This window comes from Cavia porcellus, unplaced genomic scaffold, assembly GCF_034190915.1.
Source record: "Cavia porcellus strain 051 isolate PalLab524CR breed Dunkin Hartley unplaced genomic scaffold, mCavPor4.1 scaffold_21, whole genome shotgun sequence".
Classification (NCBI taxonomy): Eukaryota; Metazoa; Chordata; class Mammalia; order Rodentia; family Caviidae; genus Cavia; species Cavia porcellus.
Window position 1 is genome coordinate 41,179,754 of NW_026947504.1, and position 72,089 is coordinate 41,251,842.

The following is a 72,089-nucleotide window of genomic DNA, read 5'->3' on the forward strand; positions in this document are numbered from 1 at the left end:
CAAATATGTACCAGTAAAACAAGCCTCATACTAAGAGAAGTGAAATGACAATGTGTTGATCTCGAGTTCAGTGTGAAAATAGACAAGCTTAAAATTAGAAATTGCAATGCTGAATGATCTGTGTGTGTCAGTAGTATGGCTCCTATTAAACCCCTGTCTGAAGAAAAATGGGGTCAGGAGAAGAGGCCAGGTGTATGAGGCATTTAAATACCCTTCCCCAATCCAGTGATTGATGGTAAGGGTGCTTTCCACAGCTCTTGCTGACAATCAGAAGCAATCATAATTTCAAGCATGTTAGACATCAGCAATGGGAAATCCACAAGGACCTGAATGGATTTATGCCAATCAGAAGACATCTATTTTTAAGATATTACCATTGAAGCAGATTTGCCTAAGCATCCCACTGAGACAAATCTTCCAAATAGCCTTTACTGACCCTCAAGAGTTCTATGCCTGGACAGGTCTAGAATGCAGAGCTTTCTGAAGCTTTGGCTTCTAGGGTTAAAAAGGAAAGCCAAAAATGCCACTAGTTCAGTTTTACCCATGTGTGGGGAACCTGAAAAAGGCATCCTTTCCTTTTGGAAGACAAAGTTCTGTGTCCCAATACTTAGTCTCTTGCTAGTCACCTTTGCACCGAGGACAATTATGAGTCATGGTCCCAGGAGTAGCAGGGTTGTTTCAGAGTCAGTTCACTGTGAGCTCTGATGATTTTTCTTTCTACAAAAAACTTCATCTCTAAGGCCTCCAGCTGTCTGAGTGCCCCAACCTGAATGATGGACTCGAAGAGTGACAAAGTCCTTGTCTCCTGGGTCTCTCTGCACTGCTTGGATGACTTGTAGGTGGACATGTAGTCAAATTACCTGGTGTTTACAATCTTACATCCACAGTCCGCTGCCCTTTCCTGTACCTGAGATTTTTACATCAAGAGGAACCTGTGCCAGCCAGGACCTCAGGAATACATGGTTACAGGCATTTCCAGGCAGACAGAACTAGATCTGAGTCCCACACTGGCTCCTGACATCAGGAAATTCTTTAATTTCATAAACCTCATTTTCTTTGTCTCTAAAACGGGGTTTTGGTAAGAATGTCTATCTGGAAAGATTGTTTAAAATTTAAATTATAATATGTATTTCTACAAAAGTTGACCAATAACATACCATTTTCCGTGTACTATTACTAGTATTAGTACTTCTGATCTTATTTTATACTCAGAGTCTAAATCATGTAAAATCTAAGCTCTTTGCTCTTAAAAACAACACCCACAGTGTCATGTACACTTGCGTTGTAAGCATAACTTACATAAGGCTTACAATTTAATTGGCATCATAACATTTTATAGTCATTAAAATCTTAAGGTGCATTTTTTATGAGATGTGTATTTGTGAACTTCCTTCTGATTTAGCATTTACTTGGTATCTTTTTTCATGTTTTTCCAATTTTTCTAAGCTCTTTCGTTATGCCTATGTGCCTTTAAATAACATATCCTAGATTTTTGAAATCCAAAAAAAATCTTTATTTTTAATTGCAAATTTAAGCCATCTGTACACATTTTATTTAAAAATTGTGATTGAGATTTATTTTTTACCACTTCATTTAGTATTTTCAATTTACCATATAGTTTTTCCATTAACTCCTTTTTGATGCCTTCTATTAATTTTGAATGTTCTTTAATTCTCTCTCACTTTTAACTATTGGCTTAAAAATTATGTTATATATTTGTTATAAATTATCTTTAAAATTTTAGCTTGTGTACTTGGTCTAACAAAATATAAATTTGATCATTATCTTTTTTAAGAGCACACTTGTTTCTCTCCCATACATGACACTACCATACTTTAATCCCTCTTGTTTCTTTTTACTTCAGATAAACAATATAAATAATATTTTAGACAGTCAATGTTCACAATGTGTTTCTTGTCTAGTAGTCACTCCTCTAGGATTCTTCTTTTTCTTCTTCCTCTTCTTATTCTTCTTCTCCTTCTCCCTCTCCTCCTTTCTCCTCTTTCCTCCTCCTCTCTTCCTATTTCTCCTTCTTCCTCTTTTTGAGACAGACTCTCAATAACTTGCTAAGTCACCCAGGCTGGACTCAAACTTGCTGTACTCCTGCCTCATCTCCTAGAGTGCTGGGATTGTATGTGTGCACTACCATACCTGGTTTCATTTTATTTTCTATGAAGTCCATCCTATAGTTGTTCACTCTTGGACTTTTTGGAATTAAGATCAAAGTCCTTCCCTGATGAGACCTGCACCACCAGCCAGAGTCACTGTGGCATCATCCCTTCCAGCTCTGGTGCCCCAGTTCATCTTCAGTCTTGGCAACTGGAGAATTTCACTTCTTTCAGACAAGCTTGATATTCATTTAAAAGGCTGCTTATTAAGCCACACTGTGCATTTGAAGGACAATAAACAATAGCCAGTATTCATTTTGATGTGCTCAGACATTATCACTCATTTATGGACTCAGTGTGAGGCACATGTGTCCCAGGTTTCCAAGGCCTAGAGATGAGAATGAAACTGCTTAATCTTCAAAGAGCTTACAGTCTAACAAATACAGTTGTGAGGAAAATATGTGCATTAAAGTTTTTGAAGGGTTCAGCTGCTATAATAATCAGCTCCTACCCTATCATAAGCTTCCTGAGAAAAATGTCTTTGTTGTCTTTCTAGCATCTAGGCCAATGCTAGCAGACAGAATATGCTCGCTAAATCTTTGCTGCCTGAATATATGAATGAAATTGACACATTTTTACCATTGTTCAATTTCATATTTTAATTCATGAAGAGTAAGATGTTTTCCATTTTCTCATAACAAATGGAATTTTTACAAAGACATTATTTGAAATATTTTTAGTTTTTATTTTATTCCTACTAGAAATAGATCACAACAACTAGTATATGTTGTGTATGGTTCTCAAAGTTTTCTAGTCAATAAGGTATTTGAATTTCACAATAACTCTGTAACATGGAGAAATCTGTACATAAGCCTGGCTTGTGTAAGTGAAACTAGAATAAGAACTAATTTAAGTTAATCTGACTATCACTTCTATTACTCGGTACTTTGCATTTATCCATTTGCCAGACTATGGTTTCTGGAGAAATTTCCAGTTAGCCATTCCCTTATTCTCACAGCTATGGTCTGTGTTTGCAGTATTTAGCTCATGTATGGTCTAAGTACTGTCTTACTGATTTCTTAATTACTTTCTCATTGCTGGGACAAAATACCTGACATCCACACTTTAAAGGAGGAAAGGCTTAATTTAGCTCAGAGTTTGTAGAGTTTGTAGAGTTTCTGTCCATAGTCTTCCAGATCATAGTCAGAGCAGCACGGCAGAGGTGCTTGGCAGTGAGAAACAAACAGTTTGTGCATGGTAAGGCAGACAGGAAGCAGCAGGCCTTCCGTCTTTCCGTTTTTACTCCATCCAGGCTACAATCCTGTTGATCAATGCCATCTACAGCCAGGCTGGGTCTTTTCTCTTTAGTATCCATCATTCACACCCGGAACTATACTAAATCAATCAGTGGATTAAACTAGTATTGCCAGTCTATGATCCAGTCACTCTCAAAATCTCCACCAATTGGTGCATGAGGTTTTGGAGGGAGAGCTGGATGCCAACCATAACACTGATCAAGCAATAGTCATTTGTCTAGAAGGCTTTTGTCAATCCCTCTGACTATGTGTCAAGCTGGTTTTATTGCTGTTGTTTCATTTTAAAGTCCACAGCTAGAATATACTCATATCTAAGATCTTTCTCACTCACAGCTTCTTTCCCGAGATGTCTTCCAACTTGAGGTTACACAAGTTGCCTACCACAACTAGCATCCACAAACACAAATAAGCTACTCGTAATAATTTATAATTGTAGAATTTAGCTAAGCTTCTCCATACTATTTTGTAGAAGTTTCTTTAAAGAATTGGCCCAATATATTGATCAATACATTTTCATGTCTTTTTTATTATTTCTTAAGTATTATCAAAAAATTTTAGATGGTAGTGAAAAATTGTACATGAGATTATTTCAATAGCCCAAAATACTGAAATTGTACTGAGATTATTTCAGTAGCCCAAAATACTGAAATTATTGCCACATACGGTGGTGCACACCCATAATCACAGCACCTGGGAGGCTACGCCAGGGAGATTGTTATGAATTCAGTGCCAGCCTGGCTACACATGGAGACTCTCTCCCAAAAACCACAAAAAGTTCAAATTATTGTAATGAAATAAACTTTGTTTCACCATTTTTGTCTTAAACACCCTTTATTGACAACTGTTCTACCTTTTCCAAATTTAACTTGACTCTTCAGCAAGGAAAATGTAAACAAAATAAGAGTTGTACAATTCCGCAAAATTTTGACCTATGCTTGCCATCCTTGGAGTAGTAATACTTCAAATTCACTGTACAAATATTTATCCAGTGCCAACTAATTTCCAGGAAGCATGCCAGGAGGTCACAGATATAATAATAAATAAAATGGACCAAAATTGCAAATTTCATGGTGCCTAGAACCATGAAGTTCTGGAACAGGAGTAATTTTTCTCCCCCTCTGAACTGTTTGGCAGCTGTCCTGAAGGGACTTCCGCAGATCTTTCTGGCCTTTTCCCACCTATTCCTGCCAGTTCCATCACAGCCAGCACCAGACATGCCCAGCTCTCAAGACCCTAATGGCTTTGGATTCTCTTGCATTTTCTGCCCTGCATGTCCTTGTAGGATGTCACCTCCACCCAGGAAGGCTTTCAACTCCAAGTCCTAACAGTAATCCAAATCCTTTTAATCTCCTTAAGGACCTTGTTATCATTGTCATACAAATGTCTCTCCTCCATATTATCTCATTATACTTTGGATTGTATCTTTTATAATCTTGTTTTCGATCGTGGTTAAGTAGTAGAAATCTGGTTCTATCTGACTCTTCCTTTTCAAATCTCTGAATTTCATATACTGCCTAAATGGTATTGAGTACAAAATAAATCCTCACATAATTCTTGGTAACTTGAGTGATTATACTACTTTCTGTGTTGCACAATTTCATTTTATATTTATTCAACTGTTCGCTCAATTTATTCCAAATTTGACACTTGCTAGATGCCACTCCATCTCAAAAATTGCAGATAAGTGGCTGAACAAAACAGACAATAACAACTTTTCTCTTGATTTGGAGTGAAGCTAGAGTTCATGAAGAATTGCCTGTCTCCAAGGATAGAGAAAGACAGGGGTACCTATTAGTAGGGTAGCGGCAGAGTTCCTGGCAGAGACTGTTCAGTGCAGTTGACTTTCTGTCTTGAGCGATTCCTATGAGTTCTTCCTTGGAGGTAGAGGCGTGGAAAGTGTCTATCTCTTCCCTTCAGACCCTTAGTTTTGTGAATTACTACGCGTGAGGACACATAGCCAAGTGTCCTCTTCTTCCCTCTTTTAGTTATTCATTCAAACAATGAAGCCAGAGAAAGCCATCTATAACAATGGTTAATTGTGGGAATTGTATAAGTTTAAGGCTTCTATCAGCCCTTTAGCCCTCATTTAAAGTAATCTATTTTTTTCCAGGAGCTGAAAGCATTTAACAACCTAAAAGATCAATTCTCCGATTGCAACAGTATCTGGATTGCTAGTATTTTGTGAAAAGAAGAGATATAAGGTAATTCTGTAAGGAGGAAAAGTCCTCTGAATAGCAGAAAACTCAAATTAGCTTTTTATCCCTTCTAGAATAGTACCGTGAGAATGTCAGGAAACTTGATCAAAATGCAAATGTGTGAAATAGCCCATTTTAAAGTCTGGAATCATAAAATGGCCACATCTAAAATGTGGTTTGGGGAAAAGGTACTTAGATTTGCTTCCTAGTCCTTACAAAATAGAATCTTGAATGCTCAGAGTTCATTTCCTTTAAATCATTTGCTTCAAAACTATGGCAATGGTGGGGATTTAGCTTAGCAGCCTACATGCCTGCCTGGCAAGTGCAAGGTTAAGTCCAATACCCAGTACAAAAAAAAAAAAAAAAAAAAAAAAAAAAAAAAAAAAAAACAACCTATCACAAAGACGAAAAGAACTTGAATCCTAAATGCAATGACTCAATATTGAAAATGTTCTTCATGCATCAGAGGCCAAGTTCTACGTCCTCAGCATCCTCCCTCTTCCCCACCATTTCTGTTGCTTCCAACCTCATCCTGGAAGCAGGAGTAGGGGAGATGGCTGGGAGACGTTCCAAGAAAAACATTTTTCTTAAACTAATCTGGTCATTTGCAGAAATGACAGCATAGAGTTTCACCATTCATAATTGTTGCATATTCTCGGTAGAGCATTGATGTTATTTTTCCAGTTGAATGACTTTAAATGACCTTTATTTCAGCTATGCTGAAGTCAGAGAAATTCGTTGCCTATGACGACTGCTTTACTGAGATACCTAAGTGAAGGTTTGAAGAAATGATCATTTTGTACTTATTACCCTGAAAATCCCACCAGTCCTACCTGGTTGTGAAAAGAAACCTAGCTGTGAATAAGAGATCATTGTCACTGAATAGCTGAAGGATGAAAGGTACAACCAGAGAAGCTTTACCATCTCAGGGATTCCAGGAAGACCGGATCCTCCGGCTCCATTTTAGATAAGCTATGAAGATGCAGAAATGCCTCTTATCTCCATGACAAAATCCTCATTCTCCAGGAAGATGACACAGCTTGAAGCAGCTGGAAGGTGAAAGCTTTCCCAGAACAGAATATTCCCCTGGAGCGTCTGCCCATATCCGGGCCATTGGCGTTCATCCCATCCAGGAAAGAAATGTTGCTGGGAACTCCATCAAACAGGATTATAGAAGGCATGAGATATGGGAGAGAGACTGTGTCTAGGGTTTTTAGCCACATAAGAAACTTGGCCCATTCTGGAATGGCAACAGCTGCCATCCCATAGCAGCTCTGAGGACTTCATTCATTTTAATAGGATTTTAGCGGAGATTTGCCCCTGTCTTGAGTCAGTTTATCACTTAGGATAACACAGTCTTCACCACAAATTCAAATACCTCCCTTCAAATCCCCTGGCATGTGTGCATGTGATTTCATACATCATCAACAAACATTTACTGAGAGTCAGAATGTGGCCAGCAAATGTTCCAGGTGCTGAGCCTGAGTCTTGAAACCAGAAAGACAATGACAGATTTGGTAGCTCCATTCAGCATTACAATCTAGTGTGTTGTTTTACAAAAAAAGGGGCAGTGGAGGTGGGGGAAAGAGACCCACAAAGTCACCCCCTCATCCTCAGAGGACTCCTGAAGCTGCAGATACCCAAGATCGAAGGTATACGATGGGTTTTTCCCTGTATGTGCGTGCAGTACACCATGGACACACTGAGCAAAGGGATGATTCACACTCTAAGCAGGAAAGACTGGGTTGGCATGAGATTGTATCATGCAATTTGAAACAGGACACAATTGAAAATGAACAGCAGGAGGCTGGGGTGTGCTCAGCAGCAGAGCAGTTGCCTAGCATGTGCAAGGCCTTGGGTTCCATCTCCAGCACTGGCAAAAAGAAAAAAAACAAACAAGCAAATAAACATATGAACAAATAAAATTATGAACTGTTTATTTCTGGAATTTTCCATTTCATATTTTCAGACTGTACCTCATCATGAGTAACTGAAAGTTAATTTCTGTGTTTTGTTCAGTAAAGAGAGTAGCACAGAGCTATGCCATGGAGTGATTGGAATAAAGATGAGAGGTTTTGCTTTCATTGTATTTTATTTGTTTAGCATGAGAGGTCAAGACTGGTCTTGCTGAGATGATCTTTGAACTCTGATACCAATGACAGACACATTTATTGCAGGTTACTAGAAATTAAGTAACTAAATGGAACTAAAACTTGGACCTTAAAATGTGACTAAAACATAGCCTTACAAAAAGTTACATAGGCCCTATCAGAATAAATTACATCTTACCAAAAATATGTATTTTTCCCATTAAAGTAAATTCTATTTCACAGCTCAATTTCCTTATCCCTTTTTAGTTCAAAGATTTCATGAAAACTGAGACTAGTTAATAAGTTAAAATACCTCACACCTGAGATGCTCTAGCCTGTGTCATCTCAGATAGATGGAATAAGTGAAAGGATTTTGCCCTGGATGGGACGCTGCAGCGGTGGGAGGGTAGGAGGGGAAACCAAGGGGATCTATCTTGAGGTCATCTTCCCCGCCTTTAAGCAATTTACCTGTGGGGCAAAATGAATTCCAATGGGCTACCTGTGCATCTGTAATGCCCCTTAGGCACCACCCCAAACCTAAGCTATATGTATGCCCCCACACCACATGTCAAGCAGAGAGAATGCCAGACCCCGGAGGTCATGGAGTCTCTCTCCACATTCTTAAAATAAAGGCCACTTTTATTTCATATTTCTTATCTTTTTAGCTGTGCCGAAAATTCTATCAGATGGTTTCCTGAGATGAATTAAAATAGGCATGAATGGGCAGTGCAGGTGGGATTGGAGGTATCTCAAACTATGGGACCGACCAGAGAAGCAGTCAGAACCTGCATGAAATAGGCCCTGTCTGTCAAGGCTGCATAGGTGGCCATCAATACCCCTTATAGACACTGAGGACTTAATATAGCAGCCTGAAAGCTCAGGAAGAACCCTATACATGGCCTCTATGTCCACAAATAAGAGAATGTCTTACCTGAGACCTCTAGTGGGACTTGGGACTCTGAGAAGGACACCTTAATGGGGGCTGTGGACCCGAAGACCTGTCAGTCTTCAGAAGCAAGTGCAAGCAGATCTGTCAGCGATGAATATGGCAGGGTTGGCATTTCCTGTGAGGGCTAGAAGTTAGGAGGATGGCTTACCCACTCTCTGGTGGCTAGGACAGTCGCTCCAGTGGCCCTGGGGCAAGGCCCCCAAGGAGTACCAGGATGGGGCACTCTCTTGCCCAGTGTCCTTCTGCTGCATTCAAAGCATGGTCCAGGAGGGGCTCAGGCAGCTGTACCTTGTGTCGATTTACCTGTCTCAGAGATCCAAGTGTCACTGCTAAAAGATCAGATTGTTATTTTTATCTCTGTTGTTGAAAACATGAAAAGCCATATTGAGAAGGTCTCCCTGTGGGGTTTGAGAGCCAAGTTTAGCCTTTTGTCTTGGAATCTGGCCCACAGTGGAAGGTATCTGTAGAATCAATTAAGTATGCAGGAGTCAAATACAATCAACAGGGTATTTACGATCATAACTTTAGCAATGGCTTCCCATAAGGAGGATAAGGTCCAGGGAATTTTTTTTTTGTCATATATAAGTATCTCTTTATGCTGTTAAAATGTCTAATGCCATCTGATTTTTTGGAGGATGGTCTTTTTATTAATTTTATCTTTTTATTTAGGAGACAGATCAGCTACGGTGTCATTAAAATGCCAGTTGAGTATAGTTAATTATGGCTTGGCAGAGGGCTGAGCCAGGGCAGGCAAACAGGCTGGGAAAAGCTCAAGCCTGGCCTCTGCCCCAGTGTTGGTCTTGTTGTTTTGCATGCATCATATAACCTTTCTTTCTGGAAAAGATCTGGTGGATCCCAGCAAGAGGAATCCAAAAGGAATTTATAAGTATTTCTTAATTTCAATTGTTGAACATCCAGAAGACTGATAACAGCACAGTACAATATAGGCAGTAAGCTTAACATAGAACATTAAATGGCTATCCACCATGAGTATTTTAACATTTGAATGCTGAAGAAATTTGTGAAACATCTCTAAGCATATGTATGAAAGAAAATATTTGTCATCATACATTACATAAATTTTTGTTTGAAAATTATTATTTGACTGATGACCTCGTGTTAGTCTGATTCGTATCTCTTGGCTGGACCACAAGAAAAAGGCAGCAGAAACAATCGTAATTTTATATTTGAAAGCATGAATATGCCATCAGATCAGCAACAATGAATTGTCTTAGTCATATGAACTTTAGTTGAGGTGTCTCACATAAGGCTGTGGAGATTATTGAAGACTTTAATTGATAAACAAGGCTGGTAAAAGTACCAGGTGGCCACTTCTCCATTTATCAGTTGAAGTCTTGTCTATTTTTTTTAAATCTATAACCTAAATAAAACTTAATTATATGGTTTGAGAATGTAAAAAAGGGAAAAAATGTTGAGCTCAAACAAGAAGGAACAGCTGTTCACAGAGCAAGCAAATGGACAACACTGGACAGATATCTATTCAGTATAAACAGACTGAACAAACAACAAATATATCATAAAATCAGAGTGAACTCAAATATATTTGGCCAATTTAAACTATATTAAATAAGGCTGGTGTAAACCCTTTTGTAGACTGAGATCTCTTAAAATAAAAATTGCCCCCTTTTTCTCCCGCCAAAATCCTTTCAATAAGTTGAAGAGAATATGCATGTTAGAAAATTGATTACAGTAAATTTTAAGTGTTTTCACCACAAAAAGTGAGATTATACCTCTTAATTCACCTAAGCCAATAGATCTCAAGTTGTATACCATAACTACATACAACTTTTATTCATGATTTTAAAAAGTAATTCATGTTTTTAAAAGTAAACTCTCAGAAATCAGCAATATTGCCAAGCCATAAAAAGTAATAAAATCTTTTTCTTACAGGAGTACAAATTTTTATTTATCACATATAAAACAGATATTAAAGGCAAGAAATTATAGCCACAAATTAAGTAGGAACAAATTTCCTTGTGAATATCAGAATATAGTGATTTATGCCAAAAGAATTGACAAAGGTATTTATAAAACAATAAATAACATGTTTAATATTCAAAGCCTATGGTGAATGATCTACTGACATTTGCAAATCTGTTATCTGGTAAAGCATTAGTAGAGCTGAAAATAATATTTCCAAATGGTTTTCCTTTCAGTTTAACCAGCTAATTGGCTTAAAAGCACAGTTCCAACCAGAACTGAGAGACTAAATCAAACATCTTTTGATGTTCCTTTTGATGCTTTGATTTAAAACATATTTGTTAAATGCTGCTTTCACATTTATAAAGGTGAGCTTAAAATATTTTAAAAACTAAGCACAAAAAATATTTTTGTATAAATACTTTGTTTTTGAATATGTTTATTAAGAATCTGGTAAGCGTTAGCTATTAGGACAGAATCAAGTTGTCCTAAGGTAGGACAATTTTAGTTTACTTCCCAGAAGACAAAATAACAAGTATATATGAAAAACTTGTAAAACAAACACCGAGTCACAGACAAAAAAAAGAATGATATATATCAACGTTTGCTGCAATTTTTTAAAATTGTGAACTGTGAAACCCAACTGTGATGTTTAATTGAAGGCAGTTTACAAAGTTAATTCAATTTAATCAGATACATACTATTTGTCTTTCTACATAGTGAAAAAGCATGAATGTTAAGTTACCACATAATTAACTGGTCTCAGTTTTATTTTTGTGCAATCAAATAAAGCTTTCAGCAATTTTCTCTTTTTAGTTTCTAGACACAAGTTTTTCTTACGTGTAGATGTCTTCCCAAAGCCTCACAGTGGGGCTTTTCAGGGGTGGATGAAGCTCGAGGGTGTGAGGCTGGGATTGTGTGATACTGAGATCAAGAGTGTATGATTACTGCATTAGTCCACCGAGCAGTTTGGCATAGTTCTGAGAGAGGGTTTCTGTGCAGGCAGCATAGACAGAATACAAGGGGCAGAAAACGGGCTCTGTGGTCGCTTGTCACTTGCTGGTTTTGCTGCTTCCTGCCTTCTACACTGTGAACTGTTTTCCCTCCTCTGTGCCGCCCCTCTGCCATGTCACCCTGCCTTAGAGCCAACTGACTATGGACTGAAACCTCTACAAATTGTAAGCTGAAATAAACCTTTCCTACTTTAAATTTGGGTATCACATATTTCATCTTGGAAATGAGAAAAAAGAAACTAAGACAGTTTCTATACTCCATCATCGATAACCAGTGTTCACAATTCTCCTGATGAAGTGTGAGTTCATCCAAGCAGTTACCTTGAAAATCTCCTGTGCTTTGTAACAGTGTTTCCAAGAAATGCTCTTCATAATCTTTTTCCACCTTGAGGCACGGTTCACTCAGGGAAGTCCCCCCACTCAGCCCCAGCTCCTAGAAGGACAATAACCACTTCACTGTGTCAGAGAGGCTGCAGTAGGCTGGACTTGGTCTTGAGTATGTGAGCCCAGTCCTGTAGCTGAACTTAGAAAAAGCCAGAGTCACTGAATCACAAATAAGACAGTGCTCAGCAAGGGGCCCCAAAATGCTCCAACCCAGATTGTCTGGCTTTAAGAAATTAAAACAAGTCTACCTCTGGTTTAGTTTTGTTGTGCTGCCATAAAAAATATCACACACTGTCTAGGTGTTGTAAGTGGCAGAAAGCCTTTCCCCACAGTTTTGGAGGCTGGGAAGTCCGGGAACAAGATCCCGCTGGGCTGCTCTGATGAAGCCCTCTCTGGCTGGCCGACATCGGCCTTCTCATGTGGTTCCCATATGGCCTCCTCTGAGCGCATACAGAGGTGAGAGAAAGAGCAAGTCGGACTGAGGCAGCGACACAGATCTCCCCACGACTGTGACCCCACTTAATCATCATTACCTCCTAAAATCCCAATCTGAGACACATTCACACAGATGGCTAGAATCAGCAGGTGGGTGGGTTTGAGGAGATACAATTCATCCACAGCAATTTCCAAGGCAAGGCTCAGGTGGTTTTTCTTTCCAGGAAATGACATGATCCTTGTCCATTCTTTCCTAGCACCTCTCTCCACTGTCCACTTCACACCAGCTTGCAGACTTCTCTGTTCACCTAAAACTTGAAGTAACAGGACAATTGGCATAATCTGAAAGGCAACTCTTCCAGATTCACTTTGATTTGGTTTGGTTTGGTTTAGTTTTCTGAAGCAGAGGTCTTATTTATGTTTCCTAGACTGACCTCAAATGTGCAGGCTTCTTTCTGCAGCCTTTCAAATATTTGAGATCATGGGATGTACTAACTGCACTGGTCTCACCTGCAGGTTTTACTAGTGGGGAAAGAATAAAATACCATGCAAAACTTCTGAACTGAAATATGTATCATGAAGTCATGAACAACACAAAAACTATAGGTTTGATTTTGGAGACAAATTTCTTGAACTTCACTCTGAAATACAGAGTTTACCTGGTTTCTAGGTAGCTGTGTAGAAGCAAGCACCCTGGCTTTGGGCACTGCATGGTGCTTATTTAACCAAGCATACACCTAGACAGACACGTATGAATTTAGAGAGAATTCCTATTCATTTTGTCCATCCTAATATAATCAATTTTTTCTCTGAGCCCTTGTCCTTAAAGGATGAAGTAAATGATCACAAAAATGGGATACACATGAAAAGTTTATTAGAGACAACAAAGTAAAGCTCTCCTTTTCTCCAAGACCCAAGAAACAATGCTGAGAAGGCAGAAAATTTAGGGGTTTATATGCAGATTTTTTGGCAAACTATTTTGGCAAGTATATGAAAACAAAATGGTGCAGTTGGTGCTTTTAGCAAGGTCTTTGATATTAGAAGGAGTACACCTTTGTATGCCAACTTTTCAGGGCTTATCTCAGTTGACACAGGACTTGTCCTTTGAAATAGGGTGGTTGCTGTTTAGTTGGCCTCTGAGTCAGGAGAACAGACTTTTCTGCTCCCATGCACTCTAGCTTCCCAAGGCACACTTCAGCGAGCCCCTTTGCCCTTATGCTCCAAATTTTCTAGGTCTTATCTGAGTTTAACCTGGTTGCAATCCTATTGCCTATTGTTTCTATCTCCCGGTCTCACTGAGGTGTCCAAATCCCAATAGTACACAGAGAATTCCTGATCCTGATGTGGAGAGAGAGAGAGAGAGAGAGAGAGAGAGACAGAGACAGAGAGAGACAGAGAGACAAAGACAGACAGAGACAGAGACAGAGGCAGAGAGAGAGAGAGACAGAGAGACAGAGAGACAGAGAGACAGAGAGACAGAGAGAGACAGAGAGACAAAGACAGTCAGAGACAGAGACAGAGGCAGAGAGAGAGAGAAAGAGAAAGAGAAAGAGAGAGAGAGAGAGAGAGACCAGCATATTGTAAGCATGCTCTGCAGAACTATTATTCTTGTATAAGAGATTTTTACACAAGCATAGAAAGGACAGACAGTGGCCTGCAATATATTGGTCATTCGCAACACTGTAAAAAGAAACGGCATTGAGAAATCATAAGATCAAAATATCCACATAATTCTGGTTAACCCAATGTTTTCCAAACTTATTTGTCCACATTCTTCTTTTTGCTAACACTCTAATAAATATTATTTAAGATCATCAAATATTATTAAAATAATATTAAATATTATTTAGGTATGTAATGTTTCTGTTCTTGGGCACAAAAGAGCACATTTCCAGCCCATGTTATAGTCAGACAGGGTCACATGGCTGCTACATGGGCTGTCCACAGATGTGGCATTAAAATGGGCTGAATGTTGACATGCTAGAACCATAGGTTTGAAGTAGGCTGTACCACTGAGTCATCCGTGGAAGCTAAGAACCCTACCATCTGAGAAAACTGTATGAGTGAAAAGTTAACCGTGCGTGTTAAGGCACTGAAATTGTGTGGTCATTGTTATAACATAACCCTAAACTATCCTAACTATTAACGCTTAATACCATAGTCAATCACTACTGAGTGGACAATGTCAAAAGGCCTTCTTGTGATAAATAGATAACAGCCTACTTTTTCTGGAAAAGGCTCTACAGTGATTGTTTTTAGATTTTATAGGCCAAATGGACTTTGTAGGGTAAAAGCAGCCTTAAACAATTTAAAACAAATATGTATAACTGAGTTCCACTCAAATTTCCTCCATGAGCTAGGGATGTGTCTCAGTGGTGAAACAATTTGCTGCATACATTGTACCCTAGCACCACAGAATAAATGAAAAACAGAAGTTGAACAATGGACAAACAAGCTATAGTTTACTGTTCCCTTATGTAAAAGATATGAGATTAAACATACACTTACTAGGGTGAGCGAGACACAGCTTACCCTATGTTTCACTAGAAAACAAAACTGAATGATTTACTGGATAGTCTAATATCAGTTTACAGATTTTCCTTAGTAAAAAGTTTCCACTGTGTGGTGTGGCATATATCAAAATCCGAGCACTCGTGAGATTGAGGAAACAGGATCTCTGTGAGTTTGAGGCTAACCTAGATGACATGGTGAGTTCAAGGCCAGCCTGGGCTACAGAGTGAAACCTTGTCTCAAAAAAATTTTTTTTCTGGGGCTGGTGATTTAGCTCAGCAGCATAAGCACCTGCCTTGGGAGCAGGTGGTCATGAGTTTGATACCTGGTACACACACACACACACAAAAAAAAAAAAAAAAAATTCCATTGAGCATCCCTGTATCAGTGCAAACATAAAACATTTACAGCCCATCTGAATCTTCTTTCCTGTGTTTTGTCATGTTCTTTTTTCAAAAGACCTACTTGGATGTGTCTGATTCTTCATTAGGGATTCTTAATAATCAAAAGTATTTTTTGTTAGACTTCAGAAAATAAGAGATTATTAAGACATGCACACACACACACACACACACACACACACACACACACACCTTTGTAGGTTTTAGCCCTCTTGTGCAAGTTTTAGCCCTCTTGGATATGTTTTAGGAATTTTATCTGCCTATTTTCTTATTTATTTATTTTCATTCTGGTATAGGGGATTGAACTCATGACCTCACACTTGCCAGGCAGGCACTTTTGTCACTGCACTAAAAACCAGTTTCTGCCTACTTTCTTATAATTAATTTATCTGTCTAACTTGAGAGTTGTAGCCTATATCTCATACCTTTGGCATCTGCCTGATTCAGTGTTAATTTTCTATGCCTGCTAGACAAGAGAAATGCATTTTATACTCATGAGAGTGGGAGATACCCTATCCATCTGAATTCTATGACATCATCTTCTCTCTTGGTACAAAACAGTCACCCCAACACTTCCTATAAAGAATCTTTTAGCTGGCAGCAATTAAGGATCATTTTTGCTTGATTACTTGATAGTTGGTATGTGTGACCCATATTTGCATGCAACTTAAAGAAGGCACGGCTATGAATGTAAGGTGTTGTACAGACCTGGCATGGCCAGAGACATTTCATGAAATAGGAAAGAACAGGACAGATAGAAGTATGGACAAGATCCAATGAATAATTGCAGGAAGATCATGGCTATTCTGTATGCAAAGCCAGAGATTAAAAAGGGATGTAGACTTCCCACTTGATTGTGACAGGCACGAAAAACAAATCTTGCTATGAGCCACTGAAAATTGGAACACACTTCTTAATGCAGTATAGCTTAGCCTAGGCCTGTTAGTATAAGGATCAGAAGACTTCCTGGAATAATATAGTTCTGAGAATAATTTATTTATTAAGAAAATGAAATCCAATTCTTAAAACTATTTTATGCTGCCAGTGTAAAAATATCAGATTCTATGAAAAAATGAATAGAAGACTATAATTAGAAATAATGTACTAAGATAACAGGATAAAAAACTAGGAAATGACTTTGGAGTTTTGGGGTGTTGTTTGTTTGTCTTTGAGGCATGGTCTGATAATATAATTCAGACTGGACTTGAAGTCATTATGTAGTTCGGGCTGGCCTTGAGCCTGCTATAATCCTCCTGCCTTAGCTTTCCAAGAGCTGGGATTACAAGCATGTGCCATCATATCCTCAGGATGCAAGTTTAAAAATAAAGGATTCTAATAATATTAAAATCAAGGGATAAAATTCATGACACCTTTCCATAACACAGAGAAAGAATAAAACTGAGCATAATAAGAGAGAATTGCATAATGCTCAAAGATGAAATGAAAATGTTAACAGAATATTCAAAGATTCAACTGAAGAAAATATTTTTCCAGTGAGATAAATTGTCAGAAGAAATTGCTGACCATTGGCATGTTAACTTACCTGACAACATTCTAAACTGAAGAATTAAAGATGATCATTTTGGGATGATGATCAAATTGTGTCTTGGCTACTGAGGCAGGAGACTGAGGAGTGCAGTGGCTGGCTGGCTGGCCGGGCAAATGGGTGTGATCTGCGAGGCATGGAGATTCTGAAGACTTGTTCACAAGGCCTACACCTGGAACCAACCAGAAAGTGCTATCTTCAGTTCTTCTCTTAAAAACTCAAGCAGAATTTTGATAGGATGGCCAAGAAGTGCCATCACCCTGAATGGGGAATATAAAAGCACTTTTCCTTGTGGCCAACTGTGTTTCTTCTTTTGCAGGGATTCACTCCACTCCAGTAATGGGCGCCTCTTTCCTACTTTTAACTGCTCTCTTAACTGAGCACGTTTTCTTTTTCTATCTTTAATATACATGAAACTTCACTACCTTTTGTGCTTGTTTTGTCCAATTCTTTTACAGGACAAGAAAAATGTATAAAGAATCTCTAAGAGCAGTTCTCAGTCCCCCGAGAACCCAGTAACACTACTAATGAGGAATCTTAAAGTCCAGTGCTAAAAGACCTCCAAATCTTACAGAAAGGTACTTCTCAGTCAGTGTACATGTGGCGTATCTTTCCTAACTAATTAACATAGTAGAAGCAGTTTTCACTGACAAGTTGCCTTTTGATTGATCAGGAAGAGCCCTAACAGAAAGAGCCAGAATCTCACTAATGTATCAACAGACTTCTTCCCTGCTTTCCTTTTTCTAATCCAAGCTCCATTCCTTGTGCATCCTCTTTCTATTCAAATGATTATATTCTCTTTATTATCAGATGTCTGACCTTAGTTTTATAGTTAAATTATTACATATCTTTATTGGTTATTGTGTTTTATTATCATCTCACTATAATCAAGACAATCACGCAGGAGACTGATCTTCCAGAAAATAAAGGAACAATTCTGACTGCTCAGGTTTTTTCTTGGGCTACTTTGTTAGCACATCACTGTACAATTTAATACTGGGCCACTTGCTACATGGTTGTGTGCATGACAATCAGCCTTTATCAAACTTTCTTTACCTCATAGAATTTCTATAATTTCTTAGGACTACTTTGCACTCATCCTTTGTTACTTGTACTATTAGGAAAAAAAAAAAATATATATATATATACATATATACACACTCTAAAAGAAAGTTTTGCTTAAGAGGTAAAACAAAAATCTTATCCATCTAAACAAAAAGTTTGAAAATAGGAAAAATTTAGGTTTGCCTTGGATCTTTCATAGATCTCTCATCTGCCTTATGAAATGTTAGATGATAACAGAACATATGACACCATAAGAAGAAAGTTTTATGAGTCAATTTGTGTAGCCAGATTGTTTATGTGCAAAAGAAAACGAAGATACTTTCTGTCATATAACTTTCTAATAAAACATTAATGTTATTATTTGACCCAAAAAAAACTGAATAAAAAATAAAGTACTGAGCCAGGTGTGGTGGTGCACTCCTGTACTCCCAGCCTTCAGGAGGCTAAAATAAGAGGATCGCTGTGAGTTTGAGGCCAGTCTGGGGTAGGGAGGTTAAGTCCAGGCTGAAATACACAGCAAAATTCTTTCTCAAAATTAATTAGTTAATTAATTAATTAAACAAGAACTTCAAAATGTGGAATGTCATGTAAACTATCAAAGTAGATACACTGAATTAAACTTCAATAACTTTTGTAAATATGATACAAGTCATGCAAAAATACAAATGTAAATGTAAAACAATTCTTTAAAAAAAAAACCATTGCATAAAATGTATTGATTGGTTTCCAAACCCAGATTAAGGTACTAAACACTGCTGTTGATGTAGAGACAGAATGACAGGCTACACATTTATCATTTTATACAAAAGAATTCAAAAGATACTATTTTGTTCTCAAATTTTTATAGTCAGAAAAATATAAAAACTTTGTATATTCATCTCTTTTTCTCATCAGTAAAAAGTTTGAAACACTATTGTACAACTTAAAAATTACTAAGAATGGAAGTGGTGCTGCCAATGTCTTAGGTAACTTTGGGAGTTCCCTAAGAGATTAGTAAAGCATACTTCTGAGTGTGTCCCGGTGGGTCATGGAAGTGTGCCCTTGGAGTGTATGTCCCATTTCTGACCCTTTTCCTCTCTGTCTGGTACTGTTCCCTTGCTTTGTTTCCTGGCCACCATGAATTAAGCAGCTCTGTTCTTCCCTGAACTTTCATTATGATGTTTCTGCTGTGGATCCAGTCAACCAAGCCTTTAATCCTCTGAAATTCTGAGCCAAATACACCCTGTCCCATTTAAACTGAAAGTGTCAGGTATTTTGATCAGCAATGGAAAAAGCTAACCAATGTAGAAAATTTGGTACAAAATTTGATCACTGCTGTGACAACACTTAACCAATGGTTTTTAGAAGCCTTTATAACTGGTTTTCTGGAGGAATTTGGAAAGATTTGGAAATGCAAACCAAAGAAGTCCTAGAATTCTGTAAGCAGAATTTGTTTAACAATTCTGGTCAGAACTCAGAAAACCAAAATGCTAGCAGGAATGCAGACAGTGAACACTAGAAACACAAGGTTTCATTTGGCAAAGAAGCTATAGGCTGAGATGGGATTAGAGGCTATGCATGTTATACACTCTGGCAAAAAAAAAAAAAGTATCTACATTTTACCCATATCTTGAGACTTTGTGGGAGGCTAAGTTTAAAAACAGTGGACTGGGGGCTGGGGATTTAGCTCAGCGGCATAAGCACCTGCCTTGCAAGCAGGCAGTCGTGAGTTAGATCCCTGGTACCGATAAAAACAAAAAAGACAAAAAAAAAAAAAAAAAAAAAGCAGTGGACTGATTGAACTGGTAGAGGAAATTTCAAGGAAGCCCAGCATTCAGGCTGTGGCATTGGTGCTGTGGGTTGCTTTCAGCCAAATTTATAAGAATTGAGAACAAAAAGCAGAGTAAAAGAAAAAAAAAAAAGGAAAAGATTAAATTTTGGCCCTAAAAGAATCACATGCACAGTTGGAGGTGTGGTCACTAAAGAGATTAGCATTATTAAAAAGAAACAATGTACTAAGACATGAAGTAAGATAATTTAGGGCATCTCAGAATTCAGCAATATTCCAGTATTATAGGCTCATTGGTGCAAATTTGTAAATCTTTCATGTTAGAGGAAGACCTGGCCCAGCTTTTTGAGAAGGGTTATCTAGGGAACTGGTTTCCCAGAATTAATTTCACTATGCTCAAACATGCAAATACTTCAGAAGCTGCTGCAGCCATGGTCTGAGTGGGCTTGTGTAGGGAGTAGACGTTGGCATCACCTGTGTCAGTTATGGTGAACTTTTTAGAGACTGAGTGCCAATGTGCTAACACTACCATTAAATTCAAATACTGAAGTTTAAATTTTAAAAAATAACATTAGACCACACATAAACATTTTTTGTTTTAAAAGAAAAACACACAAACATGTGTCCCATAAGTTTGCCACTGGTCTATATGATGCTGGTTGTTCAGGTATACAGAATACAAGATTTGTAGTCATGCACGCTTCCTTCCAGATTTCAAAAGAAGGCCTGGAAGCCAGACATTGTGTGCTGAAAGCTAAGTCTATGAAGCTATAGAATGAATTTGAAAATCCACTGGAGACTGCAGGAGGTAAAAGATGCCAGAAATATGGAAAATCTGCCAAGAAAAGCTACAGGCCATAAATGGAGCAACCAGAAGAGGGGCCACATGGGCTGCAATCTGTTCATATCTGGAATTTACAATCTTATCACCTTGTGATCGTGTTTGCTCCATTGGGTTTCAGTCTTTCTTTAAACCATTTTTTTCTATTGCCCTATTCTTCCCTTTGGAAATTAGCAGTTTACCATCTGCCATTCACTGTATACAGGATTATTTAACATGTTTTTAAATCTTACAGGGATTCACTACTAAGAGTTTGCCTCGAGTTTCAGAGGAGACATTGACTTAGGATTTTTGTGTGTATGTGGTACTGAGGGTTAAACCCAGGGCATTTCTACTGAACTATGTTCCCAATCCAATTTTTTTCCAACCCAATTATTTTTAATTTTCATTTTTATTTTGAGACAGTATCTCTCCAAATCATGAAATTTCCCAGGTTGGGCTCAAATTCTTGCCTCAGCACTACTGAGATTTTGGTGAAGAAATTATAGTGATTTTTGCTGTACTCAGGAAAGCTGGATCTCGTTAAAGGGGATTATGAACTTGTCATTTTCTTTATCTGGAGATTAAGTGTATTTTGCAGAGATGTGTTTGGATGTCAAGCTGATAAGACATGAACAGTTAAACTTTATTGTCAGCTCCACTGCCCTGAGACCTGGCTAGGGGATTAGAGAAGCACACTTCTGGGTATGTCTGTCCGTATGGGTTGTAGAGGTCTGACCCTGGGATCTATATCTAATCTCAGGTCCATTGATCCCTGGTGCTGTCCCCTGCTCTGCTTCCTAACCACCATGAACTAAGCAGTTTGACTCTATCATGTCCTAGTGGTATGAAGTTTTTGCCTTTGAACCAGCCAATCATGGACTGCATTTACTGAAATAACCAAATAAACCACTTTCTTTAAATCACAGGTGTCAGGTATTCTGCCAGCAATAGGAAAGCTGACTTAAACAGATGTATAAAGCTATTTTTATTGCAATACAATTTCTTGTGAGTTTTGAATGTTTCCTGACTTTGTTGATGACCTCACCATTGCCTTTCAAGCATTTTCCCGCCTGAATCTCCTGGCTGTAATTACGTTCCCACAGCATCAGCTTCACTCTGTGCTTTCTCTTTCTTCATTCAACTTACAAAACTTCATTTCTATCTGCACAGCCCCACCTTTGCCCTGGGTTCCCAAAGGTCAATCTTCTTCACATCATTTCTGCTAAGATGCTGCCGACCAGTGCTGCTAGATACAAGACACACAACCCTTAGCGTAATCGTCCATTACTTCCAGGCACTTAACCCAGCGCAATAGGAAACAATATTTGAGGGGTTTCTACACCCGTTTCCTACTTTCCCAAGTTGTGCTGATATCTAGCTTTTTATATAATATATCCTTGGAAGAATGCTTCCAACAGTTAATGTTCTTTATCCTGTCTTTTTGCACTAATCAAAGCAAAAATCAGAATAAAATTAACTATGAATAGTGGCCGAAAGAAACTCAAAGCAGCACCCTATCTGTATTTGCCCAGACTGTTACTTCTCTCAGGCACAGTGCCTAAAGGTATCTGCCAGGCTGCTTTAATATTTAGTGAAGAGTCACAGCTAACCCAATTCTTAATAGGTTGTCCTCTATTGATTTCAATCCATACATTAAAAGACCTGATAAAATTTTTAAAAGGACAGGTGAAGGGACACAATGGTAACAGAAAGTTGTCAGCTCTGTCTACCTCCACTGGAAGGAAACAAAAGGACTATTTCAAATTACATGTAAAGTTTGAATAATAAGATAATTGCTGACTGCACCCTCTCAATAATGTTTACTTTTTCAGTTAGTCTACAAGAAATATATATGTATATATTTCTTGTTATATATATATAACATATGTACATATACATATATGTATGTGGAACATATGTGTTTTTTTTTGTGTTTTTCTTTTTTCTTTTTTTTTTGTCTTTTTCCTTTTTATTAGTACCGGGGATCAAACTCATGACTGCCTGCTTGCAAGGCAGGTTCTTATGCTGGTAAGCTAAATCCCCAGCCCCTATATATGTTGTTTTTTGTGTTTCACTTTTTTGGGAGGCTGGTTATATTCTTTAGCAATCTTTGAAATCAGTAACTTTTAATGAATTATAGGTGAATTAGTTTTATAAACCTACAACTCTTGTAATGAAAATCCTATAATGAAATTAAAAAGACAAAAATTCCTGAGAAGTTAACCCACATCGTCCCTCATGTTTCTGTTGATTCAAAAACTTCAAATACAAAACATGACATAGTGAAAGAAAGAAAATCATGTACGTAGTAATATTATGGTCATCCATGAGAAACTACCTGAAGCCTGGGCCTAAGGATTTTGTTTTGTTTTGTTTTGTTTTGAGACAGAATCTCATTGTGCAGTTCAGGCTGGCCTTAAACTCATTATGTAGACCAGAGTGATTCTCCTGCCTCTGCCTCCCAGGTCTGGAATTATAGGCATGTCCCCGCCATGCCCACTTGGGTCTGGGGATTTTGAATCCCTGGTTATTTACTTGTCCCTGTGTTTGACTTGGGGGAACAAGACAGTAATGGAGCTAATTGATCTGTGTCATTCTAGAAGAAAAGGATTCCTTGTGAAGGAGCCTTCAAACTTACCATAGGAAACAGGTACCATTAGAATATTTCTTTTGGATTTTGGATGCTTTGGCTTTCAAAAAATGAATGTAAATTAAGTTAAACTACAAACATTCCTTAAATTTTACTAATTAAACCTATATTTTAATTCTCCCTCTCGTTACATTCACACATTTTCTTGGGTCAGAACAAAACCTAGAAGGTGATTCTTTTGGGTGAAACTCCAGGAGACTGAGCAAAACAGAATTACTACGGGCAGTTACAGTAAGGGTATAACGGAACGGGGCAATCGTGTAAGAAAGATCTGCTTCTCTGCTGCCTTTGCCAAGGTGCAGGTCCCTGTTTGCTAAAAGATTTTTCTGGGACGATCAAAGTGGTACAGTGGAGGGATGTTTTTTACAACACTGGAGCAGGATTTAAGTAGCAAGCTGCCACTGAAACCGTATGTTCAGATAAAGAAGCCTCACAATGTCTTACTCAGAAATCATTTATGCTTCTCCTCCAGGGCACGTATGGTACTAGAAAGCATAGGAGCTGGGGCGGGGGAGAGGGGAAGCCCTAATTCATTTCTCAAAGATAATTTTTATTCAACCTCAGAAACAAAACATTCATAAAACATGCTCATGGTGGAGAAATCATGACACTCCGGGGACGCCGTGATGGACTGAGAATCCAGAGGAGGAAGAGCCTAGAATTCTATGGTGTGTTCAAGGCAGCTGAGGCCTCATAGATGCTGTGTACAGAGAACAAGCCTTCATTTATAAAGACAGAGGTTTCTAAATGACTTTTCAACATTAAAAACTTAAATAATTCCCCCAAAATGGAGAGTCGTTAACTAAATGTGCTAGATCAAGCACTGTCTTTGGAGACAGACAGCTCTAGGTTGAAGTGAAAGTTCTGTGACTATTATCATTGAAACTGCAGAGAAACACTTTACAGCTTTCCTTAGTATTTGTCTGGAAAAAAACAAATTACAAAGGTCATATATTACAGCACCTGGTGCCTGAAGGTGCAGTATTATTAGCATGTTCTGTGTACTAAAAGATGCTATAGACAGATGATTTCTAAAGAATCTCAAAAAAGAGATATAGCCACTTAGTTTAGGTTGGAAATGAAACATTCATAAGTAATGTGACCATATCATTTTTCCTCTATGCTGCAATTCTTTGCAGTAGAAAATGGTGCAACCTAAGGAAGAACTCTGAGGTGACAGCTCTAGACTATGCATGTTCCAAAACTTCCTGAGGTGATGATCAGCAGCCTTGAAAACCTTTGAACTGAGGCTGGAGCCTAGTAAGCAAATGATCATAAAGAAAGAGCTTCAAGATTAAATGTCAAGGTCCTAAAGACACTGTTAGGAACTATAGCTTAAAAGGCCTGACGAGCCCTTGATAAAGAGTTCTTAAATGTTAGGTCAATAGTTTATCTCTCATTATATGAGGATACATTAGCAATGCTTAAATGGAATAGCATTACCAAAACTATAATAGGGATGGCATAGAAAATGTGAGGAAAAGTATAATGAAAGAATCACCTCATGTTTATTGCAATGTGATTCATAATAACCAAGATGTGGCAACAAATCTACATGCTCATCAATGGATATATGAAGAAAACGTTGCATGTAATATAGTGGAATACTATTCAGCTTTAAAAAAGAAGAAAATCTTGACATCTGCAAAAAACAGATGAACTTGAAGGACATCATAGTAAATGAAATAAGCCAGTCACAAAACACTACACAATCTCATTTACATTTGAAATCTAAAATTGTGAAGTTCATAGAAGCAGAGAGTAAAATGGTGGCTGCCCGCAGCTGGGGGAAGGAAGGGGAGCCATGAGTGGGTAAAAAGTTTCACGTATACATGATGAAAAACTCTAGAGATCCCTGGTTTACATTGTCCCTATAGATAAGAATACTACATTGTACACTTAAAATTCACTTACGAGAGCAGATCTCATGTTATCCTTACCTCAATAAAAATACATTTTCAATACAGAAATATTCAGAAGAAAATTTGAGACAGCTTGACCATAACTAGTTTTGGGAAGAAAGACAGAACTGTATTTTATTTTAAAAGTTGAAAGCTGCTTGCTTAGGAAAAAAAAATCTGATATTGGTGAAAAAATTTATAATACTTACATGCAACATATTTTTAAAAGTATCTTGATGCAGAATAAAAGATATTTTTTCTGTTCCTGAAGTTTTCTGAACATTCTCCATAAATGATGATGTGGTCATGGACACTGCACATCCTGGAGGCCCTTGCTTTGCAATCTGTATTGAATGACAGGCCATGTGAGTAAGGTCTGTGAGTTTATTTGGTCAGAAGTATCTGAGATCACATGCCAAAGCCACATAAGTCAGATAAGAAAAAGAATATCAAGTTTGTTCATAGATGAAGGTTAGCTAGTTCCTTAGTTAATTTTTTGTTGCTATAACAAAATATCTGATGGTGGGTACTTTATAAACTAGAGCCTTAACTAGCTCCTGATTTTGATGGTTAGAGAGTCCATACCAGAGTATTGGCATTCTAGTGAGTACCCTTGGCCATAATGTCAGAGAAACAAAGAGAGAAACAATCATATGCAGAAGGAGTCATAGGTTGAGGCAGCCTTGTTTTGTAATAACACACTTTCATAAGAGATGATTGACTCACAATACCGGCATTAATCCTGTCCAAGATAAGTGGCCCAGAACATAATTACATTGGACTATGTACCATCTCATTGTCACTATTTTGAGTATTAAATTTCTAGCAGATTGAAGTTCTAAGTTCTAAGTTCAAACCACATCCAAGTCATCACAGGAATGATCCAATAGATGGGAAGTCACAGAAATTAAGAAGCCTGCAAAGAACATTGGAAACAATTTTTCTTGGCCAAGTCTGATGAGATCAGGAGGAGTACAAATAGAACCAGGAAAAGGAAGTTTAGATTGAAAGAATTTTACATGTATTGAAGAGATACCTATTATTATTCTCATCATGGGAATCAGAATATATGACTCCAAAATATGCCACTGTGGTATAAAGATTATTTTGAACTGGACAACTGACAATCAGTAGATACAGGAAGAATTCGCCACCCTTCTCTTGTCTGCCTGGAAGCAGGTGGTTAAGGCTTGGATTCATGTCTCTCATAAGCCCAGATATTAAAGGCTCAGTTGTCACACTACAGTGCTACTGGGAGATGACGGAACTTGTAACAAGCAGGGCCTATTTAGTGGAGAGAAACTAGATCACCAGAATGTCGCCCTTGAGGAGGATGCTGGAACCCCAGCCTATTCTTTCTTTGCTTCTCAGCCACTATAAGATGAGGAGGATTCCTCTACCACATACTTCTGCGGTAGGCAAAAGCAGCAGGAGTAAGTAGCCATGGACTGAAACCTCAGAAACCATGAGCTAAAATTTCCTGCTGTTAAACTGATGATCTCAGACAGTTTGTTATGAAACCAGAAAGCTGACTAAAGCCCAGGGCATAAATACTCTTTTTTTGTTTCATTTTTTTTTGTTTGTTTGTTTGTTTTTCTGCTGGGGATTGAACTCATGACCTTGAGCTTGCCAGTAAGTGTTTAGGCCACTGAGCTAAATCTCCAGCCCTGGCATAAATATTCTTTTGATATGGTGTCCCTTGAGGGAGAGGACCACACTCACCTCAGAGAGGGGACATATACAAAGATAGTTTGCATTTCTTACCAAAATTGTCTTTAATTTCTATTACTTCCCCCACGTATTTCCTGGACATTTCCCTCATAATCTGTATTCTTTGTGAATATATAATATATTCTCAAACCCCTGGCCCTTTGTTAAAAGGATATTTGAGCCCCTTAGCTTGAATTTCAGATTCCTTGAATGTCACTTTTTTCCTATGAACTCTATGTGAATTAATAAAAATTGCCTTTTCTGCTATAAATCTGAAATTTAGCAGTTTAATTTATATATTGGCTTCTGGGGAGACGGTAGAGGCAAAGGTTTCCCTCATCAACATTCATTTTAACCCACTGAGGATTAAGGGGATACCCCAGGTGACTTTGAATCTCCTGTCTGTCACCTATATTACATCAGAGCTTGTGCTAGATTGTACTCTATGGCAAAGGCTAGAAATGGTTTCAAAAAACAGATGCCAATGAAGTCACAGGAGATAAGGGCTTACCAGGCTCGGTGGACAGGGGAGGGGATGGAAAACAGCAATTCCTGACTGTGGGATTTTGCCTCTTGGTTTCTCTACAGCTCAAGTCCCCTATGGGCCAGTGGATTAGCTGACAAGGAAACAAATACACATGCTAATTTGTTAAAAAAGCATTTTTAATTGTGTCTTTTCCCTTGGCTTTTCCTTTTGGTCACACACTTGTAACTGGAAATACCACCTCTTTAACCCTTAAATCAGCTGAATATAAAGTAAAGTTAAAATCAGGACTAGTAATAAAATGGTAACATTTATCTCCCTTGCCAAGAAACAAAAAGTCAAATTATGCTGAAGGAATTGATGACCAATGACAAGGATTGCACAACAGTTTGGAAATCAATTAAAACAGATGCTAAAGGATGCCTCGGGGCATAGCTGATAACATGATGAGAAAGGGAAAAATTACAAGTATGAAGTTAAATCTAAAACTTCCTACTTTGAGAAAATGCAGCGGCTTCTCCTATCCCAAAGGGCCAATCTGGGGAACTATTAAGTGTTTCAGAAAGCGAGAACCAGAGAATAATTGTCGTTGTATGTTTATTCTTGACAGTTTTAAAGGACAATTTCTCTTGGGGGAAAACTTCTATTTTCTACTTAGAAGTTAGTTTTAAATTCAAGACTATTCCAAGAAAGTTTTTTGGCTCTTTCTTGAACTTTGGCAATGAACTTTGCATACCCTCGTATAATTTGATTAGCCAATTCCTTTAGTAGATTATTATTCCTCAAATTCAAAGGTTTAGAAACATCACTGGATACAAACATATTCTGTAAGGGAAAAAAATTCATGCCAATCCAGTAAACTAAACCAGGATTACTTCTACAGTAGTCCCTGATTTGGATGACTGACGTCTTCAGTGTGGTGGTCTGTTTATTGTTGATGTGACGTGTCATAAAACATTAAAATAATCCAAATATTTTCCTGAGTTATTGCCTAGTCAATTTAGGCACTTATATCTGGTAAAGCACTGACTGCTCAATTTTTTTTTAGTGCATTATCTACTAACTCACAGCCTGCTAAGTAAACTATAATTCCTATTAAAATTTTAAAATGATAAAAAAGTTGGTTTTTGCCTAAGATCACAATTGCTTAGTGTTTCACTTGGAATATTAATTTATCTGAGTAACACAATACCACATGGGCTTGCTATCAGGTTTAAACAATACAGTGCAAAAATAAAAAAATAAATAAGACAGTACATACAAAGTGTTTGGTAGATAGTGGGTTCTCAAATGTTTCCATTTTAGTTGATTTCCATACCGTAAATAGATAATCTTGGACACAAAAATTAAGATAAAAATGCATCTGATACAACACCATACTTTATTTCAATTCTTAAAAGCCTTTCATGACTCATTAGGGATATTTTAGGGAAAATAACTAAAAATAAAGAAGATATATGAAACACATTGTTCTAAAATTAAGGTAGAATTATCATATGCCATTAACGTTTGTAGTCTCCTGTTAATGAAGTTTAAGGACATTACATTTATTGCAGGATAGCTAAGGAAAAGAAAGTAGTAATTACCAGACTATATGCACCAAATCATTATTTCACCTCATTCCTTATGCATTTAAACAGTCTCTCTCCACTACACAAGTTCTTTGTAATAAAAACAGATTTTGATTGCCTACTTAGCGTAAATTTAGATGCAGTCCACAGCTAGTTTTAAAAGAAGAAAAATCTTAAATTTCATTACCATAGCTCACAGATTAATTAATGGCAGAAGGGTTAAAATTCAAATACATTTAGTCTTGTTAACACATAATTGATTCTAAATCCTCAAAGGCATTTCTTTCTTTCTATCCCAGTCTTCTAGGTTGTAAAACAAGGTAATATTAGTGAGGAATAAAGCATAGCAAGAAGATTGTACATAGGTCTCATACATTCTATTCTTTTTGAAAGTTATATTTAATCATAATAACAAGAAACATTTGAGAACTCACTATCAACCAACCATTTTGCATGCACTGTTTTATTTAGACCTCATGGCAATCATACATGATATTGTGTTACTCAGATTTCTTTTACTATGACAAATACCTGAGACAATAAAAACAGAAGTTATATAGAATACTCCCAAGAAAAAGTGGTGGGCTTAGAAAAGGGTGTGCATTCCCTTTTGAAAAGGGAGATAAAAATAGCAAAGGCTTACCCCAACGGAAGACCAAAACCCAGTGCAACAAACATTAAATCATACAACCCCATGCTTAGCATTTGGTGCACACTTTGACAGGACAGAGGCTCCCACAGACTTAGGAATCATCACCTCTGTGGCTTTGCAGGTGGCAGCCTACTTGAGCTCTCCTTTGAGCCTGCCCTGCATAATGCCTGCAGCCTCATTTGGTGGACACTACATTTTCCTGGCATATCTAACATTTTTGAGGTCTCTATTGCAGGTTCAGCCTCACTTTCGGAGCTCCATTCATCATCCCGTCAACATTTGCTTATACATACTCTGATTCTGCCAGGTTTTCCACTGAAATCTCCATATAAACCTCCATGATCCAATAACTCTTGCATCAGACACATTTCCTGCAAAACCAGAGTCACGTAGGCAACACCAAAGTCTCCAGGTGGAACAAACAATCCCCAAGGTTACTGGACAATAGCCATAGTAGCCTCTGAGAACTTTGCCTGCCAAGGCAATCGGCTTGAGCAAGACACTCCAAGGCTTTCTTCTCAAAACCCTCGTCCTGGAAAGTTCTGAAATGAATCGATATTCCTTCATCTCTGAGCCTCCTAGTGCAGTGTTTCCAAATTCCCTCAGTCCCTCATTCCTATCATCCAGGTGCAAACCATCTGGCTTATTTTTTAAGGTGCTTGTGTTTATCAATTGTATTCTTTGGCTGTATATTCATATCTACTTCTTTTTTAGCCAAACTGCAAGTTTTCCAAATCTTTCTGTCTTGTATCTCTTTGCTCTGAATTCTCACAGTATATTGGCTAAAGTAGTCAGTAATACCCATGCTGAAGCCTCAGTGCTGTGCTGCCTGGAAATTTCCACTGCCAAAGAAATTCATTCAGTTCCTTGCCATCATGCAACACACTTGGCCCCTAGCCTAGTTTTCCATAGGATTCTTGTTTCCATCTGAAACCTCAGGAGCACAGCCTCACTGTTTACAATCCTATAAGCAGTCTGGTCTTCTAAGCCCTCACCAGAATCACCAGTTAACTTCCATTTATGACAGTCTAGGCTTTTTCTATCCTTCTTAAAAGTTTTCCAAATTTTTCTTGCAAACCAGTTCCAAAGGCTGCTTCATACATTGTATCAGGCTGTCCCAAAAATCACTTTTTGGTAAGCATTTTCTGTTAGTTTTAAAAGATTTATTTTAGTCACAATTTCAGAGGGTCCAGTCCACAGTTGCTTTAGTCCTTATGGTAAGGCAGCCCATTATGGTCAGGCATACACGATAGAGCAAAGTTTCTCACTTTTTGACTGGAAGTGATAGAAAAAACAAGAGACAAAGGTCTCATTATGTCTTTCAAAGAGACCCACCTCCAAGACTGAAAGATCTCCCACTGGACCTTAACTCCTACTGTCTCCACCATTTCCAAGGGTCAACCCAAGGACTTACACATTTGTCTTTGGAAGATGTTCCAGATCCAAAGTTCATCAGCTATTAATTAGTAGTACACTATCCAAATGAAAGTTTGATGACCCAAAGAAGTTAAATTACTGGTTTAAGGTAATTCTGTAGGTAAATTTAGCTTCTTGGAATTGAATCCAGTTTCAATTGGAACTGGAGTCCACAATTTGAAAACCATGAGTAATATCATGGTTTTCAAAATGTCTCATGGATTTCTTTTACAAAGTCAGAAAACTTTTCAAATCAGTTCTCTAACATTTTTTTTTTCTTTCAGGACTGTCTATAAATGATGAATCTCTCAGCAAGACCAGGCAAAAGCTTATCACTACTCCACATTTAACAGAATGAGATTCTCAAAACATGTCTATTTATTGAAGTCCTGTATCAGTTCTTTATCAGGCCTCTAGAGGTTTTATTATCTATGAGGCAAAAGAGCCCCATCGCTTCCCTCTGGCTGGCTGGTCAAGTTCCAACCACCCTTCCCTAAATGATATTCCTATCTGAGAAAGCACAAAGACTCAAAGACGTCGCAGATGCCATTTCTGTGATGGATTTCTTAGCTCTCTTTGGTAAAATGAAGCATTTCTGCCTCTATACTGCCTAAAAATTTGGTCCTTATCTCCATCAGAGCATGCTCTACAGACCATGCCAAACAATGTGCAAATGAATCATATTCTACACTGCTCCATACCAGGACTGTCTCTTAGTTTTCAATTGATCTGTGAGCACAAAACTCCATATTCTAACTAATATTGCATTTTTCTGAAACATGTTGCAAAAACTGCTGTAATTTTCTGCTCACAAATCTGGCCAAATTTTACACACACATGCATATATGCACACCCACACGCGTGCATGCACACGCACACACACACACACACACACACACACACGAGCACATGCACCATAGCCTTTAGATTTATAAATGAAAAAAAAAAACAAAGATTAGCCCCAAGCAACTTATCATCAAATATAAAATCAAAAAGTGCTTGAAATCTTTATTTGAGAAACATCTCTATAATGTACGATGCTACACTGGGTTATGTCACAGTCTCTACACTATAAACATTTCAGAGAACTCTAATTGAAAAACACGAAATTAAGTTGTAATCTTTTGGAAAAAAATTTTGGGAGTCATTTCATTATAATAAGCTAAAGCTATGATTGCGAATGAAGAACTACTTTGGAAATTAATAGTTTAGTTGCTAAAACACAAAAGTGATTAGTTTTACCTAATCAAATAAAATATATATGGCACCACTATACCATTTACATTCAGAATAAATAATAGGCTCTTGAAACTGCAAATTACATAAATCTGTAAAAATCTAACTAAAAAGGAAATGAAAGACTATTTAGCAAAAACAAACACTGTTTTCCCTTAAAGGAAAACGTAAGGGTTTGCAGAAGATTAAAAACTGCTACTTTCTGAGAATTTCTATGAATCATTCAATCTTATTGAAGTACATAATTATTAGTTAAATAAACACCGCATTCTTATATATTTGTTTGTGTTGGCTTTTGCATTTTTGTGGCATAAATGTAACTAGAGCTTTAAACATTTTTATATTAAAAAATAAGTCTTTCGTGATCTCAGCCAGTTTCTTTTCTGCCCAGAGCTGTGAAATACAGGGATGAAGGCAGACAAAATTAGATATTCCAGGAATTAAAGGCTCACTATAGTACTGTATAGTAAGAAAATTTTAATCTAGTTTGAAGATCTCGAGGAACTGTTTCATGCCTAACTGTTGTCAAAAACTAGAGAAATTTCAGATTGAAAAGAGACCCTACCTACCATAGGTACAACTCTGTCTCTTAGGAAAGAGTTCATTTTTGCCTTAGTAATAATATATTAATGCTGGTAGTGGCTGTGTGTTTTTGTGTGAACATGCGTATAACAGAAGTGTTATGTGCTCCATTATTGTCCATACCTAAGAAAAGAGAGATGACTAACTCAAGAAGGGCATGAATACACTGTCCCCATCAGGTCTGTGGCTGAAGCAAAAGGCAACAGGCAGTGGACAAGGGGAGGTGACTGAGTGTTTTCCTATGAACTCTATATATTCTGTTTGTGAAGAATGTACAAGGTAATATTTCTTATCTATGCGCAAAAGCATTTCATTTAACACCAGGAGCAATGTTAACTATAGTTGTCAAAATGATGACCCCATAAAGACATCCACATCCCAAGCGTGGAACCTAAACATATGCTACTTTGAATAGCAACAAAAGGGCTTTGCCTGTGTGGATAGTTAAAGATGTAAGATGGAGATCACCCTAGACTGTTGCATGAGCCCTGGGCTATCATCAGGGAAATAGAAGTGATAAAACCAGAGGAGGAGATGTGATGATGGAAGTGCAGATTTAATTACTAGCCACCAGCCAAGGAATATGGGTCACTACTTGAGGGAGGGGCTAGCAAGTAACAGATTCCCCCTCACAGCCTCTAAAAAGAATGTAACTTTACTGACTCTCCATTTTAGTCTCATAAGATCCATTTTAGAATTACAGCTCTCAGAACTGTAACAAAGTAACTTTTTGTTGTGTTAAGCTACTAATTTTGTGGTAATTGGTCACAGCATCCATAGAAAACTAATAGCGTCTGTTGATTTTTTTCTAATGCTTTTCTCAATTTGCATGCATTTTTTTCTACATGGAATGGTCTTTTATAATGCCCTATTTTGTATCATGAATGTAGAAAATATTAGTAAGTTGCATGACAGTATATTCTTATATATCAGCAAATTTCCTTCAACTTGCAAAGCTAAAAATAATATAAGGTCTTAGTTGAAAGTGGTCATTCAGGAAGAGCTGAATCTGAATTCCTATGTATCTGCAGTACATTTCTCATCCCATATCAACTCCCATCTTTCACTTCCTTATGTCAAGGTAGGCAAAAAATTCAGATGTTCTAGCAGATGCAGTGCACAACAAAGGAATGTGGTAGTATACTAACTCCGGAGAGGACTGAGGTCACTCAAGGTTATGTGCAGCCTCTGCCAGAGAGACCAACCGCTAGCCAGAGATTTCCATCAACCTTATGGAGCCAACCAGGAAGCTGCCACAAATTCTGCTTAAGCGGCATGAAACATGACTATAATAAAACAGAAAAGAAATTCAGTGTGCCCTTTAGAGGACTGGAAGGAAAAATAGTGGAGCAAAGCAATCTTCAGCCAGTGAATTTTGTTATAATGAGAAATCAAATTGGTTGTTTTCTCTTTATCTTAGAACACTAGCCATAACTGGATAGACTAGTTGCCTACTTAAAGTAAATAAGTCCACTCAATCCTTAAAGGATTCTATCTAATATCTTCAGTAACCCTGATACATGTGGATAGTGTGTGTGTTGGTGGTGATGGAGGAGGAGTTAGGGTACCATTAGTTTAGATAAAAAGTTGTTCTGCAAATCTTTGTGCTTGTATTCATCTTGGATTTAACCCCAAAGTTTCAGTTGATCGCGACAGAAAATCCTGTATCACAGAAATAATGGCAATATTCTTTATTCACGTGTTCCCCCAGGTAAATGCAGGCACTATTCTTAGGATGATGGCCACTTCTCCATAAAAAAAGGAGTTAAAAGAAAAGTAAACTGAAAGGCCATTATGGCTTGTGTCTACTAATGCCTCAAGCGGTTAAGGGCAGGGGCTTCTCAGAGATGGCATGTAAAGCTGTAATCAAAGGTGTGTGATTACTACATCAATCCACTGAGTGGTTTGGCATAGTTTTGCATTAGGCTCATCCTGGATGTGAATACTACTCACTCTTAGGACAGGTACCCTGGATACAACGTGAGAGATAGAAATTCTAGGTAGTTTATAGCTGATTATGTACCTTGAGATAGCTTAATCTATTACAGAAGACTTAATTATTTCAACAACTAAAAACTAATACTTATAGCTCTGTCATCTGCCAGGTACTCTGTTCACTGGAGATGACATAATCTAGACATAGCCATTCACAGTGTTTGGGTCCTGGTTTCACCTCTGAGGAACTTGGTGACTGAGAAATTTCTAGTGTCACTTTCTCATCTATAAATTGAAGTTATTAAATCTTATCATCTAATAAGGGCTGGTGAAAGTAATAGTCTCCACTGAGAACACTGATACAAGTGGGAAGATAAGCAAGGACACTGATGCCTTAATGCTGCCAGAAAGACCTGGGCAGACACATGGAAGCACAGGAGACCTAGCTGAAGGGCTACGTGATCAATGATTCATAGGAGATGACAAAAGGGCCTGAAATCCAGGTGGGATGCAAACCAGGTGGGATCCCGATTTAGAAGATTTAAGAATTAAGCATCTTCTATGCTCATTTAATGAAGCAATTCCTAGATGAACATCTCATCTATTCAGCCTTAAAGTACATGTTGACCTTCCATGATGACCTTTTTTATTTGAGAGTGACTTGAAACTATCAAAGTAATACACATTCATCCACTTATTCATTTATTAATTTAGCTCCTGTTTGGACAGGGGAACTTACAAACCTTGGTCAAGGGTAAAGACTTTGCTCAAATACTGTTGCCAAGTCAGGAATTTATATGCCCTTGATTTTCAGGGACTGAGATTGATTAAATTAATTAGCATTGTTTCTTTTCCCATTTGTCCATTTCTCATAAATCTACCAATATAGATGCTATGTCAATCAAAATATATTTCAAACAGTGAAGCTGGACAAACTTATACAAAAATTTAAAAAATAATTCTTTTTGTGGTAAAATTACAATTTTTTTATGAAAGTTATATTACCCTGAGGTTTACATTTGGCTGCCTTTCATTGGAGATTTTATTAGATGGCATATTAAATCTCTAGTAGTGTCCCTCCAGTATAGAATAAGACATTTACTGAAAGATTATCATTTTTCACATACACCCATGAAGCATCTTCCTTACCAAATTGCCTGGGCCTTTGTTATACCTTGGATGATATTAGGGATTTATAAGGATAGAGAAATTTTTTACAGTTTTTCCTGAATCTTAAATCCTTATATTAGCACAATGATTTCATTAAGAGCAGCTTCCTCCCTCTGCCCAACTCTATTGTTCTCATTTTCTTACAGTGCATCTAAGGGTAAGCTTCTACAAGCAACTTTACATCACACAGTCTGTTTCCAAAGAGTTCAACCTTAACATGCTTATGTCAATCAAAATGGTCCCCTGGGGAAGCTTTGTACAAACTGTAATCAGTCTAACCTTGTTCATAATCTATTGGAATTCCTTTTGAATTGTTTTAGAAATGAGAAACACATTGAGAGAGAGCTACTGTAAAGTACCCAATCTGTGTCATCCAGGCATATATATGTCTATCTTTTGGAAAAGCATTCTAACCTGAGTGTGAAGAATAAAGCTTGTCCTTACACTAAGGTGTACCAGTTAGAATACAAAATTAAATGCAGCTGACATTTTGTGGGAATTATTTCCCTGAATTATGACCAAATTCATTTGAAAGGAACATCTAGTAGGAGTTTTAGAATGTTTTGAACAAGAACAGCTTAAAGGAAATAAATGTAGCCTCCCAAGAGAATTATTTAGAATAATAAATCTCAGGTCCATGTAAATTCCCACTATTTCTGTTAAGCATCAGTCCCATCATTTTATGGGTATACTGAATTTGCAGTTACAAGACTCTAGTTAGAGCCTATTATTTATCTTACAATTATAATTCCAGCTAGCAAAGCTCCCTAGAAAATGAGTCATTAGGACCTAGATTGGGGATTCTGAAGAAATCAGGAGGCTTACATTAGCAGTTAGACATTTTTCCAAAGCAAGGACCTGAGCATATATATTTATAAGCTAATGACATGAATTATGTCTTACTCATCTGTCTATCACTAGCTCCTGGCCCATGATCTGATACCCTATACACCATCATAGGAGTAACACAATTACTCAGTTTAATTCGAGGAGAAATGATACAGACTGACAGTATTTTGGGGTCTCAGTAAATAATTCAGAAATTATGAATAAGATATTGTGAGTATAATAATTAATATAAGATCACTTTTATATTTGTGTATTTCACTTCTGACATATATACGTCTATCCATTAGATTTTTCCCATAGTTTCATCATTCCCCATTATTATATATTATATATTTAGACTGAGACTGAGTCTCAGTCTAAATGTCCCCCGAAAGTTTCATGCACTCATTGGTTTCAAGGTGAATGGATCGGGTATGTAATGCTCATTATTGGATTAATCCATTGATGGGTTTATAGCTGGGTGTGATATTAAGAGGTGAAGCATGGTAGGAAGAGATGTGTCACTTGAGGCATAGTCTGGAGCTACATATATCCTTCCTGTACTCTTGATCTCCCTCTGCCTCCTGTCTACCTTACCATAAACTGTTTCTCCTCTGCAACGTCTCTCTGCCGTGCTGCCCTGCCTTGGAACTAGCCAATGATGAATTGAAGTTGTGAGTCAAAAGAAATCTTTCTTCCTTTTACTTGTGGGTGTTTGGTATTGTGTCTCAGCAACAAGAAAGTAGTAAGATATCTGTGGGAATTAGCAGGACCCACAAACTAAAATTTCCTGTATGTTTATTTGTGGTGACATCAGCAAATGACTCCTCAGCAAGTCTTGCTACTGCTAGTCTCCACTTATGCATACTTTCAGGTACCCTCACTCAATAATGATCTAAAAATGTTAAATGAAAAATTCTAGACATAAATAACTCATAAGTTCTAAACAATTTTTCTTGCAATATTTGTTAACATTATTTTATTATTAGTTGTTAATATGTTAGCATATCTAATTTATAAGTTAGCCCTTACAATATATTGGAAAAAACACGGGATATGTAAGGTTCAGGACTGACCACAGATTCGGGCATCTACACATAACATATCCACCACAATAAGCAGGAACTTCTAGAGTAACAGAACCCCAAGTAAAACCTGGATGGCGGTTGTTGCAAAGAGCAGAGAAAATGTGAATTATTCCTAGGTGCTATAAATAAAAGAAGGGGGAACATAAGAGCCATCTCAGCTTGTAAACATGCCTCAGGGTTCTCAAACTAGGAGATTCTAAAAGTTTACCAGCTCTGCAGGACTGTGCAAGGAATAACTAATGACATGTGACAGCGTGTCACAAAGGATAATTTGATAATTTGTGCCATGAGAAAAGGAAAGGCAAGATTGAAAAATCTCCTTTGGAGGGAGAAAAAGAGCCATCGTTTGAAAGAAAGATCATCAGGACTGTATGGAGTACTTGATATAGAAAGCCTACCCAGCCATAAGAGTGTCAGAGGGCTGTGAGCCAGGAAGCATCCTGACTTCAATGGCAGCCTCCCAATAGGAACCAGGTAAGGGGGATTAATAGAAGCTACCAAAAGCCTTGCTTTGCCAGCTCGAGGCCAAGCAATGGGAACACTATAGACTTACATGGTGTTGGGTTTTTTTCTTTCTTTTTTTTTTAACTTTTTATTGGTACCAGGGATCGAACTCACGACCGCCTGCTTGCAAGGCAGGTGCTTATGCCACTGAGCTAAATCCCCAGCCCCAATGGTGGTGCTTTTTGCAGAGTTTTTATAGTGGGTCTGTGGTGAGAAACCCAACACACATCAAGCCAATAACCTTAGATATCATTAATCTGGGAACAGAAATTCCAAGAAGAGATAAACTTGAATCTGAAAAGGAATTATGGAGCAAAGACCTCCAGCTGATCCCTAACGTAGGGTTAGGAGTTTGACAGGTTGGTAGAATCAGAACGAAGTAAGTCTACCACAGACATCAAAAATAAACCCCTGCATTCTTTGGTCTTTTTGTGTTCCACAAAATGGGAAAGGCATGTGGGAGTGTATGTAGAATTATAGCCAGGTGCATGCGACTACAAAGCAGAAGGCTTTACAAACACAAGAGGACTCAGACTGAGTGGGTGATGGGGAATCACTCATGAAGCCTGGAGTTCGTAGCAACTAGAGAATCCACCACTGAAAGGAAACTATGTTTATTTGCAAAACTGAGGCAGGCCTAAACTGGGGAGCAGAAATGAGAACAAGAAAAGATACTGGCCAACATTCCAAAAGCCTGATAGATTAATAAATTAATGAAAAAACTGAAATAAAGATGAAAGTGATGTCACTCCGAGAAACTAGGTTATTGGGAAGGGAATGAAGCCTACCAAATGCCTATTGTTTGACATAAAATATGTTGACTCTGGCAATGGCACAGTCCCTAAGTTGGGAAAATGTCCCATGCCAGTTCCAGTCTTTGGTCTCCAATCTGTGTGTGGCCTCACATCCTTGTGGAGAGCAGAATCTTTTGTACATTTGCACCTGCAATTCAGCCTGTCCTTTCTCCCATTCTGATCCTTCCCATGAACTCACCAGGTTTGTAAATGGAGCTGGAACAAATTCAGCAAGACAGACTCTCCCTCGGTATGAATAGAGTTCTGTAAAACTTATGTAACTTTTTGTTCAATAATATATATTGAACAATCAGGAAATACTATCAATAATTATATTCATTATAACATTGCACTAAGTTCTAAATATTGTTGCAGACTCCTTTTTTCTCTCTTATCATAATTTAAATAGTAACTCTAAGTTACATATGTCATTAGTCCAACTTTAAGAGAAAGAAGACAGAAGTAAATCTTCTAAAGATAAAATCCTAAATTCAACTAGTAGAGTGAGAATTCAAACCAACTTAATTTTTTAAATCCAATCCTATATAATCTTTTGTTAAGTTCACAACACAATAGAAATAAGTGCATATAGATTATTTGAACCATACACTGAAGCAACAGACAGGATGGTGACAATGAACTGATGAGAAGCACTACAATTTCATTCGTGAGACCCACAGTGTTCTTAAATTACTGCCACCTAGTATTATTTATTCTTATGTAGCTTTTAAGATTTAGAAAACATCTGTAATACTTATCATTATTTTTATAGCAGTGACATCAGGATTTCAGAATATAATTTGAGTTAAACCTCACATTTTATCAGTGAATCAAAGTTTCTGTAACAGTACAAATGAGTTAGGACAATTTATGTACGAAAGAATACATATGGTCAAAATTACATGAGAAAATTTCCAACATCACAAATAAAAAAATTGGAATTAAAGTAGATAAAATTTTTCATTCACCAAAATAACTTGGAAAATGTTTAAGGAATCTAACGGATGATAGTGGGTGAAAACAATCATTCTCCTCTCCTGTTAATTAGGCTATAAACTTATGTCAGCTTTCTAGGGACAAGCTCACATTGTAAATCAAAGTCATCAAAACATACTAGCTTGAAACCCTGATCCGGGAATTTTTAATATACAAGGGCATCCATCACAATGTTATTTAAAGTAGAAAAAAATTTTGACAGTCTAACACCCAACATTAAATAATAATTAAACAAAATTGGAGATAGCACATGATAGAATTCACTGCAGTTTAACATATCACATTATGTAAAAATATAAAATGACCTGGAGAAATGGTGATAGTATATTATTAAATAAGGAAAAACATACAATTCAATTTTGCTGGGCTTGAGCTGATGGTCTACCCTAAATCTTAAAGATTCTGTTTTCTTGGAATAGAAAATTGTTTCCTGCCTTTTTTATAGTTTCAAACCTTTGTATAGTTAACATATAAAGTGTATGTGTATTTATCAGGAAAAATCATTTTAAAAATTCTGATTCTATTAAGTTACCTATATTCTATATTTTAGGTGAAGCCATCCCAACCTTATTCTTCTATGAAGACATTCCCCACATTCTTTTTTCTCTGAGGAAGAGCATCACTCTAAAATCATCCTTGGAGAATTAGGGATTTTTTAACACATCCCCTTGAGGAGCACTGTGTGCTATGGTATCTACCTCTTGTATATTGATAGTGTGCTTTACATACTAAAAGCCTACAGTGGAAAATCAGAGCCACTCTTTCCATTTTCCCCAGCATCTCTAGAAATTTAGTTTCGAAAAACACTGCACCAAAGAACTGAGAAGAGTCCAGAAATTAAAAGCCTGTGTATTAAGTAACTAATGTGCTCCTTACCCTGAAAGTTCTGCAGGTACTGTATAGTTCTCAAATAAAGGAGTTATTACACATTCCAACTCTCCATGCTGAATGTAACTATTATGATGTACTGCAAACATGTACCAATAAAAAGACTTGAAAAGAAAACTAGACTTCTGAAGAAGGAGCCTGTGATCATGTTTGTGATCTTTAGAAAACCAGTCTGATATCAATAAAGACTTTAGTAATGGAAGCCAGAAAGGAGACAGAAATTCATTCTTGGAATGCTGTTAGTATAAACATAAGAAGGAATATGGGCCTAAAACTAGCCCTAAGGAGTGGCAGTAAAAATAACAACGGTAACACTAGAAAGAGTTTGACGTGAGACAGAGAGTAAGGACGTGGTAGAAATCAAGATTAACTGCAAGAGAAGGATGTGTGAGATGCATCTCTGTTTCTGCCTAGGGTCACTGGGAGAGATGGAATCAAGTTTGGGGCAAAACACAATAAATTAATGTCGAAGGGCTGCTGTGGGGAAAGGAATCTAAATGGCAGGAGATGGCACATGATTACTGCTCATGGTAGCCATGGATGAAAGCACGGACATGAATGGCATATGCTTTACAATGAGTAAGATCGAGTTCAAAGACATAACCCTGGGTAACACTGGATGTAACCAGCAGTAGTAAATCTAAACAAGAAACAGGAAGTGATGACGGAGAAAGAAGGAAAACTCAAGAGAAATGCCAAGGAAGACAAGAAAGGCAGGAGTTTTAAAATGCAGGGTGTTGTAACTGGGACCAAATGTCAGAGATTTGAATACAGTAGGAACTGAGCCAGGCCTGTTGGTTTTGATAAAATGTTTGTGGACATTCATCAAGGCCTGAGTCAGAGTCTTCTCAGAGCTGTGTGGAGGTGGAAATCAGATTACACAGTAAAAATAAAATATAAGAGGTAGAAAATGAGGATGGAATTATCCCCCAGAGAGCTGACAGAGGATGAGTATGACTCAAAGAGATCGTGGTTGGTTGACTTCGGGCATTTTGGTTTTCTCCTGGAGGATAACTGAATCTGTGCCAATGCTCAGGGAAAGGGGAAGAAGAAAAATATCAACATTGCTGGTAAGATGAGCTTACAGGCAGCAGGGGGAATCTGAGAACGTGCTCACCCCAGGACATCAGCTTCGCCAAGGCTGAGTTATGCAGACAGTGCTTGCAATCATGAAACTGTTTGAGGGAGAAGATTGGAATTCAGAGAACAATCAGTTCATCACCTAGAACCCGAACAGAAGAAAACCCAACAATTCCAAATATGTACCTCAAACTTCTCAAATTTAGAATCAACTCAATATTTTGTTTTTTATTATTTTTATTTCTACATGTTTGCAGTGCACAATGTTTGCATTCCTTGAGTGGAGTGGGAAACACGTTTAGCTCCTTTTATTCTTACACTTTCCCTCTCCTCCCTTTCCCCATCTCTTGATTCTCTTCCATGTGAGAAAGATCTGACTCCTTACTTCCTTTTATCTTTTACTTTGTTCTTTATTTAAAATTTGAGTCCCTCCACATAAGACAAACCATGTGATATTTAAGTTTGTGTGTCCAATTTATTTTATCTAACATTATAGTCTCAAAGTGTATGTATTTTACTACAAATGAATCAGGTTTTTCTTTATGGCAGAGTAGTACTCCATTATATATAAAGACCACATTTTCTTAATCCATTTGTTTTTTGATGGACATATAGACTGTTTCTAAGATTTAGCAATTATGAATTGTGTTGCCATAAAAATAAGTATGCATGTATCATTGTAATATGATGTCTTTAACTCTTGCAGAAAGACGTTCAGGAGGTTAGCTAGCTCTAACTAAATTTCTAGATTTTTTTTTTTTTTTAAAACCTCCATGCTGATTTCCACAGTGGATGTGCTAGTTTAAACTCTCACCAACAATAAGGAAGGGCTCATTTTCCCCCGTAGTTTGCCCAGAATTTGTTATTATTTGATTTCCTCAATTCAAAATTTTTAAATGCCAATTTTAATCAGGATTAAAATAGATGAGCACAATTATCAAGGTAAATTTCATGAGATAGGACCATGTGCCTATTTATGACGTGTATATGCGTTTTTGTCACCCATTTTTAGTAGGAACTTTTCCTTAGCTTTGTAGAGTTGAGGACATGCAAATGTGAAAGTTTGAAGAACTTGTACTTTTTCCTCACCAAGGTCTGGGATCATTAAAAGATTTAAGAAAACCACAAATAAAACACACAAGGCTTTTCATTTACCTCTTTTGTTAATAACTACTTTCAATTTTCCATGCAATAAAGTAATAAATTGGCAAGTATTAGAACAGTAGTGTTGCACCATTGATTTTTTTTAAAAGATTTTCTCTAGAATAATTTTAAGATTAATATCTCAATGAAGTAGGTGCAGGGAAGGAATGCACTGAGCCATCCAACATGCAGCAGAAATCTAATCAACCAGGCAGGCTCTTATAACATGACCTGAAGACAAAAAGAATCCACACCTGGAGTAAAAATGTTCAACCCGTTTTGGAGCTATTTTTGGTTCCTTGATTACAGTGAAATATCATCAGTAAATGTATCTCAAAGAAAACAAAATACACACAGTACGAAGGCGAATCAGAAAAGGTGATGCTTCTAAAATTGGCTGCAGTCTCTACTACCACCAACTCCTCTCCACTATGCTTAGAAAACACAGAATGACTTTAAGCAGAATTAGACAGTTTCAGCCCCTGGGGATCCACATGAAAGAGGGAATAAGAAGCAGCCATTGACGGAAAGGAAGACATAAGATCAGAGACTCCGAGCAGCTTGATGCTTCCAGAGTTCAGAGCTGCTCACCTTCCTCAGAAACATAGATTCTGATACAAGCACAAACAGTTGTGACACCTCTATATGCATCCTCTTATGGCTTACTTTGGTAGCAGTAGTTACTTCATTTATTATCTATTTCTTTCTTCATTCAGAATTCATGGGAAAGTTAACAATAGACATTTATTATGCAAGAAATAATCACCATTTAATTTATCATACCTGTAAATCCACATTTTCATGCATTGTCTTAGGACTATGCAGAGATGTTTAAATGTAATTAAAGTGCATGGGAGACATTTTTATGTTTCATGTTGATTAATGCCATTTGAGCTGCACTAAAAATTTTGACAACTACGCCCTTCCAGTATTAACAAGAAGGTCATAGAAATGGGTTTGAAAAAGTCAGGCACTATCAAAGTCCAGATACCCACATATAGAGCCCAAATTATAATTATGTAAGTGTGAGCAGGACACTGCTGCTGTCATTGCTGTCAGTCACTGATCATTGTCATCTCTGCCACTGGCACCATGGTCTATAATGAATACTGGGTGCTGCCACCATGGCACCTGTGAATTAATGCAGGCTACCACAGCCACCACCAAAGCAGGACCCCCTACCCCACCCCGCCCCACTTGTTGGGCCCACCATCATTACAGGCTTTGAACTGAGTGTCCTGGTGAGGACATTTGATGGGCAAGATGAGATCACTTATTTAACTACTAATAGCTGAGAAACTGGGAAACGGATTACTATACTTCCTCCCTTCAATTTTTGGGGTTCTCCCCACATAGGAAAGGTGGCCAGATGCTGGGCAGCTAGTGCCAACACATGTCCACTCTGGTACCACCTTCCAATGTCTCAAATGAATTTTTCAATAATGCTGCAAAAAATGTAATTGGAAAGTTTTTGGAAGAGAAAAAAAGGCCAATTTGCAAATTCTGAGCAATTGTCAAGATTTACACATTAGAAAGAAAACAAAGGCAAAATAACTGCCTTAGAATAAAGACTTTATTGAGCTAACGTATAATAAATTGGCCTCCGTGGAGCTCAAAGAGGGAGGAGACAGAGGCAGTGAGAGTCCCTGCTCTGTCTGTACTCTTGGAAGATTTAATGCTTACAGTACACTTCCACAGAGAAGGCACCAGGATGCTCCAGAGACGTGTTTAAACTGACTGGTCTCAGTAGACATCTAAAAAGGAAGAACATGTTCTCACTTTCAAAGAAAGAAAGGTCACATCTGCACTACTGCTGGATTCCTGCGTTCACTCACTCATTTGTTTAATGAATTGCATTAAATGTGTCTTCCATGTTGTTTACTCTGCCAGTAACAAGATGGGCATAGGGCTTCTCTCTCTGGCTTTCTTCATTTTGAAAATGCTTAACCCTCTCCAATAGATATTGAAATTTGTCTTTTTTTTTTTTAGAAGTGTACAACACTTCTTTATGCACTGAGCACAGATAAAGCAAAAGAAACCAGTATATTGATAAATTTGAAGCAGGAGATGTCTCAGTTCAATCCTAAAGGGCTCCCATCCCTGGTTTACTATTTAAAAAGTTTTCTCTTCTCTTATTAGGTGACAAATTCACACACTGGACTAGGAAGAGGCAGACAATTTTTTGAATTCAAGTTGGTTATATGAACGATCCCTTTACCTCTGACAGCATGTGTAGGTTAAGAGGATAAGCAATCAATTCAGAACACTTTTGGTCTCATCTAACTGTAGATGCCCCAGTAATAAATTGCCCTTGCACATTCAATATGCTGATGACTCAAGGTTAGAATCACTCTTATTGTTTGAGATGGTATTGTGAAGCACCAATAGTTTCTTATTTAAAAAATATCATCTTTGAGTGACATTTTACAAATGTCCTTCTGGGCTGAGTTCTGTGCCAGACACTAATCAAAACATTAGCCACTGGATTGAAGCATTCACACTCAGAAGTTTACACTGACATTGATTAGCTATAGGAAAGGCCATTGGGGCAAGAAGAAAGAACTGTTCTACAAAATAATACAAAATTTAAACTAAAATAATGATGATATTAATGAGTTCTAACATTTTCCGAGTGTTTCCTACATCCCAACATTAGTTTCAGCTCATCTTCGCTATTCTTCCATGAAGTAGAGAGTGAACGTATTCAATGCCTTATACTTAATTGTTGATGGTGTTGGTGGAATTGTGTTGGTTCTTCTTTTAACCACAAACTTGGTGGTGGCAGTGTATTTTGCCCAGCATACACTTTAAAGGAGATGGTGTGCAAAGCACCAGGATGTAGGAAGGAGAACCATATTGCAACTTGTGAATTGACTTTGACAGAAATGAGAGAGAGAGAAAGAGAGAGACAGAGAGATTACAAAATAAGACAATCTAAGAGCTGAGAACTCAGCTACGGACAAGGGTAAGAAAGAAGTTTTATGGAGAGAGTAGTGAATGTAAATTGTTTGGATGAACCAGACAAGAGACCAACAAGGAATCAACTGAAGTTATAAACATTGCTGGTGCAATTTCTGAGGAAGCATGAATGCCAGGGCTGAGGATTAAGGTTTCCAGGTTAAGATAATCACAGCCTAAGCATGGATAAAACTCATGAAAAAAGAATAGGCACAGGGCTGTTAAGCAGAATTAGCAGGCTAACATGACAGATGGATTGTGGGTGTAGAAAGGGAACAAAAAGACGCCTCTGGAGGCAGAGCTGTAAAGAGGAATTTGGTGTCTGTAGTAACGTATCGATAGAGCTGTCCTTTCTATGCTACTTGTATTTCTGTGCCAACAGCAACCAACGAAATTTTCAAAATGTCCGAGAACTCACTTTCGTACATGCTGATTTTTTAGTTGCAAACGTTTTTTGGCTGTCTGAGTTACATCTGCAGCTGCTTTTCCCTGATCGTTGTTATTTACCTCAATCCATAATGCCCAACAAATGTTCCTCCAACCAGATGCCTCCCACACACAAAAGGACATAAACCTCAAGGCTCAGATGGCTGTAGAGTTGACTATTAGAGCATTTCACATCCCAAGGGACCAAAAATACCCATTAGTGTCTGGAGAATTAACAGCCCAGCTGGGAAGGAACCGAGAAACAACAGGCTGAATAATATCAGTTCCCAAGATATCCACCCATGTTGCAATCCCTGGAATTTGTGACTATCCTATGTGGCAAAAAAAGAGTATAAAGATATGATTAGATTAAAAATCTGGAGATGGGGAGATTATCCTGGAGTAGCCCCCCTGGGCTCAATCACAAGTATCTTTGTAATGAGAGGGAGAGACAGATTTGAGTACAGATGAAGATAGGTAATCAGAGGACAGAGGCAGAAATTGGAGAGACAATGGTTTAAACCAAGGAATGCCACAGCGAAAAGGAACCAGAATAACAAGAATTGGATTATACCCTGGAGCCTCTATAATAAACCACTATTTCTAAACTCACACAGGACTTTTGGACTCCAACGCTGTAGTGAAAGAATAAAATCCGCCCCATAAACATTTCATAATTTGTCTCAGCAGCCACAGGGACCTCATACTCAGCTCTTCTCTCAGTTATCCTATAGAGGGCCCATTTATAAAGACAAGAAAAGACCCAGTGTTGATCCAAAGGAGAGATTCCTGTGATGTTTTCCTTGAGAACCCAAAGTTATGCATATATTTGTTTCTAACAGGGCCTTCTCTGAGCAATCTTACCCCAAGGTGCTATCCTTCTATGCACTACTTTTTCTCAACCTGAAGTCCACAGCTAACCAATTATACTCCCCAGTTTGTTCTCCCAAATGCCCACCACAACTGCCCTTGTTCTCAATGTCAAAACGCCAATCCAGTCTTCAAAACAGCAAAAGATTTCTTCCTTTCCCATTGATTTTTATGCAGTATCCATAAAACATGTTGCTTTCTCGCTTGCATTCTCCTGGTCTGAAAATCCTGGTAGCAGATTGCATCTTATTTATTACGTATGTACCAGAGAGTGAGCTCCTCGAGGATGGAGACTGGTCCCTCTTCAGCAATATGTCTGCTTTGTATTGTGTGAAAGATCTGTTGTAATTGATATGTGAGTGAAGGAAGACATGGGCTTTCTTATCATTTCCATGCCCATATTCTAAGCTCTGCTTTTATTTCTTTACCCACCCTATTTTAAAAATTAAGTTACAGATTCCATGCATATTAAGTAAAATGAGAAGATATTTCCTTAAATATAATGATAAAATTCATAATATGTTTAAAAGTGAGTAAAATTAATGAAAGAATGATATGATAATACAAAAAGGATTTCTGTCCCTCAGAAATCCTCCTTAAAGGCTGAGCTGTGTTCCTGGTTAAATTTGATCCTGCTGGTCACAAATTCAACCCCATCCTCCCTTTTCTGTCTCGTAGTTTTGTTTTAGTTTAACATATAGATCTAAATCCACGTGGATGCTTAGCTGTAGAAGCTGTACAGTGATCTGTGTACTGTATATATGTTGTATATACAGACACATGAGAATGTATGTGTACATGGATTTGTGTAACATAATTAAATGGTGGAGGAAGAATGGAGTTTGATGCTCTGCCATCTATTCACTGTGCAACCTTAGACGGATCCTCCAAAATGGAGTTCAATCTGTACAATTGCAAAATGGGAATTAATAGCTATGATTTAAGGTTATGTTGAGAACAATCAGGCCATCTAATCAAGCTTAGCGTTATCTACTTTTAATATTCATTTTCAAGGCCCTTATTTTCATCAGAATTGCATTTCTCAGCTCGCTCCTGGCTAGCATAGTGGTGAGTATCCCCGCTTGTCAGAATTGCATTTCTCTAACAACTTTCTCTTACACATGTGCTTATTACAAACATGAAATTGTGAAAATATCATGATGAAGCTGAATAGACTTTCTTGGTCGTTTTACCCCATAGGGCACTCCTCAGTTACTCAGACACTTTCACAGTGAAATGCAACCCTTTATTCCAAGTCTTCTTTAGGTCATGTAGATGTATGTCTTCTTCATTAATATTCTGAATATTAACATTTATTTGAATCAAACTGTCATTGATTGAAAAGTGACTAATCTGTTAGATTTTGTCCCCTTGGAATTTAAATTGTGGAGCTCAAACTGAAGAGATGAGCTAGTTTATGGGGTCAGAAAGTAGAGTTCATTTAAAACCAGAGAGTTATTGTGGGTGAATATAAAAGGCAAAACCTGAGGGGGAACCAGCATTCATGAATGAGCCATTGTCTGCTCCGCCTCCTGCCTAAACCTACCTTCTAGCTGGCTATAAGGCTGTCTTGGGACAGGTTCTAAGTCTCTATAATGTGAAATCTGGAGAATGGGCTGACAGGCACACAGAGGGAGAACACACAAGAAAGAACCAGCATATGTTTCACACTGTGTATGACAAAGGGCTGAGGCAGGATTGGACGGAGGAAAATAACACGTGGGTAGATCAGTGAGGAAGCCCAGGAGTTTCTAATGGGAAAATCGACAGAGTCTGGGAATAAAGACAAGGAGAGCAAATATGGCCTAGAATCCCGTTGAAAGTTCTTAAAAGATAAAGATAAATTATGGACTCCTATTTCACATATGTTTTGAGACCCAACTGAGCTTCTGTAACTTGACTTCCTTAAGAAAATAGAAACTCCTGGTTCTACAGGGTTGCACATGAAAAATGAAAATGTGTTAGCACCTTGTGCAAGGAAAATGGCTTGGGAGTGTTATGGGACCCCCATACCTCACTCCACAACTTAACACCAGTGACCATCAAAGATAGCACCCAGGAGGTACAAATGGCTTCATGTAAATATCCTAACCTGATTCTCCACAAACAGAATTAAACTTTGCTCCTTATTTCCTTGTGACACACTGGGTCTCGGTCCCAGCCTTGTACCCTAAGTACAGGCTTTGAGCTGCCTACTGGTTGTCATTCCTGGGCTTTCAGCTGCTCAAGAGTAATCTAGATGAGGCTTTGGAATTCTTCCTAGAACAAGGATTACTCTGGCCAGAAAAGATTTACTATTAATGTACAGCTCAAATGTTACAGAGATATGAATTAATCAATGATTGGTAAGGAGAGAGCATCATATAAACTCTTTGTTTTAATCTTCTTTCTGTTGCTCTAACAAAATATTTGAGGCTGAGTAGTTTATAGAGGAAAGAGGTTTATTTCAGACCACAGTTCTGGAGGTGGACAGATCCAAGAGCATCGAGCCACATCTGCTTAGCTTCTGGTGAGGATTTCATGACGGCTCAATTCATAGCCCAAAGAGAAAAACAAATGAGTTCTGTGGGAGAGGAATACATGTGCTCAAGAGGGAGGAGAGTGCCAAACTTGTGTTATAACCAGCAATTCTTGCAGGAATTATATAGCACTATGGGAAAGAAATATTAATCCCCCTTGATGATATAATCACCCTTTAAAGTCCCACTATCCCTCCACTTGAGTGTATTAGGAATTACATTTCAATCTGATTTTTAATTGGGACAAAACATACTTAAACTGTAGGACTACTTGAATGAAAGCCTAGAAATGTTAAATATATATATATTAGTATATACCCTTGAGACAGCTTTATTCCTCTGCATTTGAATTTATATGGGTGCTTAGAGGCCAGAATGGATTGAGAATAGGGCTCTGTGGAAACGTACCTTACAGTGACAGCAAAAGCCATGAGGACCAAATTGCTAAGAAAGAAGTCACACTCTGGTCTCTTTCCTCAACTGACTTGAATTCTGCTCCTCTTTGGGAAATGTTTGCTCCCTGGCTAAAAACACAGTAGGTAAGCCCTGTTTTCTTCCACTATCAAAAACAGAAAGTTATTAATTAAGCCAAGAGCTGGACTGTTTTTGGGTCTGGCAGCAAGAGATAACAGGCTAGAGAAAATGCAGCCGCTGTCTACATTTTCCTACAGAACTCTTGTTGGAACAATTTTTTTTTTCTTTTTATTTCAAATGTTGGCCAAAATACTGCAGCGCGGGCTGCCCATTCTTTAGCAGGGCATTTTGTGTAGGAGTGATTGAAGTGGGCAATTAGATTCTCTTCTCAAATTCCTCTTCATTTCCCTCTGGTAGACATTTATTTCTTCATGGTAGAGTAAAAAGAGTTTTTCAGTCATGGCTATAGGGGTATTTATTTCATTTTATTCTATTTGTATTCTAGATAGACAATGTACAGAACTGTTCATTTCCTGATACATTGATTATTTTTGAGAGGGAGATAAAAGACACATTTTGATTAGCTGGCTTGAAATGTAAAAACTCAAATATCCCTTTGTCTTCTGTCATCTTAGAGGGCTGCTGGCACACTTAGTGTTCTGCCCCATCTACTTCATAAGTTAGAAAAATATTCCAAACCACATTTCCAAATATCCAAATGGTAGCTTTTCTCACCAGACTCCCAACAGAATGTAAATACCACACCAAAGTACGCTTCCATTCATTTTTAACATTGTCAGCAATTATGCAAAAGTGTTCATTAACTCCACCCCAGCCAAGGATGCAAAAGTATTAAGTCAACCTTCTCCCCTGGACTCCACATTCAGTCCTTATGCTTCTTACTCCATTCACCAGGAATTCATCTCCTCTTTGCTACTAGAGCACACAAGCGCATGGCATGGTCATGAACGGATATGTCTCAAGACTGCACAGGTGAACTAAGGAGAGAAGTGAAACTTGTCCATTGAAGTCCTTAAGCCCTCTGTCATCTGAAATCACATTTGTGGATTTCAAAAGCTGTTCTGCTGAGATCAGAGTATGTCATGACTTTCCTATGGTTTTGTAGACCTTCATTTCCCAAATTTCCTCAGGACTCTTGCAAATGAAACCTAAATTGAAGACCAATAAGCTAAAGGCCAATTTAATCCAACCACTGAAGAGAATCATTGGTGCTTACCAGTTGGTCTATCCTTCGTATAACCTGCTTGTTATGCCGTTTTATGTTCCAGAAGAGAACCATGCAAAGAAGATGATGTATCTAATTTTTGTATTGTCCTTCCAGTACCAAATGCTTCTTATTGTTCACACTGGCCAAGCACTCACACCCCTCTACTCAGCACACTTCAATGACCTGATGGAATCGCCTAATTGAAGGTCATTACTGCAGCCTGTACGAATAGGGCAGTACTCGGTCACAGGGAAAAGTCCTTCAGGTTCTCTGAGGCTAGCAAAAAGTACTGCTCTTGGAATGCTAGAAATGCATGCTAATAAGGAACTTCCCTTTTTCCTGAGAAGTTCTCATTTTATAAATGGTATTACACACACTCTGTTGATGGAGGGGATTTCTAATCTCACCTCAACTCCTTCCCAATGCCACCCAAATTCCAGGGCCCCATCTTCTAAAATCAGTCACTCTATGTTTAGGAAATGTAAACTAATTTAAATATGAGTCCAAACTAAACAACCGCTAGGATAAATCTGCTGCCAAAATTATTCTAAAGGCTAAGTGATACTTAACATAAAGCTTTGCCAGGAAAGCTTTAATAAATGTGGATTGAATCAGCAAACATTTTTAAAATAAATGAATATTAATGATATTTGCACCCATCCATGGTTTGGGTTATCTGTCATATTAGATTATTCTCACCATTTCTCCCTTCCATTGGTTAGGTAATTGAAAATGTATAGTTATCGGAGTTGCCTTAAGAGCACAGAAAATGGTAATCAGAATGTCAAAAAGGAAAATGCATTATCCGCTTCATGAAATCTGTGTTATTTTATAGGGCTCTGTTTTTTGTTCTCATACAAGGTTAGATACTCCCAACGGACAATCAACCACAATATCCAAGATGACTTGGACGCCTTAGTGGGTCTAGTAAAGGGACAGAAAGAAAGGGAAGAAACACCTTTTGTTAGGTGTCTATAATGTGCTTTTTCTTTCACATGCATTACCTTACTTCCTTGCAACCTTGAGAAATATATATTATTTCCACTTAGAATATAAATAAACTGAGCTTAGAAAATTTAGGTAGCTGGAGGAACCTTCTAAAAAATAGCCAAACAAAGCTAGAGAAGTTCAGTGTTCATACAAAACTGCACATGCAGACCACACATGTCTACCCAGGTCTCTGTTGCATCATTCATCAGGGTTTCATCTTCTCGGGGAGCACTCACAGTGCTGTGTGGGGATCTGCTACTCTCCATTGTACACAAGGGGAAATCCAGGCCCAAGGGCTTAGGAAACTTATCTTAAATCACATAACCACCAAGCAGTAGATACAGGACTTAAACAAGCACTTATCTCCATAGATGTTCTTAAGCACTGGGTTATAGAGCTCCTTACAAATGACCAACAGATAAACAACTGACTTACAGATGCAACCCTCAGAAAATATAAAACAAATAAGCCTAGCTTGGTTTCACTGACAGCAATATTTGGTGAGGTGGGGACAGGCAGCTTTTTTTTTTTAATTTTATTTTAAAGAGAAAAAAAATGAAAATAAAGATAAAACAGAGTTTCAAACTAGGCTAATAGGAGAGTAACAATACTTAATATATTGTGTGTGTATTTTTATCTCATGGTAGTTACTCAAAGTACAAAATATAGGTTAAAAAATATTATTCAAACAACATTAGCACAAACATTTTTTTAGTGAACTAAGAGAAACTAGCCATGCAAGTATATTAACTATCTTGGGTATATATACATTTCCTTTTACCTTCCTTTCTTTCCCTTTTCCCTATCATGGTTTCTTTTTTCCTTTGAACAGTTTCTTTCCAATTCATAATATCCATTGTACATTTTGTATCTTATTTAATCATTCAGCTTCTCACACTAGTGAAACAACAGGATATTTACACATGTGAGTTTTATTTATTTCACCTATTAATATGGTCTCAAATTACATCCATTCACCTATAAAAGTCTCAAATCTGTCCTGCTTTATGGCTGAGTAATACTCCATTTTATTTTTTTTAAAAAATGGCTTTTTTTATCCATTCCCTGTTGATGGGCATTTGGGTTATTTTCAAGATTTAGCTACCACAAATTGTACTGCTATAAACACGGGTGCTCATATATTGCTGTGGTACAATGTTTTTAATTCTTCTGGGAAAATATCCAGAAGGAAAATAGCTGGGTCAAAGGGGACCTCCTATCCTAATTTTTTGAGGAACCTCCACACTGATTTCCACACTGGTTGTACCAGTCTATGCTCCCACCAGCAGTGGAAAAGGGTTCCTTTTCCCCTTCAGCATTTGTTATTGGTTGATTTCTTCATGAAAACCATTATTTCAGCATTGTTTAATTTGTATCTCTCAGATAACCATCTGAATTTGGGGCATTTGAATTTGGGGAGTCTGATTTTTTTTCAATTCTTTATATGTTCTAGATACAAGTCTTTTGTCTGTGGACAACTGACTAAGATTTTTTCCCACTCTATAGGACTTCTTTTCTCTCTGTTGGTGCTTTCTTTTGCTGTGCAAAAGCCTTTTAATAAGGTGAGATTCCACTGATTGATTCTTCATAGTTTTAAGGAGTTTTTCCTCCAGCCTTCAGGATTACGTAACCTTGTCTCTTCCTCTGTCTCCATCGCTCTCTTTCTGCCTCCCCCATGTTTGAGAGCTCTAGAGACCAAAGTTGTTTTCTGCTATATTGGAATTGTTCTGTATCTGCTGCCCTGTCCAAAATAGTAGCCTTTAGCCACCTGCTATGATTGCTTATTTGAAATGTGATCAATTGAACTAATCTGTACATCTATTTAATTTCAACTAGTTTAAATATAAATAGCCACATGTGGCTACTGACTATTGTTGAAGATAGCAGCCGTAGAGATATGACTAAAATACTATTATAAAAGTTAACACTGTTGAGTTAACATTGGTTTAGTTAATTCAAACTTAAAAACAGCTCTTGTTACAGTGTTACAGTTATCATCACTTTACAGTTAGGGACACTTACTCTCCCATATATTATTCAATTGTGCAATATTATATAGCAAATGGACAGGTAGCAATAGAAATAAAATAGTGGAAAGTTGATTAAAGGAAATAAAAACAAAGATCTTATGATCATGAATGGACTGCATCTTTGTCTGATTTTACTCAATATTTTATGCTCAAGCTGGGCTCTTAGTAGTAGATGGTTAATAATAACAGGTTAAATGGAAGAATGAATGATTCTGTAGTGGGAATCTTAGTTTATACCTTGTCTTTGCTAAGAATAGCCAAGGAGATTTAGATAAGATTAAAAAACTTCTGGAGATTGCAAAGTGTTCTGAAGGATGTTAAAATTTATAGTGTGAAGGTGTGTTCTTAAAAAAATACTTGATCAAAATGCACTGAATTTGATATGTTTCCATCCACAGAGTAAGAGATTGATTATGTTCATCCTTCACTCCTTTGAGGCAATCATTCATTCTTTGATGGGAAGGGCCCTGTCTTCTCAGGTAAAGAAATAGCAAGTGTTTCCCGAACACAACTAATTTTCTGAATAAATTCTTGTCAAATCTATTTCATTTGCAGAGTGAATGACAAAGAGGGCACATGTGTTCCCTAATTTCAGACTTGTTTGTGATAAAGGCACACACATCAGTGCGGGGTCATTCAAGCCTGCAGATTTTATGATTCATTCCATTATAAAACTGTTTGGACTTTTAAAAAATCAGTGGTCTTTTAATGGGAGATTTTTCCAAGCTTTATGATTTTTAAAAATAACCATATGATTATTTACTAATACTGATCTAGAAAACACAGTGGACATTTTGAAGGAACCGTGAATGTAAATGGCTCTACCAAGGTCAGCATCACCAATGTGAACATGCCTGGCATCTTCCATCTGCTGCTTCATGATGTTTCATGGAACAAATCTGTTTTGATCTTGGATACACCTCTAAGACTGTCATGGAGCCTCCAGTTGAATTCTAACATGATGAAATATATCATATATAATGTATATATAAAATATAATATATATAATGTATTTCGTTATGTTAGAATTCATGTTTAATTATGTATAATGTATTTATATATATATATATATATATATATATATATATAGTAATAAATACAAGTCCAGGGTAAATTAAAATGTGTCCGTATCCACTAAACAAGACAATAACAAAATACTAATGATGAACAAGAATGAAATTACTATTGTATCTTGTAACTAACTGTGACCTTCATGAAGGAGCTTATTCAAAAAGAAGAGAAAGAAAAGAATGAGAGAGAGAAAGAAAGAAAGGAAGGAAAGAAATGAAGAAAACAAGAAAGGAAGGAAAGGAAAGAAAGAAAGAAGACAAGAAGAAAAAAGAAAAGAAAGGAAAAGAGAACAGAAAGAAAGCTCTCAGGCGTGGAGGCTGGGACTCATTATGAAAAGCATTGTAAACATTTAGTTTGCAGCCAGTGGAAAGACCTTAAAGAACCCTAAGAACATAATAAAAGTTCTGATCCTCAGCATGGAAGACAGATTCGACATCAGACTAGACACAGTCAAAGGCTGTTGCATCCTATACAGAAAGAGGCAACATTCAAAACCCATATCCATCAGCCTTGCTTCTGATCACAAAACCTGAAGTTAACCCGTGTTGTAAAATTTTATATGTCAAATCTGATTTCATGATTCTAATTTTTTATATGAAAATGATTTTGTGTTTTCAAAGCCTGATTTAAACAGAGAGTTCTATTGCAAATTGTTTTTGGTTTTGTTTTTAGTGTTCTTCTTTCTTAACAAATGATTCTCGATTATAATCACTCACCAAGGATTCAAATTTCACCATGCTCTGGGTGCTGGGAGTGAAAGGTGCCATCTTCACATTGTGAGGGAAACAGTCTGGCAGGCACCTGGCAAGGCTGGGGAGTTCACAGGATGAAGCTTTGGGTACACAGAACCGTACCTTTTCCCTTTTAGCCTTATAAAATTTATCTTCTAAAAATTAGGGATTTGTCTGAGTATATCTAACAATGATTCCCTAAATATGACAATCTCTCCGAGATGTAGTCACTTTGTTCTAAAATTTCTAAACTTAAATTCTTAAAAAATTTCTAAATAATCTATATGATCAGAAATAAGTTCTTAGTAGATAATTGGAATTCATTCCTAATTTAAAATTGCCTACTCTCTCTGCACCCTGAGAGATGATTTTTTTTTCCAGACAAAACAAAAAAGTAGATATTCATTAGGCATTCTGAATATTGTTTATTAATTTTGCCTGTCTGGTGTCTTAACAGCATCTGGTCAGTGAGGAGTTTCTTAATTTGATAAATTAAGTTCTGTGTTTATTTGAGTAGTCTAGTCTCTCTCTTTAAACATTTTATTTCTCACTTTTGTACCATTTTTCCATTTTAAAATGTGTTTTCTTCCATCAGGCTATGCATGCTGTGTTACATGTTATGTAGGATTCTTACGGCTGGCCGTAGTTTGAACTGTCACACCCACCACTCTTAAAAAACATGTTTTTCAATTCTGGTTCCCATAACGGTGGTCACATTTAGAATTAGGGTCTTTGCAGGTGGTAATTTAAAATGAGGTCATTAAGATGAACCCTAATCCAAAGTAATCCATATAAAAAGGGGAAATTTAGACATATCCCCACACACAGGAAGAATGTCCCACAAAGATGAAGATAAAAACCAGCCAATGTATTTATAGGCACAGAAATGAAAATAATATGACCCTAATCCTCAGGAGATCATCAGCTCTTTTTCTGAACTTTTTCCAGTCTTCATGAGATTTTTGTCTTGTATCAGAGACCAAATTCCTTTATTTTCCCACGTATACCTTTCCATCTAACTTCTTCTCATATATTCTTTTGAAATTAATGTGTTTAGAAGAAAGATAACATTTATGTCATTAAATCCACTAGCTTTCTATTCAGATATTCCAAATCGCTAGAAATATGCCCCAAATTCCCTTTAGAAGCAACATGTATTCGAGTGGGGGTGGTTAAGAATAGATGTTCATTGGGTGTTGTTGGGCTTCCTTGCATTTGTATCTTATAAATTGCACATAATCTTTTTGTCATCCACTGTCACTCATCTGTGTTAGGAAGAGGGTGACGGGTTGAGAGAAGATTAGATTAGAACAGGACTCTGTTTGTTCACTGATTCTCAGAAACATAGTTCCTTGTGCTTCCAGAAAAATAGCTCTTCTGTCTTCTCTTTGAGCAAGTTCTTATGTCACAGCGCCATCCTGGTAGCGATTTTCCCCTTGTCCTTTTCTCAATGTGACATGCACTTACTCTTAACCTCTTATCATTGTTATTGATTTCCCCAATACTTTCTTTCTTCTCTAGTGTATATTTTTAGCACACTTTGTGAATTATCTTCTTTTTTTCATCTACTCTCAGGATGCTTTTGATTCTTCTTAATAAACTAGGGTGCAGAGGTAGATGCTTGACATCCTTGAACCTTCTTGTAAAAGTTTAGCCTGCATGTAGAGTACACAGAATTGAAGACTATCTCAGAAGAGACACAGACATAGCACACTCTATGGGTCATTGGAACAGGACTCTCAGTTCACCCACTTCCTGAATTCACTGGCTAAAAACAATCAGGGGAGGCTGACTTTCAAGGCTCCCACATAAAGAGATTTCAGGAAGCCTATGCTGAGGTATAAATGTCTGCTCAGCACAAAGAAACATAGAGGCAAATTTTCAAGTAGACACTGTCACACACAATGACCCTGGCAGGGAAAAATATTTTAAAATAATGACATCCGAAAGCCAGACATAGATTACAAAGATGGATTTATAGCCAAAAAAGCATATCTGCATAATTTCATGACATTTTTACCAAGACACTATTCTTTTCATGGCAGAAGGAGAGATTTACTAAATATTTATAGTTCATTGCACTAAAACTAATGTCTAGATCCTCTTCTCTGTGCTTTAACTATTTCTCCTTCAGGACTTCAGATTACTTAGCTTCTTTTGGCCACCAGTGTATCCTAGCCTGAGGATGAAACTCACAACCTCACGCTTGCCAGGCAGGTACTTAAGACATTGAGCTAAATCCCCAGCCCACAGCCCTCCTTTTCCACTCAGCTCAACATCCAGTTCTTGCATCTTAATTTTTCCAAACTCAGCTGTTGCATTCACATCTCTCCAACCTATCATCTTGGCAAACAAGCTCCCATGGTGCCTTTGGGGATTAGGGATTATCCCAATGACAGTCAGTCAGGATTGGACTCAAAAATATCTAAGCTTTCTCTACCCTCCATTCTTTGTTGTCCTGAAACCTATTATCAGAATGTGTTTTCAATTATTTTTCGTTGTATATCTTAAATATTTTAAAGTTAAAATGGAAAAAATTACAGTTATATTGTAATAGTTGGAGAATAGTGGTAGTAACACCCCAAAATTCTATTAACATATGTCACGACCCCCGAAAAAATATACTGTGCAGGCAGTCATGGTGCTTCCTATACAAAGGAAGAAGATGGTCAATCCATGGCCACAGTGCTTTCCGCTTGTCTTTTGGGCTGAGATTATCACTGCTAATTGTAGATTTCTTTTTTTCTAAATTTCATTATACGCCATCAAATATGTAGTTTTAAGTTATTCTACATAATTGCCCATGGACATTCTTTAAATTTAATCTTAGTCCACATGTCTATTATATGTTCAATGTTCACAATGCCCCTAAAATTATATTTGAAAACAGAGAAAAATGCACAATAAGAGTTTATTTTGAGCTCTAAACCCACAGGGAGTCTCCTTCTTTATTTCTTTCCAATACTTGAAATTGAGCATGAATAAAAAGTACCTATACCTTGTCACTGTGGTTTCCCTTAGACATATATTTCCTTCACCTTTTCCAGATCTTCTAGAGACCTAAGTTCCTGTTTTGACAGCATCTCCTCTGAATCTTTTCCTTACATTTCCTGTCCCTCTTAAACAAACAGAAACCTGTCCATCATTGGTTTTCTGTTGTTTTTAAGGAGGCCTCTTTTGGTTGTTCAACCAGTGGATTATGAGGATGTATAACTTACTAAGTCCTCTCTCCTCCTCTGTGTCTGCTGCTTTTGCGTGGAGACAGCATGCCTATTCAGCTCACCCCTTTGTACACTTAGTTAGTATTTCTTCAGAACTTCACCATAAGCCAGAAATTGACCCACTGGAACAATTCAACAGTGAACAATATCGAAATAGACCCTCCCCAAAGAATGTGAAAGTCTAGTGAAAAAAAATAATAAAAAAGAAACAATACTAAAGTGTACTATATCCTCAAAATCTGGCAAACATGGGCTCTCAAAAATGTGATAAAAATAATCTACTTTTTCGCTAAAATCAAGAAAGCCTTATAAACACAAGATAAAAAAATACTACACAAAGTCAATCATTGCACTGAGAAATATTTTGTTATGGAGCCTTATTCGTGTGAGAGAATGGTAATGGATTCTTGATACGTGTCCTCCTTGGTATCAGGCACAACAAAGTAGATAATCGATTGTCAAATGTTTCATTCATGGTTTTTTGGTTTTTGGGGGTTTTTTTTTGTTTTGTTTTGTTTTTTTTTTTTTGAAAATACCAACCAGTGGTATTTTCCACACCAAAATTTAGAAATGGGAATATGCTGTACTGGCTTCAACTAACGAAGAAAGAACTCCAGCCAGAGAAAAATGACTCCCAGCCAAACACAAAAACACTTTAATTAGTCGTTTCATTGCAAGATGTTGAAATAGTTCCAACCCAAGGAAAGCAAAGCTGTCAGAGTTAGAATGGCTTAAATAAGAAGAAAAAGATGTTTCATTTATTTAGGTGTTTGATCTGAATCCAATTTGGAAAAGGAAACCTAAAGCCTTTTAGGGTAATAAACTTGGCCATGACAGAATTCTGTTTTCCTTCACATAAGAAAACCTAGGCCCCGCACGAAATCAACTTTATGATCTTTAAAATGTTATCCTCAGGGTTGGCACTTACTTTTAAAGTTTACTTAAAACTCAGCATTTATTTTTGTGGAATATTCTGTTTAAGTTTCTCACACATTCTTTATTAAAGGCTCGAGTTCAGAAATTTTATAAACGAATAACTTTCTACAGACTGAGATAGATAGATAGTTTTCTGAACTGAAATTCCAATCACTGATATTTTAAAAGTAGTGAGAAATAGGATTTGGGAGAAATTTATTTCTTAAATTGTAAAAGTGCATTGAAATTAATCTAATAGGAATTTAACTTTGAACATGGTTTTCTGCCACCTGTCAAACACAACAGTCATAACTTTAAAATTAATAGATGATTGGAATTATTTACTTTTACATGCTTACAATTGGAGAAGAAAAGAGAGAGGAAATAAAATAATAGGTGTGCTTACAGATCCTCCTTCAGTTTATTAAAATACCTGAAAATGATACCTGTATATCAAGAATGAGAAGTAAAGCAAGAGGATTACAAATATGAACCCAACCTGGACAGCTTAGTGACTTAAAAGGTTTGTCTCAAAATAAGAAAAGCAAACAAAGAAATGAAAAAACAGCTGAGATCTGGCTCAGTGCGAAGGACCTAAGTTCAATTCCTAACACCCCTGAAGACCCTAACACATCCCTATAGTTTCAGCTGTATGTCAAGTATCAGCTTCAAAATTAACTACAAAATATACAAATGCACTTTTCTATTGTCAATTCTATTTTTATCTGATTAATCATTATCTGATTAATTTATACTAAAGGAAATAACATCAAAATATTTCATTTATATCCTCTTTGTTTTCATAGCCAGTAAGTTTTTCCATACCAAATGTGAGCTGCAGAGAATGATAGAGATGACTTTTGTCATGAGACTGTCACAGTCTCATCCCATTTATGATCAAGTTCCAAATTCTTGCAATTCTGCAAATATGTTTTGAAACCTACCTACTTTGACAATGTGACGTTTCATCTACCTGGCCAATCTCCTCCTTAGATAATTTGTTATACAAAGAGAGTGGCATATTTGGGCCAGACTTAATCGAAGGAATGTACATTCATTCAGCCTAAAGAACAGATGATAAAATGAATAGTATCAAGAGGATACAAACACTATAGCTCTATTATTGTTTAAATTTTTAAGAGATGAATTATTTTCATGCTTTCATCAAACAAATGCAGAATTACTTTTCAGAATATTAAATGCCTTTTAAAAATTCTTATCATCTTTAAGAAAAACTCTTCAAAAAACAAAACAACATAATTTATATTCTATAAACATATCAGAGAGTAATATAAAATGGTGCCATGACATGAGGTAAGATATAAGTATCTGTATTATCATTTTCTTTCACGTAATAATTAATAATAGCCACTAAATTTTCTAAAGCTACATGCTGTTATCTGTGTCTGCCTGGTGTAGTAATATATGAAAAAATGTGCATCAGCATAGCTCTGGGTGTTTTTCAAAGTGCATTCTCAAAAGCAGAGTAATCACTTTACTCAAAGTAGCTCTGGAGGGGAATCACACACACACATGTGGAAACTGAGCTTTAAGCTGCTCATGTCATTTTCCTTCCCAACTGTCCCCAAAATAGGAGCAGGAAAACATCACAATTTATCACCCTCTCCACGCCAGCACTCACACAGCTAAGCATCAGCTATGTCATGGTCAGACATGTCTGGCACCTGACGCCACCCGGGCTCAGTAAGTGTTGCCAGTGGCAGCAGAGTTCCCTGTTCCATAATTCACAGTGTACCTGCTGCTCATCTGCCCCACCAGTCCACCCTGCCACCATCACCTTGTTCGGGGACAGTATGTCCTTATTTCCTCCGTTCTAACCTCCTCTGCAGAAAGGTTGATCATTTAAAACAAGGATCTCAACAAATTCTTCCTTAACACCTGTCAGTAATACACTGTTACAGTTTATGCCTAGATATCCCCCCAGCCAAAGCCTTACAGTGGCATTGGTGGGGTCTTTGGAAGGGCAATGAATTATAGGGGCATTATTGCCAGCTTGAGGTTAGGAGGTGGGACCTGACCAAAAGAGGTGGGTGGGTCACTGTGGGCCTGACCGGAAGGTTACCTCTCCCTCCTAGCTCCTCCTTTGACTGTCTGCTTGCAGGAAGCCATGACATGAGCACTTATTCTCCATTCATGCTCCTGCGTCATGCAGTGCTACTTTGGAGCCCGCCCAGCAGGCAATGACTAACGGTGAGCAAAAATAGACCTCTCTTCCTTTAAATTGTAAGTGTCTGGTATTTTGTCCCAGCAACAAAGAAAGTGACTAAGATTCATACCCAGGCTCTTTAGGTAGAAAGTAAATATTCAATAACCTTGCAAGTGGTGGAGAGGACAAGAAGGGCAGGAAACGGTATGTGACTCCAGATTTTTGATATGGGGAGTATTTATGTTACATAAAGTCACATACACTAAACTAGTAAATACCAAGTCACTGATCCTAAGAAAAACATAGGGTTACATTCTTATAAGCTTTTGGTCACACATTTTTATTATCACCTAGTCAATATTTTAGATGTGTTTATTTAGTGTTTTGCTGATACATTAATATTGAACTCACAACCAACAGCACTCTAACTCAAACCTGAAGGAAGCTTTTTAAACTTGAATATTTTCTCTATTAGGCACTGTAGAGTTTTCTTGTACTTGAGAACACAGGTAACGCTAAAGTATTACACTTGGAGGCTGTTTTAAACAGCAAAATCAAACAAAAGTCACCTGAGTACAAAACACAAACAAAAAACCGCACAAACTACTGTAAAAAGGTTATTTGTCTCTAGGATGAGATCTGAAGCAAGAAAGCAATATTGTTATTTGACCTCAGATGGAAATCTGCATTACAAATTTCTCACTTTTTTTATCACTCTGAGTATCAGTAAATGCCTACAGAGTGCTGACAATATTGACTTTGGAGTCACAAATAACTGTTAGTGAGCAGGGAAATTCACAAATGCAGAACGCACATTTCATATACTCATGATTGGCTGTATTTTTTAACAGGCCGTTGCCTGCATTAATACGCACTTATGAATTGCATTCATATACACCACAGGTTGAGAAGCCAACAACAATATTTTCTTACAGCCTCTGCAGTTTACAATATTCTATTGGAGCATGCTAATATATGAAATTACCATATTCAATTGGAGAGGATTAAGCCTTGTAAGATGCTTTTATTTCACTGAGTTAACCACTTAACAAGATTCTAATGTAGCTGGCTAACCAAAAACATTATATTTTGTTCCTACAAAGAAAATATAAGATATGAAAATATGCCAGCAAGTCACATCTTTTTAAGTATATCAGTGCTACTTGATCCTAGAAATAAAGGAATATGAGATTTCTGGACAGTTTCAAAATAACAAAACCAACTCTTAATTCGTGTGATAAGTAAATAATCGTTCCAGTGAATCACATACAAGCAAGTCTTATACCCCTAGGAGATTTTAATACCCTAGTTACTCTTTAAGCAAATGCATATGAGAATTTTAGCATCTAAAGTAAAAATGGCGAGTTCTAGGCTTCTCGCCAGTTTCATGTGGGGTGTGAAATTTCTGACTTACAAGCTGAAATTCTTGGAATCTTATAAGCATTTTTATATAACTGAGACTGATTCTCCCACCTACAAAATGACCTACTTCTCTTTCTCTGTTACTGGCATGAAAAGAACCTGCTAAGAACCATGACCTCAACCCTCTGTACAACTTTCTCCTCATAGCTGGCTACCCCCGTATTGCATGGTACTCCACGTGGGAGTCAGAGGGCATAAGAAGGCAGGAAGCCAGTGTCATCCAGGTTATTTGAGGTAAAACGATTAATGACATAGGACATGCTGGCGTGTGCTTCCTCACTCCCTTCTCTTCCTTTGTGAAATCACAGCTGTTCTCCCTTTAGAGGCTTCACAACCTCTCTCAAACTTGCTCCTTGAGAGACCCACAAGTGTCACTCGTGATTTCTCACTTCAGAATATTTTTACCACTGAGTGTGAGCAACAGGGAAGAAACACAGCAGAAGGAGGGTGCTTCCTATCATTGCTTTATCAAGTGGTAATGCAAGAGGAAAGGAAAAGAATTCCTCATGAGCGCACAATTTCTCCTTTATCTTGGAGAGCCTGCCTTACATTCCATGCAATTTCCAAATGTAGGAACTAGTAACCTGTCCTCATCTGCAAAGCTGAGTAGGGCTGTGGACTGCAAAAGCATTGCCACTGTGACTAATGCATTAGGGTGCATAGGTCCACACTGGCCAGGTGTGGCCTAAGCAGGCAGAAGACAAGGCAGTGTTAATATCTGGGTGCTTCTGCCCAGTGGAACTGTCTGGAGGGGCAATGGGATGACCTACTAGTGCCTCTGGACTAAACAAGGACCTATAACTGGCAACCCAGAATATTCACCTTTGCTTATAGTAATCTTAAGGGTAGAGATTCCCAACTTGGAAGCTACAAAGAGCCCAAAGTATTTTCCACAAAAAGAAACAGAGGGTGTGAAGCCACTCAATGAAATAAGAATTCTCTCCCCTCCTTCCTTCTCCCTTCTCCCATAACAGGAAACAGAAGTCAGCGAAATGGAGCATTCCTGCCCTCCCATCTTCTGCCGCCAAGGTGACCCAAGTCTGCACCAGGGAACAGCTGATGTCTGGAGGTTAAACCAAGTCAGATTTCATCAATAGTACCTTTCCCTGGATATTAAATATATGAAATGGAGACGTCTTGTAACTCCAAATCACCATAAACATGTGCACTTTCTCAGAATAAACAGAAAAGCTCTGGAATCTGCCAGAATGTTCATTCAACATCTGAGGAACAAAAACTCCACTGAAAAAATGACAGTGAGAGGCAAAATAAAGGTTTGCTTCTTTTAGATCTGTCTTGTTTGCTCAACTCTTCTGTCAAATTCATGCTCAACAGAAACAACAGAGTTGATAAAGTTAAGTAGAAAACTGGGTACCAGTGAGAAGCTTGGGAAAATAATTTCTAATATTCAGAAACTTTCAAATTAACATCCTCACTTAGACTTGTCTAAATGGGAGCTTGGTGTCGTTCAACCAAAACGTTCCTCGGACATTTCTAAAGGTACATATTCAAAAAGGAATATCTCCCATCTCAAACCTTTCTTCTCCCATGTTTTTATACTCAAGTTCTCACATAATTAGCTTTTTAAAATTCATGATTTTTAGTAAGAAGACAGGAGATTGAATTAAAAGCATTTAACACTTTGCTAGGCAGAAAATACACTTATTGCAAACTGGCCAAGAGAGAAAAGGGAAATTGGGGGAAGAATCATCTGAAGAGAAGACCGAGCAATATCCCATCACACCTACAGACGTATGGCCAAATATCCGCAAGCTTACCACCCAGTCACAAATGAAAGGTCTCCTTGGTTGACTTTTATGAGCAGGTACTTCAGCACTGCGGGTGGAATCTGGCCCTGGCTTGTCATGCGGACTCCTGGGACAGGTGGTGAACAGTGGGTTTTGTGACTGAGGGAAGAACATTGCCAGAACTCGGCAGCAGAATGCATATCTGTGACCTAAATGTATCACCTGCAACCTCAGACATCAGAAAAGAACAATTTCTCCTCTATAAACTTCAATTTTGCTATCTAAAAAATAGGAGTAATAATTGAGGAATAACTCTATCTCATTGGAAAGTGTGCAAACTGATGTAATTAAAACTATGTCCAGATTTCCCCTTAGGACCAACGTACTCATTCCCTTGCATTGCCCTTCTGGTGCCTGCTACAGTGATGAGTACACAGGAAGTGTTCACTAAACATTAACTGATAGAATAAATAAATTGGTAACAGCTGAAGAATTTCTCTGACAAACAGGAATGAACACTTTTGTGTGTGTGTATACATTCAACAGAATCCAGATACTTCTAATCTATATGTAGTATAATATATACACACACACACATACAAGTACAAGAACATAACACTTGAGCATAAGACAGTTATATTGTACATGAAAAGAAACATGAAAAATAGCTGTAGCATTTGGTAGGCAGTGACAGCAATGCATCATGAGAACTGACATTATCAACATCTAACTTCTACTTTATCTCGTTTCTGTGAGATAGAGCCAAGGAATGACACATTTAAATTATTATGACACCCTTTCTTTTTACCAAAGAAACCAATGAGGAAGCTCTGTGAAATTCTAAAGGCAGGCTCTGCCACACGGTCTGTCATTTCTTTTTTTGCTACCATTTCTCAAAGCAGTAGGGTTTCTGGATGTCAAATCTTGTTATTGTTTCCCGTAAGACACACTGAGTCTGGCTGTTCTTTCCGAAAGACAAACAACTGTTAGCAGTGGAAACAAATCCTCTGTGTTCTGTGATTTCCCTGGACTCTGTCCCCCTTGCTGCAGATCTGCCTTCTCAGAGTTTACTTGCAACTCTTCACCCAGCTGACAATAGGCTGTGCTGGATCCATTAACAGAGTTATCTCTGGCTTTCGCCCACAATTTGCTGCTCTGAATTTGCCAGTGATTTCTTTACTCAACCAAATTACAGTACTGGAGTTCACAGACTTGGCAGTAATGTAAAAGGAATGGATCTCCCAGCAACATCTGACAGGGAAACAAATAGGAACCAGAATCTCTTTGGTCTCAGAAACACTGTCTCTGGCTTTGCCAAATTTTTCTGCTTGCTAGCGAGTCACTCTGAAAAGAGACAGAGAATGAGAGACAGAAAGATCATACTCCAAACCTCCTGGTCTATCTAAGAGATGTGATTGGGCCATCAAAAACCCTATTGAAGCTTTGCATAAACTGGAATCAATCCTTCCTTGACATACAAGACAGCTCCAATTCAGACTCTGTGAATAAACACCATCCCCTCATTGTCCTTGAAGATCATCGCTCATACCCCAAGAAGACTTCATTGTTGTGGGTCACTAGAGAAAGAGACTCAGTGATTTGAATAATGCATAGCAAGCTTTTGTGGATGTAAAGTGCTTGGGGAAAAGCAAACAATCTGACGCTAATACCAAGGAAAAAAAACAAGGCGATAGAAAAGCATATTCAGACATCCGCAGTGCAGGTTAAATACTGCAGTATAATAATTTTGTCTTGAGAAGACCTTCAAGGACTTCATATTAGAACAATAAAGGACACATAAAAAACCGACAGCAAAAGCAGAGGTTTTCATGCTGAGATTTCTCACTACAATTTCAGAAGGTTCACAGGGAAACTCATCATTCTAAACATGGCAGGTCTTCAGTGGGAAAAAAAGTCTTGTCTCCTCTGGCTTCGGAACATGCAGGTGAACTGGATGTTATGTTTTGATTGACAAGAGTACGCTTGTCTAGATAGGTAGGAAATATCCGTTTCAATGATGCTCCAAAAGAGCAGCTGTCTGGAAAGACAAAGCAATGCCAGGATAGTTCAAGAGCCAACCCAAACACCAGTCACCAAGGTAAACATTGACAGATGAGGTAAACACTTGACTAAGGAGGCTTGCTCTAGGGTCCCACAGTGTGCTGAAGACGGGCAATGTGATGCTAATTTCTTATTTATTTTTCATTAGGTCAGAGAGCCAAGAATTACTGTTTTCAGGAAATTATCTTAGTATGTATTATCTGTGCCTGTCATATTGTTCTCAAACTCGGAAAGGGAAAACATCATTTTATTTCCCATTGTCCCAAATACATCAACAAGACTTTAGTGTCTTTAATGATCTCCTATTATGTGCTTCCATATGCCATCTATTGCTACTGTTTGTCATCTATACAGTACACCTAGTAAAATCTGAACCATGCACACCCTTGTACTTACTCTTCTCCCTTTGCTTCCTCACACACACTAATTGAAACTGTATTCGTTATTCAAGACCAAGTCCAAGTGCCGTCTCTTTTGAGAAAACCCTTTTAATTGTCTTCCTTAGGAGAATTTACTCCTGAATATTGAACCTGCAGCATGTTGCCTTAGACCTACTACAAAATTTGCCATACTATGTGAGAGCTCATTGCTCATGAGTCTCCCCTACTTTACTATAAAGTTTTGGTGAACTGAACTTTTTAATTTATGTACCTCTGTCACTTACTAAATGCTTAATGAACAATGTATGAAAGAACATCTTCAGTGTATGGAAGAACTACAATCCAGAGAGATACAGTCTTGTCCTGGATAACATTATTAAAGTGAAAACACAGAATTCAAAATACTTGTTGGATCTGTGAATGTGTTGATGTTGGGAAAAACACAGGGATTTCACAAGTGACAAGAGTACACATGTTGTGGGAAGGGGCCAGAGTAGTGCAAAGAATAAAGAAAACAATGTTGTTAATTATAAATCTAAAACTTTTCATGGAAACTAAAGACTCCACCAAAATATATCTGTCTCTTACAATTCCATTATTTCATCTGGCTCTTACCTATTCTTTTCCCAAATTCCTAATACAAACTCAGGCTCATGGATACAATCGATCTCAACTGTTGACAATGCATGAATGACATTGATGTCATCAGAGCAGAGACAAGAAGTTGGTTTGTAGAGGCTAAGGATGTCATTGTGATGATGGTTCCTGGGGGTGGGAGGTAGAAACAGTGGTTTGGTTTTGAATGTATCTCTCTTTATTTCTGCATTACTTTCCTTCAAATCCACAATCCCTTACCCACAGTCTCCAGCAAGTAGAAGCCTTATCCTCAGAAAAGTTAACAATTTAATCTAAATTCAATGAGTGCAAGTATCTTAGAGGATTCTAACATGTTTATATTTCAAGTAGATTTAGCAGAATCTAAACAAAGCCCACCATCCCCCCAGGATCCAATCCCTCCAGTTCCCAATCTCAAACTTTGCTGAGACTGGTGATCAAGAAGTTTCTCTTTAGAAAAGCCAGCACCCACTTGTAAGTAAATTTGTGACTAAATTTCTGGAAATGACTAAATGTGAAAAGTATAATTTCATTGTTATCACATCAACATGCTCATTGATGTGCTTATAATACACTGGCAGCTCCAAAAGCATTTAGCATAATTGCTGGGTCAATTCACAGGGGAGTGAAGACTCTGGGAGAGTGTCACAAAACAGGATGCTAATGGCACACAGCGGTGCTAGAATGTCAAAGTGATGATAGTTTAAGATACATGAGCTATCAGCAAGGGTGTGTGGTGGGCAAAAGGAGAGCAGAACCTGGCCTTTGGAGGAAAACAGAATGACTTCATTTATCTGAAATACCGTTTATATTAAACAGTCATCATTACCAGGAACTAAGTAATCCTTAACAAAAGCCCCGGGTCAGAGTGCTGCTTCTTTATACACACATACATACATGTGTGCACCCTTGAATGCACACAAATAAATATTTGAGAATATTTAAACATTTTGAGGCTCTACTGATGTGTTACTTGGTTTTGAATAGTTAAATTCAGTAGTAGCTATATATACATATATATATATATATATATATCTGCATACATAAGTATATGTATACATATATATATGCATATATACATCTACATGAAGACAGAAGCTTGTTTGCAGGATTAGGATTAAAAAGTGATATAGGTATACAAACATAAAGTGATTTACATTCACTGAGATAAAAGGAATCTTAGAAGAGTAAATTTCTATTTTAAAAAAGTTTTTTTATTTTATTTTAAAGAGGATAAAACAAAATAAAACCAATAAAAACAAACCAGTGTAAGAGATACAGGACTTCAAAACATTAAAAACCAACAATAGTTACCATAATTTCCCTTGATGTTTTCAAAAGAGCTTTTATCTAACTTCAGACACAGTAAAAATAAAACAGAGAAGAATAGAATAAAAACAAAACCACAAATGCAATAAAAGACTTCAAAACAAGCCAATAGCAAATCCAAAATTGCCACCATACTAGGTCTTGCTATTTTTGAAATAAGTGCTCTTGCCATAAGATTTAACATAATCAAACAAAACATAGGGGAATAAAACCCAACCCAACAAAACAATAGAAATGATGTAGGACTTCATAACAAGACCATAGGGAATCAACACTGGCTGCAATCCTCAGAAGAAGATCCCCCTAGATGCCACACTGCCTAAGACTAACCTCTGAACCTAAAGTCAGACCACTGGCCTAGACCTGCAAGGTCAGTGGAATACCAAAGCACCCCTTTACCTGTGCTCAATACAGGCATCCAGTTGCATTTCCCCTTGATAGCTATCAGCACAGCCAGTGTTTCTCTGGACAAGACCTTTGCCTATGCTGAGTGGGGGTTCATGCTGCTTGTTTGCCGGCCCACTCACTTGAAGGGTGTGGAGTCTGTCTGCTCCCAGTCCACCGGGGGCCCACGCATGGTGCTGGTTCCCAGACTGCAAGAATAAGTTTTCTTATCATAGAACCATCAGTTCACTTTCACATGAACTTTATGTATTCTGGCTTTCACTGTTTTTTTTTTTTTTTTTTAATTCTGTATTCCTTACCTAATAGTCTCAGCCATTCTTATGTCTTCATTATATATTAACATTACCTTAACCTCTGGGATCCAGATTCCTAATTCTAACTGCCTCTTGGTTTTGCTGTTAGTAATCCTCAAAAAATCTCAAAATGAATTATCTCAAAAAGCAGAAGACTACAGTAAGCAGCAGGTAGATTACGTGACTCTTTCTAGATATATCACTGACAAAATATGTAAGAAAAGACATGAAAAATCTTTGTGGCAGGGTTATTTGTGATGTTTTTTAGTAATGCTAAATGACAAACAAATGTCCAGAACTTTGCCCACACATTTCCAAGAGCGTTTGCTCACCTTCCTGAAGCAGATTGTTGTTCACACACCTGTTTCCACCAACTCCACCCCACTGCCCCCACTCTACTGTATATTGACCACCAGTTATCAGGGACTCTTCAGGAAATAAAGCATTCTACATTATCTAACTGAAATGACATTATTTTGACTTTCAAGAACAAAAAGGTAAACATCCTTTAAAAATGTATGTTCTCTTTGGCCTGCTACTGGCTTCTATAGTAACGTAGAGACAGTATTCCACACCTCTAAAAAAACGGACATGTGTCTGTGACCGGTGTTCAATGATAATTACCCAATGGAACACAAATGTATTTCACAAGTACTGTAGAAGTATACAAATTATAAGAGCTGCACTGTAATTACCAGTCTTTTGATGATAGGGGGAAAAACTAATGGATATGATAAAAAGTACAAATTAAAAGTTTGTTTGAGAGTTTTTTGCCCTTTTACTCAGTTTAGACTACCACACATCATACAGTATTTTAGAAATAAAATTTAATGCATAGACAAATTATTAAGCCTTAGGGGAACTTTACGCTACTGAACATCATCCTTCATATAGAAACTTCTCTCCCCTCTTAACCTTTGCTCAATACTTGCTGGACACAGAATGTGCAAAGGCCTCCCCTCCTTCCCTCCCCTTTCCCTCTCTTCACCTCCATTCCTCTCCTCTCCTTTTGTCTCCTATTCATTACACAAGTCCTCTCAGAAGCACATGCAGAATCACAATCACAAAAGAATTTTAAAACCCACAGTTTCAGAACTTTTAATTCAAATTCAAAAAAATTTAT